Consider the following 72,089-nt stretch of genomic DNA (forward strand, 5'->3'; position numbering starts at 1 on the left):
GCCCAGATCTATGAATTGGATGCACTGAAATCGACTAGAATCGACTGTATAGTAATGGCATGCAGGAGACTCGGCGAGTCCACATCGTGACTCGGCGAGTCCAAGGCAATCTTCTTGCCTCAAGAACAGACTCGACGAGTTGTTCATACAACTCGGAGAGTCACAGTCAGGACGTGTTCTTATGATGAAGGAGAACTCGACGAGTTGTTCATACAACTCGGCGAGTCGGATGAAGTTAGACTCGATGTTGGTATCGAAGAAGAACTCGTTGAGTCTTTGCCAAACTCGACGAGTAGAAGCGGGTAGAGGATTAGAAAGAATGATAGGGACTCGACGAGTTGGCGGCCCAACTCGGCGAGTCTGGTCAACTGAAAGTTGACTTTGACCAGGAAATTGACTTTGACCAGGGGTAAAATAGTCATTTTACCCTGAGATTAGTTATCAGTATTTGATTTAGTGTTTATGGGATTTGTAGCCGGGGAGTTCCGGAGCAACAGTCAGACAATTTCAGATTTAGCATCTCAGCAGCCAACGTTACGAGGTGAGTCTCCTTCCAGTAGGAACGGGTCTACGACCACAATGCCGGCCCGTTTAGTTAGCAGTAGTTCCGGACTTTGGTCTGATGCAGTAGTTCAGTGTGCTTGATGTCTTTGTGATTCAAGCATGTCTCTGTGTTATGTGTTCCGGACTTCGGTCCGATGTAGTATGCAGTATACGTGTTTATGCTAGTAGTTATGATTATGCCATGCTATGTTCAGTTAGTTCCGGACTTCGGTCCGATGCAGTTTCCGGACTTCGGTCCGATGCAGAGGGCAAGGCCCTGGTTAGTTCCGGACTTCGGTCCGATGCAGTTTCCGGACTTCGGTCCGATGCAGAGGGCAAGGCCCTGGTTAGTTCCGGACTTTGGTCCGATGCAATTTCCGGACTTCGGTCTGATGCAGTGGGCAAGGCCCTGGTTAGTTCTGGACTTCGGTCTGATGCAGTTTCCGGACTTCGGTCCGATGCAGTGGGCAAGGCCCAGTAGTTGCTTTATATGTTATTGTATGGTATGTGGTAGTTTGGGGAGCTCACTAAGCTTCGTGCTTACAGTTTCAGTAGCAGTAGAAGTGACTTGGTGGAGTCAAGGCATTTCTTGAGGAAAGTACGGATAGATGTGGAAGGTAGTATGGGCCCGTACTACTGAAAACAGAGGATCCGTACTTAAATCGAGGAAGGCTGAGATGAGACCAGGAAACTTGTAGTAGTAGCGATCCCTCGAGATATATCAGTCTTTCTGACGTTTGTCATGATGTGTTTTCAGAATGGTGGTTTTACGCCCTAGGCCAGCAATCGGCAGTTCAGGAGCCGGCGAGGGATCAGGATCAGGCTCGGGGGCCGAGCATCTAGATGAGCAGACCAAGGAGTTCCTCTCTTCAGAGGTTACTCGCACCATACTTGAGCAGACTCCTGTGATCTTCGGTTCGATCAAGGAGGTTATTTTAGAGGTGATGGACGAGAGGTTGAGCACATTCCGTGCTGAGGTGGCGGCCATGATGGGGTCACGCACACTCACCTTCAGGGAGTTCCGAGCTTGTGGATCTCAAGACTACCATGAGACAAGGGATCCCATAGCGAGTACCAGGTGGTTGGCGGATGTCGCCAATGCGTTCCGCACCAGCAGATGTCCCGAGGGGGACAAGGTCAGACTTGCATCCTGTCTTCTGAAGTACAGGGCACGAGATTGGTGGGAGGAGATTGGACATGTTATCGGAGATGACACAGCTCTTGATGCGATGACCTGGGTTGATTTTACTACCAGGTTCAGAGCCAAGTTTGCACCGGTTATTGAGGTGCAACAGTTAGCTAGGGAGTTTCAGGATCTTACCCAGACTACAGAGACAGTGGCGGAGATTACCGCCAAGTTCAGGGAGAGGGCTCTTCTCGTTCCTCAGTACGCAGCTGATGAGGAAATGAAGAAGGCCCGTTATCATGAGATGTTGCGGAGTGATATCCGCCAGTTTGTGAGCCGGTCCAGCTGTAAAACGCTGGATGATATGATTGCGAGGGCTCGAGAGAGAGAGAGGGATAGATTTGGAGATGGAGAAGAAGAGGAAGCCAGAGGCGACATCTGGTACAGTGAGTTCGGTCAAAAAGCCCAAGGTATCGGATCAAAGATCTAGAGGATAGCAGAGCCACAGTCGGTGTGGCAAGTGTGGGGGATTGCACGATGGGGCGTGCAAGGCAGGGAGTCCCGGTTGCTACAAGTGCGGCCGAACCGGGCATATGAGCAGAGATTATACAGCTACTCCCACCACTACCGCAGCATCTGATCTGATTTGCTTCCATTGCAATCAAAGGGGACATAAAAAGTCCCAGTGTCCGAGTTTGGCAGCAGCAGGGAAGGTGGCGGCACCTGCCCCTGCTACATTGAGGATTACAGATGGCCGTCAGGGCCGGGGTGAGGCGCCAGTGGCGAAGAGTAGAGCTTTCCAGATGACAGCAGAGGAGGCGCGAGCGACTCCTGATGTGGTGACGGGTATGTATTTTCCTATTGTCTCTTATTTGATATTGTTTGTTTCTCATAGTTATATGTTTCGTATAGGGTCGTTCTTATTGAACGGCATTTCAGCTACATTATTGTTTGATTCGGGGGCCACCCGATCATTTGTTTCACTTGCGCTTAGCAAGAGGTTTAGTGGAGCTCCGGGGGAGATGGATTGTCCACTCTAGGTTGAGATAGCTGATGACAGGACCGTCAGGGTCACGAGAGTGCATAGGGGGTGTTCGCTGCAGTTATTTGATGAGCAGTTTTCAGTGGACTTGGTTCCTATTCCCCTGAGAGGGAATAAGGTTATAGTGGGTATGGATTGGCTGAGCCCCAATGGGGCAGTGATTGATTGTGAGCTACAGTTAGTGAGGGTTCGCACTCCCAGTGAGGGAGAGTTAGTGATTCAGGGCGAGAGGCCACAGCGCGGACCAGTTCTTTGTTCAGCAGCGAGAGCGAGGCGCTACGTTCAGCAGGGTTGTGCGGGGTACATCGCCTATGTTATAGATGTACCAGTATTGCGAGAGTATCCGGACGTATTCCCAGAGGACTTACCTGGGATACCTCCCGAAAGACAGGTTGAGTTTCGGATTGACCTGGTTCCGGGTGCAGCTCCGATAGCTAAAGCACCGTATCGGGTGGCTCCTCCAGAGATGCAGGAGTTGTCTACGCAGCTGCAGGAGCTGCTAGACAAGGGTTTCATCAGGCCGAGTAGTTCACCATGGGGAGCTCCGATCCTGTTCGTGAGGAAGAAGGATGGGTCGCACCGTATGTGCATAGATTACCGGGAGCTGAACAAGGTAATGGTGAAGAACCGTTACCCACTCCCGATGATAGACGATTTGTTTGACCAGCTTCAGGGAGCATCTTGGTTCTCCAGTTTCCGGACTTCGGTCCGATGCAGAGGGCAAGGCCCTGGTTAGTTCCGGACTTCGGTCCGATGCAGTTTCCGGACTTCGGTCCGATGCAGAGGGCAAGGCCCTGGTTAGTTCCGGACTTCGGTCCGATGCAGTTTTCGAACTTCGGTCCGATGCAGAGGGCAAGGCCCTGGTTACTTCCGGACTTCGGTCCGATGCAGTTTCCGGACTTCGGTCCGATGCAGAGGGCAAGGCCCTGGTTAGTTCTGGACTTCGGTCCAATGCAGTTTCCGGACTTCGGTCCGATACAGTGGGCAAGGCCCTGGTTAGTTCCGGACTTCGGTCCGATGCTGTGGGCAAGGCCCAGTAGTTGCTTTATATGTTATTGTATGGTATGTGGTAGTTTGGGGAGCTCACTAAGCTTCGTGCTTACAGTTTCAGTTTTGGTTTCAGGTACTTCAGCTAGCAAAGGGAAGGGCTCGGGATGATGGCATGGCACGCACTACAGTTTTAGCCTAGGAGTTAGACTCTGATATTTTGATATGATCTTGACACTAGTTTTGATTTGATAAATTTATTATGACATTTGAGATACATGATTCATGGATTTATCTTTCAATATTTGATACTATGGTTTAGTAAAGTTTTCGAACAAAAATTTTTGGGTTGTATTTTTGGGACGTTACATAACAAATGAAAAAGATAAAAAGAATTACTATTTATTGCACAAAAAATAATACAATATAAACATGTTGATCCATAAGGTAAACCGAGCAGCCTGGTTTACGTTGTGCACATGCGGAACATCATCTTAGTTACACAGTCGATCTTCTATTTAGGGATACTTGACTTTGACTTCGACTTCTACCTCCCATATCCCATTCTAATATGCTTCTTGAGGGGTGTTGCATTTGATGTTGCTGTAAAATAAGGATGAGATTTGACCCAATTAAATTGGACCGTGTAACGTCGTGATCTTCACCATTATTTTTTTCTTTTTTTAAAACATCATTTACCGTTAAATTGCAACGAAAGACTTTATTAAAACGTTTAACAATCACCAATGATACTTAAAAACAATCATAAGTAAAAAGAGTAGTTCAAAACCTACGAAGGCCAACATCACATGTCTAAGTGGTATCAATATTAAAAGATAATAACTACCCAAAAGTGCGACACAAACTCACCAAGTCTCACTCCTTAGCTACTTGTACCATCATAAGGAAAGCATGGCAAACACAAAAAGATCAAGTATCAGCAACAACACAATGAGTTGATCTAAAAAACAATAGGTATGGAAACATGTATATTTCATACAATTCAACCAGTCACACACATACAGTCATGCAACATGTTTGACACCGTTCACCTTACATCACTTACTATTATCAATATATAATGTATATATTAATTGTCGAAATTTCACTGTAGTAATTATTATATGTTCATCTCCGTTATAATTACTTATAATGTGTTATCAACGGTCTAAAACACCGCTAATCCCCATGAAAGACCTCGTCTGCTACTGACGTGACCTGACGACCCAATGCACCAAGTGAGGTGCGACTCTTACCCGCTACACCGTCTCCGATTCTCCGCATTCACTACTCCAACATTGCACAAGGATTTATCGTTCGAGAGTGGTAAGACTTGGTATTTTCACCGTATATACCCCCTACTCAAACATGATGTTTGTACATGGCATCCAAGATCCCCAACATCACTCTAGTCCCCGAATGTTCTGACCATGCATCCAAATGGTTACCTAGAAAACTCTTCGACACCATTTTGGCTTAAGCTCTTTGCTTATCGGTAATGTTCCACCCAAATAGGCCATCATTAAATCTGGATAGCGCACACACCTAGGTTTAGGTTACTACCCCTTTACCCCCGCTACATGTATCCCCATTATTAATTCACGCATAAGGGTCATACATTCTTTCCTCTTCTATCTATTAATATGTAACTATGCACGTCCATCAATTCATTATATCATGGAATGTTACTCTCCAATTCATCCATAGTAAAACATGTAAACATAGTACACATTTTTAAGCAATTTACTTCACTAGCATCTATTCCCCAGTTCATAAAAGAGCATAATTCAAAATCACATCATACATAATTAATACATAATATCATCAAAACACATCCCTCACTTCTAGCATGATCCTAACATCATCACTTCATTTAAAACATCTCATTATGTTAACTAGCATGAAAATTCACCCTAGGTATTTTATTCATAGCAGATTAACATGACTTTACAAACCACATAACTCATACAAAATAGGTCATGACATAACATACCTATTCCTAGACTAATCGAGTTGTATCACTACATACATGTCTCCAACATATGTACTTATTAGCAACAAAGAATGACCTAAATCAAACCCAAGTTATGGGAAGAAATGAACAAATAAATATCCTCCCAACACCTCTATTGAGAACCCTAAACAATTGCACAAAATTCTGATTAGAAACGAGCACTCAACACCGAAAACAAAATCTAAGTTTCATATTTTGAAGTTTCACAGCCCAAGAATTGTCAAGTGTTTGGAGTGTAAAACAGAGATTACAACTCCTAATGGACTGATATCAGTCTCTGGAAACTAAACTCGGTTTCTTAAAACTTTCATCTCTCTAGTGTATTGTCTAGTTCGGATCATATTGGGCTTTACAGCCTGCACAAGGCAAGTTAACAATTATGTACAAACCTAAACCACGCGATGGTCAGTGACCCACCACGCCATAGTGGATGTCAGATTGTGAATCGAAAATTTGAGCCCCCTGCCACCGCGCCATGGTGACTAGTGCGCCGAGCCGCGGTGACGTTGTTAGTTACAAGAATATTATCCGATCATTTGTCTTTTCCAGTCCGGCTTGGGTCAAATCAACGCCCCCTTTGGGATGATTCTAACCTTCAGAGACCATGGCTAAGTGTTCAAGGCAACTGAAACACTAAGGACCAATCCAACACCATTTTTCCATGGATTTTGCATCATCCATGGTTTGTTCATGAGTGTGACATGCAAGGACAGAAGAAACACACAAAGGAGAACCACTTATCTACTAGAAGTTTCGTGATGTTGCAATGGGTGAGATAGGAAGGAGAGCAAATCCAAGAACACCACAAGAACTCCACCATAAAAGGCAAGAAGTCTTCACTTCAACTCCAACTACTCCAAAGATGGCATGCACACAAGACTCTCTCTCATTCTAGGGTTTGTTGGCTGCAAATGGGATGATATTCCCGAATTTTAGGGTCAACAATGATTAAATACTCCACAAGTTAGAGTATAGGCCCCCAAAGTATGCCAAATGACCCCTTGACCCTTATAAACGATCGAGTTCCATCTTCTTACACCTTGGCCCCTCAAACTTGACTCTAACATGAGGAAATAAATAAAAGGATAATCTTAACAAACGAATGTAACGAAAACTAACCTCGATGGCAGAATGAAAAATTCAACTCGTTACAAACCGGACTAGAAAAATCTCGGAACCATGGTATTTGGCCCGGTTCTCAAATCTATATTTGCAACTAAATCGATTTCCAGTTTTTTTGGTTATCGGTCCCGGTCCGAAACCAAACACGTCCCTAAAAAGCACACTTCTTGTAGAACCGAACTGGAATCAGAACCGAAACCGGGGTATTCAGTTAAGTTTTTGATTCTATATTTGCCACTAAATCGGTTCCTAATTCTCGGTCTGAATCCCTAAGATTGAACCCATAACCTCTTTAGACATTGTTGTTAGTCAAATTGTCTAAGGTGCTGTTTGTTTTTTCTGAGGCAAAATGTCTGCAGTCTGCGGACCAGATCTGCAGACCTCTGCAGTAGAAGAGGTGGAACAAACGTTTGCAGTCTGAAAGAAGAAGACTGTTTGTTTTTTAACATCTGCAGACAGTTAGAATAAGCTAAAATCTAATTAAACTTATTAAAAAAATATATTTAAAAGAGTTTTTCATTAATTTTATGACTTTATTATACATAATTAACAAATGTAGATCAACTTTTATGTATTATTGTATAAAAATGAAAGTAAAATGGTATGGATTAACGTATATATTTGATAAAACAAAAAATCTTTGCTCGCAAAGTTATTCATAAACATTGCAATTAGGGATAAAATATCTAACATATAAATTGGATAGAAATAAACTTTGATTTTAAATGAAAATTTTCAAAATTTTTATTTTACTTTTTCAATCAAATCAATTAAAAATTAGGCATAAATATTTTTTCCAAGAAATGAATGATATTGTATTAAATAATGTTTTATAAAATTTGACAAAAAAAAATATAATACAATATTAAGATTTTTTTTTTCATGTCCATATAAACAACTTAATGACCATATTGTAATTAAATCTTTATTTATAAATTTGTCACAAATGTCATTATTGTGTCACCGAACATTTTTTCTTTTAGTATTGTAGTTTTTTTTATTAAAAATTGTTTATAATAGATAAAATTGTAATAAATCTAAGTTAAAAAAAAAACAAAAATATATGTGTTTTTTTTAAACTAGAAGATGTCTGAAGATGTTTGGAGACTCTCGTCTATATCTGCGCCAAAAGGAGGACGTAAAGAACTTTTTAGGTATGAGTCTTAGGAAAACAAAGAAGCTTAGGGTGCGTTTAGTTGCGGAAAAATTGGCCGTTTTCCGGAAAAAATTTCTAAGAAAAATGAGAATTTTGAAAACGCGTTTAGTTCGTCTGTTTTTCTAAATTGTTCACGGAAAATGAAAGTTTTCCGTTTTCTAAAATTACAAAGAAGTTGGAAATTTTTGGAAAAACAATAATCACTGTTTTCCATATTTTTCTAATTCCAAAATTTTGCTAAAATATAAACACACACACACCCTCACCTCTGCCTACCACCACCTTAACACCCCCAACCCACCACACCCCTACCTACCCACACCAACCCACTCCCAAGGCCACCCCCACAAACACACACACACACACACACACACACCCACAACCCCACCCATACAAACACACAAACACACACACACAAACACACAAACACACCCACACCCACCTCCAACAAACACACACATACATCCACAAATATACACCCACCCGAACCCCTACCCACACCCTCACCCCCACAAACACACACCCACACCCACCCAACACCACTACCACAATCACCGACCTACCATCACCACCACTACTACCCCATCACCAAACATCACCACCACCACCGCCATCACCACCTCTGCCACAATTGCCGTCGCCACCATCACCGCCTGTCTTCACCACCACCCCCGCCACCACCATCGTCGCCATCATTGACACCACCACTGCCTCCACCCTACACCGTTTTCCAAAAATGAAAACGGATAGAAATATACACATCTAAACGCGTTTTCTAATTTTCTAAAACTAAAAATGAAAAATGAATAAGTTTTAACTAAACGCGTTTTCTAAATGTTCCAATGAAAATTGAAAACGAAAAACGAAAACTGAAAAGAGAAAATAAAAAACGGAAAATGAAAACTGTTTTTCCGTAACTAAACACAACCTTAGGGTGAGTTTAGTTGCGGAAAAATGGGCCGTTTTCCAGAAAAATTTCTCAAGAAAAATGAGAATTTTGAAAACGCGTTTAGTTCGTCAATTTTTCTAAATTTTTCACGGAAAATGAAAATTTTCCGTTTTTTAAAATTACAAAGAAGTTGGAAATTTTTGGAAAATCAATAATCATTGTTTTCCACATTTTTCTAATTCTATTTTTTTAAAATATAAACACACACACACACACACACACTCTCACCTCTACCTACCCCCACCTTAACACCCCTAACCCACCACACCCCTACCTACCCACACCCACCTACTCCCAACCCCACCCCCACAAACACATACACACACACACCTACCCACTCCCACAAACACACACCTACCCCAACCCCCACCTACACCCACACCCCCACAAACACACACACACAACCACAAACACACACCCACACCCACCCACCCCACCCCCACAAACACACACACACACACACACCCATACCCAGCCCCACAAACACACATACACACCCCCACCCCCACAAAACACACACCCCCATCCCCACAAAACACACACACACCCACACAAACAGACATCCACCCCAACCCCACCCCCACCCACACCCCTACGAACACACACACACACACACACCCACCCAACACCACTACCACAATCACCAACCTACCATCACCATCACCACCACCACTACCCCATCACCAACATCACCACCACCGCTGCCACCATCACCACCTCTGTCACAATTGCTGCCGCCACCACCACCGCCTGTCATCACCACACCACCGCCACTACCACCGTCGCCATCATCGACACCACCACTTCCCCCCGCCGCTGCCCCACCTCCAACCTATCAACGTTACCGTTTTCTAAAAATGAAAACCGACAGAAATATACACATCTAAACGCGTTTTTTAATTTTTTAAAACTGAAAATTAAAAATGAATAAGTTTTAACTAAACGCGTTTTCTAAATTTTCCAATAAAAATGATAAAACAAAAACGAAAAAGAAAAAACTAAAAACTAAAAATGAAACCTGTTTTTCATAACAAAAAAATCGCTGCCGTGTATAACTAATTCGTAATTCCATTTCTTACCGAGCGAAGATAAAATAGTCGGTCGTCTTCCCCAATCTGGTTTTTGATCTAATCGTCCTAAGTCCTTACAAACAGACAGATACGTAATAGGAAGTCTGTCCGAGATCAAAAGAAAAATTCAATTTAGTGAAAATGGCGGATCATAGTTTGGTTATAGAAGCAGGAGGAGAACTGGAGAGTCCTCTTGTTCGTCGGTGCATCGAAGCGGCAACACAAAGCGCAGACGCCGTAGAGATGTGGCGGAGACAGCGTCGGACGCTCGAACGCTTGCCATCTCAACTCGCTGAAGCTTTACTCCACCGGCTTCTCAGCCGCCGCCTCCTATATCCATCTCTTCTCGAGTAAGTTTCTCGATCACTTTGTAGCATTCTGCCCTCTAAATTTCTTATTATATGTCTTTGTAACAAATAGACGCCATTAGTATTCGATATTAAGCGAAGTTAAGTAGGAATATAGTTATGCTGAAATCGTTATTTGATTTGAAGATATATGCGTATTTAGAATCTTAGATCCACAATAGACTAATGATCCGTATAGTTTTAGTATGATATCTATTGAAAATATTGTTGGAAGCAAGTTCTATTACATTGTATCTTTCGTAATACTGAAACGCCTGCACTTATTTACTCTTGTAAGTTGTTGAACATGGCAAGTCACGACGCATAAAACCGATCTTTCTCCAGTGAGTGTAGCAAGATTATGAACTAATTACAGGAGATCATGCTTGATTTTGAGAGTGAAGGAGAGAATCAATGATGGCAAGTGCTAACAAGTCCTTCACTACTTGTTCTCTGTATTGTCTTTTGGTGCTCTTCATTCTCAAGTTTATGTTACTCGGAAGTCCAAACTCAAACCTATTGAACTTATTGATTTATGTCGTTTTCAATGTCATGTGTAGAGTGTTCAAATACAATGTAGAGAAGGTTGATCTGAGAGGTGAAAGCTCTGTTGATGCAGAATGGATGGCATATCTTGGTGCCTTTCACTTCTTGTACTCTTTAAATGTTTCCGAATGTCATAGAATCAACAGTTCTGCACTTTGGTCTCTCTCAGGTAATATGCAATATACGTTCTTTCTTTTGCCTTTTTTTTTTTTTTTTTTTTAAAACCTGTTGTTTCATTAATACACTCTTTCATGTTTTGTATCTTGCTTCAGGTATGAATCATTTAAAGGAGGTGGATCTTTCTAGATGCTCTAAAGTCAATGATGCTGGCATTAAACATCTTCTCTCCATTCGAACCATTGAAACGTTATGCATATCAGAAACAAGCGTCACCACAAATGGTGTCACACTTCTCTCATCACTCAAAAAATTATCCAAGTTGGAATTGGGAGGCTTGTTTATTACCGATACTGCCCTTGTATCTCTTCGGGTATTCTTTTCCTTTCTTCACTAAAAAATTAACCAAATTGAAAGTTACCCTTTTAAGGTTTTGACAAATTATCATTCATCTTTTTAGGTTTTGACAAATTTACAACACCTTGATATATGGGGAAGTGATGTAACAAACGAAGGCGCATCTATTCTTGTCAAATTCCCAAATCTAAACTTTCTAAATCTCGCGTGGACAAAAGTGACAGTATTGCTAAATTTGCCCTCCATTACATGCCTAAACATGAGCAATTGTAATATACATTCTATCTTTAAAGGAGGATTCAATGACAATGACAATAAGGCGACATTAAAAAAGTTAATTCTTTCGGGAACTTCATTTAAAGATGTTACAAAAGCCTTTTCATATTTCGATCCCATCTGTCTATCTTTTGTAGACTTATCAAACTCCTCTCTTCGCGACCTATCTTTTTTGCTATCCATGAAAGCCCTAGAAAATTTAGATCTGAGTGGGAACTTAATTGGGGATGATTCGGTTGAATTTATCGCATCTGTCGGGGCAAATTTGGAAACTTTGAATCTCAGCAATACGAGAGTGACATCAGCAGGAGTTGGAATCCTTGCTGGACATGTTCCCAAACTTGAGACTATATCATTGTCCTACACACCTATCGATGATCTTGCTATCTCATACATTGCCATGATACCTTCACTGAAAGCTATTGACATAAAGGCTACATATGTGACAGGTGTCGACTCCTCATTGGAAGTTCTTGGAAACCTCAAGAATTTGGAAAAATTAAATCTTGAAGAAACCCCACTTAAGGATGAAGGAGTGGGCTCGATTTCAAACTTTAAAAAACTTAGCCATTTGTCTCTTAGAAGCAGTTTTTTGACAGATGTCTCGTTGCAGTATTTGACATCTGTCACAAAGTTAAAAACTCTGAGCATTCGAGATGCGATTTTAACAAACGCGGGAATTGACTGCTTTAACCCTCCACCATTTCTAAAATCACTGGATTTGACGGGATGTTGGCTGTTGACCAACGATGTTATATTTCCATTTGTTGAGAGGCATCCTGGAATTAAAATAAGGCATGAACTTGTGTGTGATTTTGAAGAAGCGAAACATACATCACCTTTGCAAACAAGTGTGAGGAGAAGATTTTCATCATCACCACTTAAATATGAAATGTCTGCCATTATAGGTATGATTTTTAAGTTGATATTGTAGACTTGGAAACTGTTGATTTTTATTTGTAATTTTCTTTAAATATGAAATGTATGACAGATGAGAGGTTGAAATATAGCAGAGCAGAATTACTATCAATGCAGTTTGCATCCATGGCAATTGTTCCTCCCAGTGGTTCAGGTATGTCAATGTCACCCGAGTAGAAAAATATTATTGTATATGTTGAAACAAAGAAAATCCTTTTTAAGTTTGTAAGCATAATAAAAGCTTTTTTTTTGTCAAAAAAGTAAACAAATGCGAAGAGTATTATGTTCCTATGAGAAGGTTGGTCTGTTGTTTTTCATAAAGACATTGAGGTATTGTTCTTTTAATTTGTTGATCGTTATTATTGATTAGTTGATGTGGATCGTGTTTCATATCTGACCATATATTATTTACACAAGTTCAAAATTTTCTTAAAGGAGTTGGACATGTACAAAATTATATGTTTTGATGTATAATCCAATTTGTTCACTAATCTGATTTTTAAAGTTGTTGGCTGATAGGTTTTTATTGAAAAATCTGGGTATGCCATGTCAAAAGCGTGATTATAGGTCTAAATGAATGATTTCTGTATATACTATTTAATCCTTTTGTTAGCTATATATATATATATATATATATATATATATATATATATATATATATATATATATATAATGTAAACTAAATTGCATTGCATATTTATGTTTTAAATTTTTATTCATTGTAAAATAGAATTTTAGAAAGATATTTTAAAATTTGATTTAACTATTTAAGCAAAAATGTTAGGATCAACTGGAGATTGCCAAATCAAATCAGACCCTTTTTAAGTTAAGGGATCTGGGTTAACATCGGTTAGGACAGACCTTCAAGCAAGCGATTAGTAATTATTAAGATTCTGAGAAAAATAAAGATGGAATAATTAATTACATGTTTAATTAGATATAAATTAATAAAATAAACAAAGATCCATGAAATTGTTTTCATAAACATTATGTCAAAAGAATAGCAAAATACAAAGAAAGGGATATGTTATTTAAATAAATAGGAAGGAAACCCTTTAACTTTAAGGAAAAGGGAAAAGCCCAAACTTCACTTCACTTGTTATTAAGGCTCTTGTACATATCATCAATGGTACTCTGCCAACAAAGATCAGTCATATAATTAAATAACATTTTGTACCTTATACAATAAAATCATCTCTTATGTACTTTACTTGAGCTGTCAATGTAGGCAGTAGTGTACTTTATATTTTAAGCACAGTAGCAACATATTACCCATAATAGCAAACATACTCTTATTTTTTAGAATGTGCTATATTTTACACATAATAGCAACATACTTTCATTTTTTTTTACTGATAATAGAGTTGTAAGTAAGCATGTCAAAAGTTTGAGGTTAGATATTGCCATTATTGAGGAACATGTAATTAAGTTGCTATAATATAAAGTATATTATTGCCTAAATGGATAGCTAGAATAGTTTGACATGTTATTTTACAGTCGATTTTTCTTCCAAAATCATTGCTTCTTAGAATAAACAATTACCTATACAATTAGTTAAAGTTGTATCATGCTATAAGATGAAGAATAACCTATATCATATTATTCTATAATTAACTGAGTCTGAATGACATCAGCAAATAATAAATAAAACACGTAGTTGTATGGGTGGTGTTTAGCCATACACAATAATTTCAATAATTTATGCTTTAGATGGTTGTACCGTACAACTGTATAAAACATAATTTGTTGTGTATGGCTAAAAATTGTTGTGTACGATTACATACCTGATAATATTTAAGCAACTGGGGACGTTTCTTCTTAAAAGTTGGGGTCAAAAGGTCACGATCCATGTCAAAAGGTACAGGCTCAAGGTGTACAGCCTTAATAAATTCAAACCCTTTTAACTGCAAAATTAAATAAAAATAAAAATAAAAATAGTAGTTTTTTTTTTCTTAATAATAGTTAATATATAAATAATGAAGCTTAAAATAAATAGAGTAGAGGACAAGACAAACCTTTTTCTCTTTTCCAATTCTATTAAGCTCTCCCAGTATATAATCTTTAGCCTTGGGATTTCCACATAAAGAAGTAAAATCCTCTGATAAATTATTCCCAGACGCCCAGTTTTCAACAGCATGTTTATTTGGGATTACAACAGCAACAAGATACGACTCAAAGCTATTCCCATACACCCATATCTGATTTTTTATTATTAGAAACAAAAATGTGAATATAAATTCGCAATTAAATCATATGATAATGATATAGTATAGCAAACAAAATAAAAAAAATAAATACCTCATCAACAGCAGGAACAAGTCCATAAATGTTCTCCAAGTTTTCAACAGCCACATATTCTCCTTGTGACAGCTTAAAAATGTTTTTCTTGCGGTCGATTACTTTCATGCTTCCATCTGGTTGCCACTCACCAATATCACCTAAAACATGGCATGCATGCTCAAATCAAATCACATGTTTTTTTAGAGTTAATTAATCACACAATTGACAACAAATAGGAAGTTAAATATCAAAAATTGACCATATTTTCAACATTTATCACTAGATGACCATCTATCTATCTTGCAAAAAGAAAGGTTTTCTAATTAGGTAAATTACTTTTTCCTAACATCATATTTTGCGATTTTTTTTTCTTGTGGAAATGACCAGTTTTTCACAAAAAAATAATATTCTTTCGTGAAAAAACTGTTATTTCACTGAAAACGGTCGTTAATTCACAAAATTACCTTTTCTGACATCATATTTCATGAAAAATTACATAACTTTTCGCAGAAAGCGTTCCATGAAACGCAGAAAGCGTATCATTTCATGGAGAAAAAAACCCCACAAAATTAGGTAAAATCAGTATACATTTGAAATGTAAGCAAACATAGTTACATTAAAATCTGTTAAGGTGTTTGTCTTCTTAAGCTTAAGACCAATAATTTTCACATTAAATTTAGCCAAACACCATAACCAGTTTTATTTATATTTTCAAGAAAGATTTATGTTAGCCAATTTCAAGATTTTTTTTTTTTTTAATTTCATGAAAATAACATTTTTTCATGAAAAAAGACTGAAAATCCGAATTTCGCAAAAGAAAAAAACAAATTCACAAAATATGATGGTGGAGTGGAGACCACTTAAAAAACAATTCTGCTATGGGTTTTTTTTTTTTTTTTGGTGTGTGTAAAATAAATACTTCTTTTGTGATACATGTTTAAGATAAGGTCATTTTTTATGATTAACTTTATTTTTGATTGGTCTCTAATCAAAGTAATATTAAATCTATAGTCGGATGCGTTACCTGTATGAAACCAGCCATCAATCAAGACCTCTTTTGTGAGGTCTTGACGTTTATGGTACCCCAAAAACAAAGTATCTCCCCTTATGCATATCTCTCCACGTGGCGGCATACTTGAAACAGCATCATAATTCATTTCAGGAACAGACTCCAAACGGGCATCCAGGTTTGGTACTGGCGGGCCCACCGTTCCCACCATGCTCATCTGATTTGGCAGCGACACAAATGATCCAGCACATGTTTCCGTCAATCCTACGTGGCACCATTTCAACAATTATCATAAACTACATGGATTGGATTATCATAGTTAATTAATCATATCATATCATATAAATATATAATAATAAACCAAAAATCTATTTGTTTCTACCATATCCTTGTAGGACGTGGCAGCATGCAACCACTTTGAGAAAGCTTTCCACATGTGGCGCGAGTGGAGCAGCGCCAGATAGGATGATGCGGACCCTGCCACCTAGACTTTGCTTGACCTGTGGAAAATGAAATGTGGGAGATAATGAGAGTGGGCCCCACCATACGTTTGCATTGTATGTTAAGGAGTTGATGTCTCGTGTGACCTTAGTGAAAACAAGTTTGTCACTCAATATAGATGCCTCTTCATGTTTACTTCCGCCCTTCATGTTATGCAACTTACTGCATATCATCATTAATCGATGCAGATAATGAAGATATTTATAACTTTTTTTGCAAAAAATAAAGAATTGTTTGTTGTTGGAAGACTCACTAAGAGTAGGCGAGATTAAACAGTTTATATTTGAAGTAACTCCCTGAAGAAACCTTATGCTGCAAACCTAATATTATAATAAAAGAAATCAGTTATGTGAAATTCAGTTCCCAAATATTGAAAATTTACGAATGAAGGCAAAATAAATACCTGAATAAATTCTCTCCAAGACTCGAGGAACAGCACAAAAAATAGTAGGTTTTAGCTCCCCAATGTCTTCAATCAGTAATTTAACATCCTGGATATATTTATAGCTTGATGAATCTATTCTATTGAGATATAAAAAGATCATTTTACTTACCCCTCTCCAAAATCCTATTGAAGCCCCATGATATATAAAACATTCTTCAATCACCCGATCAAATATATGCGCTAGAGGTAGAAACGAGAGATACACATCACTTGAAGTCAACTGTAATTCCCGAAGTCAAAATTTCAAAATCTTATATTTTTTCTTATTATCTAAACAGGTGTTGAATCCACTCACTGAAAGGGTATAGAGTAATAGAACTCACTGCTTCATTACAAGACTCTAGCAAACGCCGGACGCCAGCTGTCAGTGTGACTATGTTCTTATTGGAAATCAGAACACCCTTAGGATCACCCGTTGTTCCACTCGTGTACATGATTGTACAAATGTCATCTTTGTCCTTCACTGACAGATCAAACTTTTTGTTTTCACCCTTCAACCCAATAAGACATACACACAATAATCAGAAACAGTCTCATATAAAAAAAAACAAAAACAAAAAAACTTACCAGTGACAAAAACTCATCCCATGAATGTATTGCCAAACCAAATTTACTGAATTGTTCCCTTTGTTCAGGAGTAAATTGTCCAAAGCTCACAATTGCTAGAGGAAGTGGAGAAATATTAGTATATCTTACGAATGTTCCAAAAATAGACACTGTAAGTAACTTACTTTTCAGATGTTCTCCAGCTTTCGGAAATGTTTTTAACAACTGAACCAACAAACAGATGTTACTGATAAGTTGATAAATCTTTTAAGATATATAGATTTTGTTTTCTACGGTGTATAAGAACTTAATTTCTATAAAACAACACCTGAAAGAATTGCTAATAGATGACCTCCTATGTAAATGTAATGAGAATCTTAATGAATGCAAATAATTACCTCGTTAATCTTTTTTTCTTCTACAAAAGCAATTGTAACCTCAGCATGACATATGATAAATTCAATTGCACCAGCACCTACATAAAACAGATCATTTAAAATCTACATTACCTCAATCCTATAATACATATGTATGAAATAACAGTAAAAAAAGAAAGGGTTTGATTGGAATTAAAGATATATAAGAAGAACCATTGAAGTAGTTACCTAATGTATCATATAATGGTACACAGTACAAGCCATGAGCATTACATGCCTCCATGCTGATTATCCATTCTGTGCAATTGGAACCATAAATACCACACTTTCCTCCCTAACATCACCAATTAATGTTTGTAATTGTAAGCAAGCATGAACATATAAGTAAATGGAATGAAATACAGATCCCAGAATGTGTTATAGAATTAGAAACTATAATAGGAAGGTGAAGGTCACCTACTGGCTCAACTCCACAAGCACGTATAGCATTCCCAAGCTGTATCACTTTGTCATATACTTGTTTGTAAGTCAACCACACATACTTCCCATGCTGCCAATTGAAAGACAGAAACATAAAAATTAAAATCTCACACTCTGACAGATAGAGAACAGTATCATGATTACAGTTGAAGTATTATACCTTTCCATTGACAAACTCACGGGTCCCAAGCATTTTGTTATCCGGATATTTCTCCACAGCAAGGCTGCAACATGTCCAAACAAACATTTTAAAAGATCCTAAAAGAAAGGGCATACAACTCTCATTATATGTACAAAGGTGTTTCTAGTTTATATGGTTGGCATATATACTATACAGGTGTAGAAAAGGACTCGAACAAGCTATCTAGAATTCCAGTATTAATGCATTTTCACAACTTTCCTTGTTTCAATCAATCGGTTTGAAAGTGTATCAAGTCAAAACCTTAATATAGAGTCACAGATTAGTTATGCCAAGTTCAACTAAATGCATATTAGAGCACTAATGTAGGAGAAAAAAAGTTTTTGATACAAGAGGCTCCAAATCCAATTTCAAATCACGAATGCCATATGATGTTCCAAGTTCTTTACAAAATCGAAAGATTTGTTGACGTTTCATATCATCTCATCTAGCTTTTCGATTCTCATAAACCGTACTTCTTGCCAAATGCAATGCAAACATTAGGTTAGGAAGAATGAGGTTGTGCAAAAGATGCTTAGAACCATGGCCTATTTGCATTTGTGTCTACGGTTTGTCCAAAATTACTCATCCTCGGAATGAAATCTAGGTAATGTGCTTCGAAATTTTATTACTATGAAGCAAGTATATGACATCAATCGTAACGAACGACATGCACGATCACATTGATCCGTCTACGTTAATTGAAACGATAAGCAGATTTATCAAATACATAATTCAACGAAAAAAGTGCAAATCTAAATAAACGCTCACCGGAAAATATCCCAACATGAATTCAAACCATCAATCGGAGGCGGAAAACCGTCTTTAGCGAACACACTACGGTAAACAGGTCCCATAGACGGCTTTCCATCTTTCGCCTCTTTCGCCGGCTCAACCTCTACTATAAATTTCTCCGGCTCCATTCTCTAATCGCACAATTGAATATATAACAGCGACTTATTGGTGATCGGCGGCGGCGGAGATAGTTAATGCAAGTAGGTTGTAGGTGGCGACGGGGGGAAGGAGGGTGACGGAGAGAGATTTTCTGATCATAACAAATTTCTCTCAGATAATTCTGATCGTAACAAACTTGTGACACTTGTCAAAATCCATGAAACTTTCCATTAATTAGTAATTACTAATTAGTTAATTCATAGAAAACTGGTGACATGCTTAACTAATATCCACGAATCACATTTCTTAAAGAATGTTTTAATCACATTCCTAATTTCCTAGGTATATTATCAAAAGTTGTTTTTAATTATTTGGTGATACAATTTATTTTACTCTAGTTTTTGTAATTGCATATCACAACCTTCCTAATAAACCGAACAATTTACCTTTCTATAAGAAATATCGTAAAAACTTACACAATTTGTTGTACACGTATTCTTAATGCACTGTCCAAAATTCACGTTGTATTAATATTTATGAATTGATGAGACAACAACGTAGGGTTTGTTGTGGTGGGGACATCAAACAGGATGGGGTTATGCTAGATGATAATAACGCCTGGCTCACAGTGATTTTGGAAAAAGAAAAGTCAAGACTGGAGTGGTTTAGGACTGTTTGGTCTTGGTCTAATTTAGACCCATGGTATCGTGTTGGTCTCTGATATCATGTACGTATTGAATGGTCTTATTGCAGTCTCAAGTTGGTCCAAAGACGGATCGTTTCGGTCTTGGACCGATCTAGAAACCTAGTTAGAGTTGGTCTAAGGTGGTCTGAATCCACATACGGATCCGGATCCAGATCCGGATCTGGATCCAACTCAACGGTCATTTTTTGAATGTAACGACAATAAAACGGTCCGTGTAGAGCGGTCTCTACAACTATAAAGAGCATCTTCCCTACTATCCCTAAGACGAAAATACCCCGATTGATTGGACTTTTTTTTTCTTTCACGAGTCGGACTGGAGTTTCTGGAGTTTACGGATAAATGTCTCTCAGCCAATGAGCCAAAGGTTGAGCGTTCATGTCTTCATTGTGGACGAAATGTGTAAATTTAAGAGTAAAGTAGTGTGTGCATGTGTAAGCCGTTCTAAATATTATCAAGCAACAACGATGTTATCACAAACTTATTTTCCAACATCTAACGTTGTCTTAATTAATATTTGTGAAATATTTAAAACATTGATGGTTTAGATACGTTAGATTTTTTTAGAATGACGACACACTATCTAATATTCTCTTAAACTACACCATTGTCTGTGACAATAACAATTACATGACTTGAATTTGTTAGATGCCCAATCAGATGTTATTATTGAAGAAATGACAACACTTATAAAATCTATTGACATTTTTTCATAAAATTTTCATGATTCATTCAACAGTAAATCTTTTTGTAAATTTTAAAGGTGTAATTGAGAGTATAACTATTATCAGTCAACTTATGGTTCAAAATGAAATTGAAATAAACAGAAATATAAATTTTTTTGAACATTATATTAAACAGTTTTATAATATATATGTTAATAAATACTCGACTTGAGACGCAAGTTATGAATCACGAGCATCTGTCTCGACGCTACCGACTTATCAAAATAGTTATTCTTCACGGTCACTCGGTTTAATGAGTACCGACACATCATGGTTTAGACGAATTTCCAATTTATAAAGCAACCCACTATGTTAGGGATGAACTTTTTAACCGAAAAAATGAACCGAAACATGAACCGATTGGTACTATTCGGTCAGGTTTTCGATTCCTCTAATCCATAAGTTTTGATTTTTGATTCTTTTAGTTCCGGTCCGATTCGGCCGATTCTACTACCGAACACCTTTTTAAATAACACATTTCCTAGTAAAACCGAACCGAAACTGGTTGGAACCAGTTAGTTATATTCGGTCTGGTTTTTGGTTCCTCATTCACTCCTTAAACGATTTTCGATTCTTCCAGTTCCACTTCGGTTCAAGCTAGTTCCAAACCGCTTTATATCCCTACACTATGCTTATTATTTATGTAATTGTCGAAGAATCATCAAATTTGGATATTTAAGTGGTAGCAACAAAATATTTTGGTAAATATAAAATCATTGTGCGATGTCTAGGGATGTATTGATAACATTAGTGCAAACGTAGTTACAGAAAAAAAAACATGTTTACGTAGCCTTCTTAGTGAGCTTCTGCTCACGAAAACCACTCTTGTGTTTTGTGATACCATTAGTGCAATCTACACATCGACCAATCTGGTCCAACATCAATGAAACAAACACATCAAAATCGACGTCCATTTTGTTCGTGACAAGGTGGTCATAGGACATATTCATGTTCTTCATGTCCCATCCTCATCAAAGTACGCAAACATGTTCAACAAAGAGATTCCTACATCTCTCTTCCAGGAGTTCAGATCGAGTTAAACATTTGATCTTTTTATATAATAAATATAATAGAAACTTATTTAACAAAACAAAAAAAAAAATTAAAATGTTAAAGAATGCTCTAACAATAATAACAACGTGAGTGTCACATATATTGGTTTACCCCACATTTGGTTAAAATAAATTGGCAAAATTACTACAACAAATTGGTTTAGGGTTTGCATCCCACTCCAAGCATTTTTGTAATTTCACAAAATAACGACTAACATTTCCCCACAACCTATATTGGTTGTAAAAGCCATTGTAATTTCTTGTTCTAAAACATTGTATTTTTTTTATTATTTTTTTTATATTGCTTGTAAAACCTGTTAATGTAAACACTCAAATGCCTTGTTTACCCTTTCAAATTTGATTCAAATGAATGGGTAAATCAAGGTTATTAAGATCAAAATCTAATATATGATCGTTTTTTGTTCTGTAAGATAGTGATCGTAAAATCGAATCGGATCGTAAGATCCTACCAAAAACATTTTAGAACATAAAAAATACATATTCGTCCATCAGTTAACAATAAATACATTAAAACATAAAAAAAAATATTTCTAATACATTATTTAATGATAAATAATACAAAAAGGTTATATTATGTAGTTAGACCAAGAAATATATATATATATATATATATATATATATATATATATATATATATATATATATATATATATATATTGATACATCCAATAATTTGGATGACGAGTCCCCTGTAGAAACTAGAGATGAAAGATAGATAAACAAGACAATATTGAGACAATTTTCTGCTTAATTCTTAATCAAAATGCAGGTTACAATTTATAGAAATCTAAACCTACTTGCTAACTAAAATTAAGGAGAACATGCATACTGGAATTAAATCGTGAGTCCTAACCTAATGCAATAAACTTTTAGTGGCAATTGAATATGACCAAGTCTTTATGCATGTGACTTGACCACTCTTCTAGTTTGACTCATGCACATGGAATGTGTATGTATATATATATATATATATATATATATATATATATATATATATATATATATATATATATATATATATATATATATATATATAGAGAGAGAGAGAGAGAGAGAGAGAGAGAGAGTCAAGATCAAATAAGAAGGAAATTTTTAGTAGGAAGGTAAGAAGTTTTTTTTTTCTACATATTTTTTTAACGAACAAACAAAATGAATCATTAAATGATTCATTTGTAAGATGATTCAAAAAAAAAATTCCTAAAAAAACATATTTATGATTCATTTTTAAGTAAATTAAGAAAAAATTCACTATTATGACAATTTTAGTGAATAACAACAAAATCATTGTATAAATGAATCATCGAGATGTTTTTTTGAATTTTTTTTTGTGAATCATGTTATTTTTGATTCATTTATTTTGTTCGTCAATATATATATATATATATATATATATATATATATATATATATATATATATATATATATATATATATAGAGAGAGAGAGAGAGAGAGAGATAAGTTCAAATGTTTCTCACATCTATTGTGTGCTAGAATGCACCAATAAGAATTTAGTAAAAAATATATGTATATTAAATGATATCCATACTTATAATTCATTTTTATGGAAACTAATTAAATTCGTCATTAATGTCAACAATAATATTCTTTCAGAATGAATTCGTATCTAAAATAATGAGAGTGTATTTTATTAGAATGCACTATCGTTTTTCATATTTTATACAACTTTATTGTATTTTAAGTTAGTGAGTACTGAAACAAAAAACGAACATATACATAAAAACCTAGATACGAATTCATTCTGAAAGAATGTTATTGATGATATTAATGACAAATTTAATTATTTTCTATAAAAAGAGAATTATAATTATGGATATCATTTAATATACATACAATTATGAAAATTATTTAATATCTATCTTTATTTAATTAAATAATTATTTAATATTACTAAATTTCTATTGGTACATTCTAGCACAATAAATATAATAAACACATTAACCTAGTCCTATATATATATATATATATATATATATATATATATATATATATATATATATATATATATATATATATATATATATATTAACAATCGTATGATCTTACGATACTACCGCAAGCCTATTGAAAAACAATCCAAATAAGACTGTGATCGATTTACTTAGGTGGAATTGTAGGATCGTACGATCCTACGATCATGACAATGATTTTACATAAAATCTAAACCGAACCCATTTATGAAGAAGTACTTTAAACTGTATTTCTTCAAATATACCAAATTGTCTTTGATTATATAAAATGGATCTACAAAATTTTATATTTTTAATAAATAACTTGTTAATCATTAAAAACAAGAGTTATGCGCCAAACCTTTTAAAAAACAAGAGCTATGTACCAATCGATTAAACAACAGCTGGTATGTCAGCATGAAAATGACATTGTCAACACTTTACTATTAAATTTCATAGCACCAATCATGCTCCATTTCGATCTTTAAATAACATTTGAAAATATTGCACATAACCAAACAACAATATATACATTTATAATCGAGATTTATATATTAATTTTTAAATCTTAAGAAAAGATGAATATCATGAAGTTATAATTTTGTATTGTAAAATCCATATGTTTTTACCATTTTTTAATAATTAGATAACGATATTGCACCTACGTATCTCTTCAGTTTGGTAATGCATGAAAGATTTTGGTAGCACAGCAATCTTGACTTTAGATATTAAAATATATATGTTTTTTTTTTCAATAAAATAGAACATTTTGTTTCATTTGAGAAAAAAAAGGTAATAATATAATATAACTATCAATATGAATTACCATGAATCTCAATGACCAAGAATTGACAATGGACATAATAGTAAGTATAAATACACATAAGTTTGCGGAAAGATTTCATTTTATGAATTATGCAATGAATTTCAAATCAGTCATATCTTGCTCAGACAAATAAATAGAGTTGAGGTTATAGTTAAAGTCGTAGTAGAAAACAGAAATAAATAGTTATGGTAAACACGAAGGATCTAAATGAAATATGTTCTTTTCCTATATATGTTTATAAAAAAACACTTAACTAAGTTTTCTTTTTTTGCAAAATAAGATATATATATATATATATATATATATATATATATATATATATATATATATATATATATATATATAACCAACATCCAACAAGATAATAAAATAAGTTACTATTATATTATGATCCTGTCTTATAAATATGTAAAAATAAAAGTTTTTATAACATATTTATATTATTTGTAATTATAATAGATAATTTTAACTTGACTATATACATTGTTTAGCTATAACTAACAATTTTTTATTTACTAAAAATATAAATAATATACATTTTTAATTATTTTTGAAAAAAATAAATCTGAATTACCATGAATCTCAATGACCAAAAATTGGCAATGGACATGGTAGTAAGTATAAATACACATAAGTTTGCGAAAAGATTTCCTTTTATTAATTATGCAATGAATTTCAAATCAGTCATATATTGCTCAGACAAATAAATAGAGTTGATGTTATAGTTAAAGTCGTAGTAGAAAACAGAAATAGATAGTTATGGTAAGCACGTAGGATCTAAATGAAATATGTTCTTTTTATACATATGTTTATAAAAAAACAGTTAACTAAGTTTTCTTTTTTGCAAAATAAAAGATATATATATATATATATATATATATATATATATATATATATATATAACCAACTGTCCAACAAAACCACTTGGGTTGTGGTGACTTGGTAAGACATGTGGAAGATATGGTGGATAACCTATTGACCTATGTTCAAATCCTGGCACCACTCAGCCTTTGTGGCCATGGAGGTTCGCCTGCAGTGACTTCAGGGCATGAGGCAAAGCCTCATGTTTGCAGCAGAGGATTAGTCGGTGCGCGAAAGCTGGACCGGAAACCCTCGTTAGGGAAGTTCCCTTTCAAAAAAAAAAAACTGTCCAACAAGATAATAAAATAAGTTACTATTATATTATGATCCCAACTTATAAATATGTAAAAATAAAACTTTTTATAACATACTTATATTATTTGTAATTATAATAGATAATTTTAACTTGACTATATACATTGTTTAGCTATAACTAACAATTTTTTATTTACTAAAAATATAAATAATATACATTTTTAATTATTTTTGAAAAAAATAAATAAGTAATATTACAGATTTTAACAATACTCCATGATAAAATGATAGAAAATCACCTTTTAAGAAAATTAACAAAAAGAAACAAATTTACGACATAACACAAATGCGGCCTATGTGTCAAGAATATACATAGATGTGTATATACTAACATCTCCACGTAGTTGAAACGAGATATGATAATCTAACGTTTCAACAAGATCTAAACTTATTAAAAAGACAAGTAGCCATTTGGCAAAGATATTTTCATACTGAGATGATGACGATACATGAAGAGCACAAACTTGCCCCATGACGACTTTGTCTTGGACAAAGTGAATATCAACCTTATTATGTTTAGTACATTGATGTTAAAATGATTGATAGACAGGGACACAAACATTAACCGCTATGATAAAATGTTAAAAAATAATATTCCATGAATATCTTTTCACATCCATTATCAATCTATGAGATTATAACTTACACAAATGGGTTGGTGGACACAAAGCCTATGGGACGAGAATATACATAGACGTGTTATACTAACATCGGGATCGGTGTAGCATTGGACAATCTGGTATAATTTACCTTTTTTTACATTGTATAAGAGTTAACCGTATAACCTTGTTTATATATATATATATATATATATATATATATATATATATATATATATATATATATATATATATATATATATATATATATCTCAAAATTCACAATTACTTGTTCTCAATGATGAATCTACAGAACTCAACCTCGACGATGTCGACGAACAAGGTGTAACAAATGTCGAACTTTCCGGCGTATTCCTACACACCGAACAAGTTGCGTTCAACTTAAGGCACTCGTCTATACATTCAAAATGGAAATAGTGATTGCATTCCGAGATTATCCTCAACAAATCTTTAGGTTAGTGATAGAAAGACATATAACACAAGTAGCATCATCGTTAGGCAATCTACAACTTTCTCCAAGAACGGTTTTAATATAGGACTCGATTGTGCGCCCATCTAAGCCCGTTCTTGAGGCCAATTGTGGGATGATTCTGATTGAGGAAACTTCAATGCTTTGGTTACAAGTGTTGTTATAGCTTTTGAAGGTTTGTATTGATCAGATACACTTCAAGTATGAATGACAAAGAACGAACTAACTAAGCAAAGATTAAACAAAAAAACAAAGAACTAACTAAGCAAAGTAATCACAAAGATGCTTTCACTAATAAAGAATGTTCTCACCAAGAGAACGAAGGTCATAAAGATGGTCACCAAGACATACATTAGGGTTTCACCCTAATGTTGAATATATACGATTATAATGTAACATCCTAAAAATCATGACCAAAAATTTCATTTTTAAATCATTAAGTAAAACCATGTTTATCAAATCTTTTCATCAAACATAATCAATATCTCAAAACATCATAATCAGAGTATCAAAATATCAGAGTAAAACGTCCCAGACTAAAACATTATGGTGTGTGTGCCATGCAGTCATCCCGAGTTCCTCCCTCCGCTACTGGAAGTACCTGAAACCAAAACTGAAAACCGTAAGCACGAAGCTTAGTGAGTTCCCCATACTACCACATACCATACACATAACCACATACTGGGCCCCCGCCCGCTGCATCGGGACTAGTCCTGGCATCGGACACGTTCCGACATCGGTCCCCGCCTGGCATCGAGCCCCGCTCGATATATAGATCTGTCTCTCCTAGGCCCCGCCTGTCACTAGGCCTCGCCCGCTAAGCACGTACAAGCATATAACATAACACATAACATATAAGCTAAACATACTTGACCGTACTCCTGATCTAAGGCCTCGCCTATCTTGGGCCTCGCCCCTGTCCTGTCCTGCTACTGATGAATCATGGAACCCCGTCCATACTCCTGCTGATAGTGAGATACGGGCCCCCGCCCACACTCACTTCTCTCCTATCTCGGGGCCCGCCCCTGCTGTGCTAATAATGAGATACAGAACCCTGTCCATACTCCGCTAGTGATGAGATACGGGACCTCGCCCACACTCACCCCCTACCAGGCACATACAAGTATCACAAAGACAACAAGTATAAACTAACATGCAAACATTCCTCGGGCCTGCCTCGGCATCGGACCTTGGTCTGGAATAACCTACATATCTCTATCCTCGGGCCTTACCCGGCATCAGACCTTGGTCCGGAAACATACTATCATACAATGCCTAGGGCTAACCCCCAGGTCTTCCTATCATACATAAACTAAATGGGCCGGCATTGTGGCCGTAGACCCATGCACACAGTGAGGAGACTCACCTCGCACTGCTGAAGACCTGATGATAGTCTTCTGGCTGCTAGTTGGAAATTCCCGAACTGCTGCTCATTCGGCTCCCCGAGCTACTAATATCAAAATAACACTTAGGCCAAAATACCCTCAATAGTCAAACTAGGTCAACCTTGTTCCAAGTCAAAGTCAACAGTCAATGGTCAAAGTCAACGCTGGAGTTGACTCAACTCACCGAGTTGCTTCATCAACTCGTCGAGTTCTAAAAACTCAGAACTCTGAAATCCTGAACCAACTCGTCGAGTCAACCCCTGACTCGCCGAGTTCCCTGGTTACTCAGACTCGGGATTAACCGAGTCAACTCGTCGAGTCATCCTCAAACTCGTCGAGTTCCTTAGAACTCAAAACCATGCAAAACCTTGGTCAACTCGCCGAGTTGTTCCATCAACTCGTCGAGCACATGCAAAATCCATAATTGAGAAAACCCTATCCACTCGTCGAGTCACCGTATCGACTCGCCGAGTTCATGCAGTAACCAAACACGGGAAAACCCTCTTCAACTCGCCGAGTTGGCTATCCAACTCGCCGAGTTCGTTCAGTCCACTTCTCATTCAGACGATTCTAAGCCAAACAATTGCTCCCAAAGGTAGATCCAACCTCTTAGAGCATGCTTTCCACGTAAAGTTGCAACCTTTACATGTAAACAATTCCCAAAAGCCAAAACTAAACTACAAGGAAGGGTTTTGCTATGGAGGAGGGCTTCAAGCCTCAAAAGCTTGAGACTTTAATACATTATGGACATTGGAGAGTCTAGATCTGAAGTTGCAACTTCAGATCGTGTTCCATGCAAGCACTAGACCACAAATGTGCTAGGAATGGCCATAAAGCTCAAGATGAAGGGATCTATCAAATGAATACTCAAGGTAACGACTTGTTACCTTCTATTAGCTTCCAAACTTAAATAAAAGCTGGATCTACACTTCCTTCCTTGATCCTTGCTTCCAATCTTCAAAGATGTGCACTCCAAATGAACCTTTATCTTCACAAAGCTCAAGAAATGGAGTTGGGTGGCTAGGGTTTCGTTTCTGGACTTGACAGGGTAGTAAGGGGGCTGAGTAAGAGGCCTTATGTTCTTTAAATAGGGTATAAGTCATGAAATTAGGGTTTCCCAAACCCTGACCAACTCGCCGAGTTGGTCTCCCGACTCGCCGAGTCGGTCACTTAATCCACGACTTAAAAGTCAGCTCCTACTCGTCGAGTTCCTCACTGGACTCGGCGAGTAGACCTCTTGACTTGGAGTTTTTCTTTCTTTTCTTGACCTTATGGATTCTTGGTGTTACATATAATAACTTATATTCCACTAATTAAGGGATGTATACCTATCTAACTAAAGGTCTGATCCTAATCACTAAGATTACGGATCATATATCTATTATATATATACGTATAACTGCCTAATATACAAAAGTTACTTAGATCATTGGTTCACACTGGCGTTGATAAGATCTGATGCTAGCGTTGGTGGTGGTGGTCAGCGTGCAATGTGTTTGACTCATCAGATCATAATGTGTCGCCTTACAATTTCCCCCTGTCTGATGTTGTCAAAACTAATCATCAACAAATTTTTTACGTGGTTGATGAATTACGTGTAATGTAGTGTACACATGTGTACATATGTATAAATTAGCTATACTTTAGTAAATATATAGTAATTGATGTATTACGTGGTTGTGAGAAAAATAAAGCGGAAAAATCAATGTATGGTGCTTGAAAACTTAAAAGTTAGGATTGTTCGGTCAGGAATCCGTCAGTAATTTCTGAAGGATTAGCGACAAATTGTCAATATCCGATGGAAATCCGTTGCTAATTACCAATGGGACACTTCTAACTTTCGCGTTTTCAAGCACCCTACGTTGTTTTTCCGGCCTTATTTCTCTCTCACATATATTATACATCAATTACTATATTTTCCACCAACTATTGCTAATATACACATACGTAAACCCATGTATGCCATCGAAACCAACATTTCAATTCAAATTTTCAAATTTTCGAGCACCAAACATCGATTTTTTCTCACGCCTTTATTATACATCAATTAATAGATATTGAACAATATATAGCTAATATAGTACATATACACGTATACAAAATCGGGATCTCGTGTATTAACATGTATTTAAATGTTACAACATAAGATGAGTAACGGGCTTCGATGGTATGAAAAGGTGTCTGTATGTTTATATTAGCTTATAACTTGTTTAATATAGTGTAATTAATGTCTAATAAAGGTGTAAGAAAAATAAAAGCAGAAAAAACGACGTTTTATGCATGAAAATGTGTAGATTTGAATTGAAACCTAAGTTCCGTAGTACACATGGGTGTATGTATATGTATATTACCTATAATTTAGTAAATATATAGTAATTGATGTATTATGTGGATGTGAGCAAAATAAAGCGGAAAAAACAAAGTATGGTGCTCGAAAACTCGAAAGTTAGAACTGTTCCGTCGGAAATCAGTTGGTAATTTCTGACGGATTAGCGACTAATAGTCAAAATCCAACGGAAATCCATTGTTAATTACCAACAAAACACTTCTAACTTTTGCGTTTCCGAGAATTATACGTCGCTTTTCCCGCTTTATTTCTCTCACACATATATTATACATCAATTACTATATTTTCACCAAATTATAGCTAATATAAACATATGTACACCTTTGTATGTCATCAGAACTAACATTTCAATTCAAAATTTCAAATTCTCGTGCACCAAACGTCAACTTTTTCGCTTTATTTTTTCTCACAACTTTATTATACATCAAATAATAGATATTGAAAATTTTTAGCTAATATAGTACATATACACGTATACAACACCGGGATCTGTGTATTAATATGCATTTAAATGTTACAACATAAGATGAGTAATGAGCTTCGTTGGTATGCATGAGTGTTCGTATTTGTATATTAGCTTATAAGTTTTTTAATACAGAGTAATTTATGTATAATAAATGTGTGAGAAAGGTATAAGCGGAAAAAAAACGGCGTTCATGCTCGAAAATGTGAAATTTTGAATTGAAATGTCGGTTCCGATATTGTACACGAGTGTACATATGTGTATATTAGCTATAATTTGGTAAATATATAGTAATTGATTTATTACGTGGTTGTGAGAGAAATAAGGTGGAAAAAACAACATATGGTGCTCGAAAACTCGAAAGTTAGGATTGTTCGGTCGGAAATTTGTTGGTAATTTCTAACGGATTGGGGAAAGATAGTCAAAATAAGTCGGAAATCCGGATTTCCGACAAAACACTTCTATCGTTCACATTTTCGAGAACCAATTACTATAATTTCACTAAATTATAGTTGATATACGCATACGTGCACCCGTGTATGCCATCGGAACCAACATTTCATTTCAAAATTTCAAAATTTTGAGCACCAAACGTCATTTTTTCGCTTTATTTTTTCTTACACCTTTAGTATACATCAAATAATAGATCTTGAACAAATTATAGCTAATATAGTACATATACACGTATATAACATCATGATCTCGTCTATTAATATGCATTTAAGTGTTACAACATAAGATGAGTAACAGGTTTCGATGGTATGCACGAGTGTTCATATGTGTATATTAGCTTATAACTTGTTCAATATAGAGTAATTTATGTATAATAAAGGTTTGAGAAACGTATAAGCGGAAAAAACGACGTTTGTGCTCGAAAACTTGAAAATTAGAATTGAATGCCGGTTCATATAGTGTACATGGGTGTACGTATATGTATATTAGCTATAATTTGGTAAATATATAGTAATAAATGTATCTATAGATGTGAGAAAAATAAAATGGGAAAAACAACGTATGGTGTTCGAAAACTCCAAATTTAGAACTGTTACGTCGAAAATCCGTGGGTAATTTTTGATGAATTAGCGACAAATAGGCAAAATCCGTTTCAAATCCATTGCTAACTACCAATGGAACAGTTCTAACTTTCAATTTTTTGAGCACCATATGTTGTGTTCTCCACTTTATTATTTTCACACATATTATTCATCAATTACTATATGCTCACCAATTTATAGTTGATATACACATATGTACACCCGTATATGCCATCAGAACCAACATTTCAATTCAAAGTTTCAAATTTTTGATCACCAAACATCGTTTTTTTGCTTTATTTTTTATTACACCTTTATTATACATCAATTAATAGATATTGAACAAATTATAGCTAATATAGTAAATATACACGTATACAACATCGAGATCTCGTGTATTAATATGCGTTTAACTGTTACAACATCAGATGAGTAACGGACTTCAATTGTATGTACGGGTGTTTGTATGTGTATATTAGCTTATAACTTATTCAATATAAAGTAATTTATGTATAATAAATGTGTGAGAAACTTATAAGCGGAAAAAACGATGTTTGTGGTCGAAAACTTAGAAATTAGAATTGAAACATCAGTTCTGATAGTGTACACAGGTGTACGTATGTGTATATTAGCTATAATTTAGTAAATTTATAGTAATCGATGTATTACGTAGTTGTAATTTATTATTTTCTGATTAATTATAAGTAATAACAAAAATACTTATACTATAATAAATAGAAAATTAAATTATTTGGTAAGTATATATATACTATTTTAATTATAAAAATAAAAAATTGTTTAATTCCTAATAGTAATAATTATTATTTAACTATTTTTATAATATTACTAATAAAAAAAAGTTAGTTTATTTTCTAAAAAATCATTTTCGTCAGAAATCCGTCGGTGATTTTCAACGGAATACCGGCGGATAACTGAGGTCACTAATTTGAATTAATAGATACTAAAAAAATTATAGCTAACATGCTGCTCGAAAACTCGAAAGTTATTTTAATTGTTATTTATTGTTGTTGTTGTTATTATTATTATTATTATTATTATTATTTATTAATTAATACCAATCGTTATGAAAATTAATAATTAATAATAATTATTATATTATTTTAATTAAAATAGTAAATAGTTATATAATTAACAATTCAAATAATAGTAATTAAACTATTTTTATAATAATAATAATAAAAAAGTTGATTTATTTCATAAAAAACAACTTTGTTGGTAATTTTTGAGTAATTATAAATAATAATACTAATACTAATACTATAATAATTACCTGAGTTGAATTATTTGGTTAATAATTATATATTTTAGTTATAAAAGTTAATAGTTTTTTAATTACTGATATAAATAATAATAACTGAGTTATATATATATATATATATATATATATATATATATATATATATATATATATAAATATTGTCAAATTACTAATGCTAATAATAATAATTGAGTTATTTTTATAATATTACTAATAAAAAAAGTTAGTTTATTTTCTAAAAGATCATTTCCGTCGGAAATCCGTGGGTGATTATCGACGGAATACTGACGGATAGCCCAAGTCACTAATTTTATTTACAATCTGTCGGTATTCCGTCGGTAATTACTAATTACCGACAGATTTCCGACGAAGTTATTTCAGTCGCTATTGTGTCAGTATTCCTTGACTAATTTCCGACAGAAATTTTTTGTCACTAGTTTTCGTAGGAATTCATTCAACTTTCTAGCAGTGGGTAGATAGATACACAATATTGACAGCTCATATACCATATTATAAATTTATATTCACATGAACATCTTTTCATGTTCATTATCAATAATATGAGATTATAACATACACAAATGACTTGCAAACACAAGGCCTATGGTATGAGTGTATACATAGACATGTTATACTAACATGGATAGATAGCAAAATTTGAGTCTTGTATAATTTATCTTTTTTTATATTCCTTAAGAGTTAACCATATAACCTTGTTTTTATACATAAAAATATACATGTAAATATATCAAAATTCACAATTATTTGTTCTCTGCGATGAATCTAAAGAACTCAACCTTGGTGATGCTGACGACCAAGCTGTATCCAATGCCGAACTGTAACCAATGCCGAACCTTCTGACGTATTCCTACACATCGGACAAGCCGCATTCAACATAAGCCACTTGTCAATACATTCAGAATGGAAATAATGATTACATTCCGGGATTGTCCTCAACGACTCTTTAGGCTTGTAACCAGAAAGACATATAGCACAAGTAGCATCATCGTTAGGCAATCTATAACTCTCTCCAAGCACGGTTTTTGGGTAGGACTCAATTGTGTGCCAATCTAAGCCTGTTCTTGAGGCCAATTGTGGGATGATTGTAGTCGAGGAAACGTTAATGCTTTGGTTACGAGTGTTGTTATAGCCTTGCATTTTAAAAGATGCATAACATACAAGTCCAATGACACATATTAATGAAGGTACACCGATGCCTATGAACAAACCGTATTTAGCAATCCCTGTAATACCTATACCTGTGTACAAAAAAACATGTATTAAAAAGAGAATCGAATTCAATGCAACATATATTGAGTTTTCATGGTAGAAAAAGTCTATTTACTAGCATGTTAAAAAAAGGAAAAAGATAGAAAAAAAAAAAAGATAGACTACATCATGAGAACCTAAACTATACTAACATGATTGATGATACTTATTCCTCATTTTAAATTCCAAGCAATTGCATGTTAGATATCATTTTTGACTTAGTTGTTAGTGTAGGAGACTATTAAGTATATATAATGTTTTTCCAAAGATACATAATATTATTTTAAGTTTACCATTTCGTAAATTAAAATATAAAAAAAAATGTTTTTAATATATCTTCTTTACCTTAACTCAATGTACCTTAACCCTAAACTATACTAACATGATACTTACTTTTTTCTCATTTTAAATTCCAAGCAATTGGATGTTAGATGTCATTTTTGACTTAGTTGTTAGTGTAGGAGACTATTAGGTATAATGTTTTTCCAAAGATACATATATTATTTTAAGTTGACGATTTCATAACATAAAATATAAAAAAATGTTTTTAATATATCTTCTTTACCTTAACTCAATGTACCTTATGCATAAAACTATGTACTACATGTATCCAAATGAACCATTAACACTGTAAGGCTGGACGGAATGGTATGCGGGGAGGGGTGCGGGAAGCGTCCCGCATGCGGGAACACCGCACCGTCGGTGCGGGAAGCGAAGCGCGGGAAAGAGGGTGGGTGGTGGGGATGCCGCGTTCTCACTCTTCATGCTATTCGTCTGTTATTTATTATTATTATTATTATTTTCTTTTTTTGCTTCAAAGGGCTATATAGCCGTTAATATATATATATATATATATATATATATATATATATATATATATATATATTCCTTTTATTAAACTATAAATACCACAACATCCACCATTTTTTTAATCCATACCTTATAATTCTATCCAAAAAATATTAATCAAAATGTTATCATCTTCATCATTCGCTTCGACGGCTCTAGAAGAGGCTAAGTTTATCGGTTCCGTCATCGCGAAAACGGTTGCATACTATCAAAACAGACTAGGCGAAACATCACGTGCACGATCTAAACCAAGAAAGCCGCGGTTGTGTAGAAATCACGAAGCCGGACACGATCGTCTTATAGAAGATTACTTTGCAGATGACGCCATCTACGCTGTAAAGTTTCGTCGTCGGTTCCGGATGAGGAAGGAACTATTCTTACGTATTGTTGGCGATTTGGAAGGCCGCTTTCCATATTTCCAATGGAAAATGGAAGCGAGGTGGATAAAAGGTTTCTCTCTCATTCAAAAATGCACGGCTGCAATTCATCAGTTACCATATGGCATGGGCGCAGACAAATGGGACGAGTATTTTAGGATGTCAGAGCGTACCGTGCGGGAGTGTGTGTACAAGTTCTGCAAAGCGATCTGTTTGGTTTACGAGCAACGATATTTGCGCAAACCAACTATCAACGATATCCACCAATTGTACACGGTGCATGAAGACAAACATGGATTCCCTGGAATGCTTGGTAGTATCGATTGCATGCATTGGGGTTGGTCATTATGCCCCAACGCATGGCGTGGTCAGTACACGAGAGGCGACCACAAAGAGCCGACGATCGTTCTAGAGGCTATCGCATCACATGATCTTTGGATATGACATGCATTCTTTGGTCCAGCTGGTGCAAACAATGACATCAATGTGCTAGACCAGTCGCCGGTATTCAACGATATCTACCTTGGAAAGTCGCACGATGTACATTTTCAAGAAAATGGGGTAGCATATAAGCGTGGATACTATCTTATTGACGGTTGATATCCTCTCTTGTCTGTTTTTGTGAAATCGTTTACATGTCCTAACGACCCGAAAAGGAAAAAGTTTAAAGAGGCGTAAGAGTCAGCTAGGAAGGATGTGGAGCGAACATTTGGTGTACTTAAGAGACGTTGGCAAATACTAGCAATCGGGGCAAGGTCATATGAAGTGAAAAGGTTACATCATGTAATGTATGCATGTATCATATTGCATAATATGATTCTTGATGACGAAGGAATAGCGATATGTCGGTACAACGAAAATGAAGTTTTGTCAAATGTCGAAGGATTAGCCGTTGGTACACAAGAGTATAGGGCAAATAGAAGAGAAGTACACAATCGCGACATTCATCACGCCCTTCGTGCTCATTTGGTGGAGCACATTTATAGGGCTCATATTCAGCCCCCGATAGAGTTTTCTTACGATGATTTGTTTGACGAATCAGACGAGGATTCTGATATGTTCGTCGAGAACGAAGATTCCGATGACGAGAGTGACGTTCGGGAGAATGATGAAGACGATGAGGTCGATGACGAGGACGATGATTCCGAATGACGTATTTTGTTTTTTTTTTAAATTAGGATATTAATTATGTTTTCTATGTTGTGGGTTGTTTGATTTTTTGTTTGCGTTTTTTTTTTAATTTTCTACTTATTTAAATATTAGGTTTAATGTAATTTTTATTTTAATTAATGAAATTTTTTTTATTTTCAAATAAATTTTATATTTAGTATTAATTTAAAAATTATAAATCATATAAAAAAAATAGTGAGAGAAACCTTCCCATCCATTCTTTAGGTTTTAGGCGAGGAAAAAGACATATGACCCACAAAAAGTGAGGAAAGTTTCTCATCCCTCCACTCTAATCATTAGTAAAAACATCCCTCCACTCTAATCATTAGTAAAAAAACTGTATGCATAACAAATGTGAAACCACATGTATGATGGATTGGAAGAACCTCTCAGGCTAGCTTAACAAGTAGTAATTCATGCATAAACGTATGTACTGAAAGAGTCGGAAGAGAAACTTTACCACGGGAAGAAGAAGAAGAAGAACTAACGCAAATGATATGTCCATCATCACTCCTCCATCCACAGACGTCGCCTTTCCTTTCACAAGATCCGCAGGATGGAGTGAACCACACCAACTCCAATCCCTCTCTTATGTCGCTGTTTGACCTGATCGGCACCATGATCGTCTTCATAACCTTACAAATCGAAGGCATAGAACGAGAATCGATCGACGCAGCAAATACAGAGTAATTTCCGCTGCTCAAGCAAGGGAACGGCACGCCGGGGTACATGAAACCGGAGTTCTGTAAGGAGCAGTTGTAAAAAGTGTAGCTCTTCATCCATAAGATACTGTAACTGAATGGCGTGTCGGTTACATTGACGTTGATTATTCGATTTGGTCGGCAGAATTCCGGATCTATGTAGATGATCTGTGAATCGTTTACAGGTCTCTGATTAGAGACGTGATGTCAACTACTTTTTGGGTAATGTTTTGGAAACGAACCTGTGAAACGTAGGAAATTCTGTTGACGATATATGAGCGAGATGATGGAAGTCGGATGATTGTTCGGTTTAGTTCGTTACAGGAGAGGTCAAAACCGGGGAAACCGCACCGGGCTGGTTGCCGGCCGACGATACGGAACGGGAACCGAACATCTGGTTCGTGGGGGCCGCATGCAGAGGATGGCAAGCAGTCGTCGTTGACACTGGCGATTGGTTTGAGTAAAAAGAAGGAGAAACTTATTACTATTCGTAAGAGAATATGTTCCTTCTTCTCCATGTAGTTGGTAATTCACCGGCGTGTTAAGGTAAGAGGGTAGTTATTCATATCATTCGAATTTATGTTACTTCCAAAACAAACTAAAATACCATTCGAATTTGTTATTAATGTACTTTTAAATACTTTTTATTTTGTTGGTCATTATTCACAGGAGGGTTGTTGGAAAAATTCAAAACTAAACAACGCGTATAAAAGAGCTCTTAGGTTCAATTTCATGTATATATTAATTCACCAATTAAATTAAATAAATAAATTAATAACTAGTCGAACCAAAAATAAGGTTTAGAGTAAATTACACGAATGGTCAGTGTGGTATAAGGTAATGTGTGTTTGGTCCCTAACTTGTTATTTTAACTTGGTTTGTCCCAATAGTTTGATTTTGTTGTGTCTTTGGTCCCGACGAGCTTAAAACAATTAATATACTCTTGTTTATTGTTTTAATTATTTTATTTAGGGTTGTGATACTTCCACGGATCATTTTAATATATCCACTGATTTTTAAAGAAATTGACATTTATACCCTTCGTATTTATATTTAGAGTTTATTCAAAGGCATTGGCAGATTTTTAGTAAACCCTTATACCAAACGACAAACATGCATACACTGTTGCTTATTTGGGCGCTGCAGTTCTGGGCCGGAAAATAGTGTCTTCTATTCTATTTTGACAACAATCTTCATCCTGCAACTCCTTGGATTTAACAGCGCTTTTATGGGGGACCAAATACCTAGACCCAAGCGGGTGTAATACTTGATACTAGAATAGCCTATGGTGGTGCCTGCAAACACAAGCAGAGGGTAGTGAGTTTGCAAGCAGAGGGTAGTGAATGGCGATTGTTGTGTAACCTCTTCTTCTTTAAACCCCATGGCTTAATTGTTTGTAAATACCTTCATCGGTATTAACTCCAGTGCACCTCTAGTTCATGTATTTCATTATCGAGAATTGTGACTGATAATAGGTTATTCGATGAAAAACCTCCAACCAATACCACCGCAACAAAGCCCTGGAATCTTTTTGATAATCAGTTCCGAAGAAATCTCGGACAACACCACCACAACAAAACCTAAAATAGATAGAGGTTCTCCTTGGTTGCCGAAAAAAACTACGGCGAAGGGGTTCTCCTTGGTTAGTTTACAGGTGTCACTGATGATCTGCAACATCGTTCTTTTCGGTTTGGAAGATGTTCGACCTCACCCCTGACGTTTTCAAAACCTCCTTTGCGAGCCTTCATCTTCATCCCTTGAAAGACCACAAGCAAGGTGTACATTTTATGACCCAGTTGAGATTTTAGGTTACAGAGACTGGAGAGGTGGTTTTTTTGCTTCCAGTTTTGCAACAATGGGGTTCATAATCGCCATAGAAGAGGGTGGCATAGGAACAGGGGCTGCCGGCAAGGGAATCCAATGCACAAGGTTGTGGAGAATAGAGAAACCTTTGGATGAAGACCGGAAAGCGAAGTTTAAACGGCAAATGAGCAGAGGGAGATTGAGATTGAGAGAGTGAGAAGCAGTTGAATAATTGATTACACTCTAAATATAAATGAGGGGCACAATTGTCATTTTGTTTTAAAACTCGGTGGATGCATAAAAAACTACCGTGGCAATATCACTTCCCTTTTATTTATTATTAACTTTTTTTTGAAACGACAGGTGTATATTAAATAAAGAAACCAACATAACACTTGAAAACGATACAAGTGGGACAAAAATAGAATACAAAAAATAAATTTTTTTAGGATATAAACTATATCCATTATATAGATCAACCAGGAAGAGAGATACACCAAAAGTAGCAACTTAGAGCATGAGATCCAAGAGAGGACTCGATCAAAGAGGCCACACTAGAATTACGAAGCATCTAAGCAATTGTGGGAACACCACATTAAGACTTGTTGCATCTATATGGACATTTGTTGTCTTAATTTCCCACAAGAATAACAATGTACTTTCATAATTGTGATCATATCATCTTGATACCACATCGAGTTTAATTGTTTTGGGTCCCATTATTCTTAATTTCTTATCTCATCAGAGTTTAAACTTTAAAGAGCACCAAATTTGCCTCTAACATCGGTTTACCTCCTGCAACCACCCATCACCAATACCAACTTCAGAATCATATCGATTCAAACATATAAAGCAAACCATTATTAACCACATTGCCGAAATTCAAAACTCAAAATCAATTATGGTAAAGGAAATATGTAACATCCTAATATTATGATAAAATTTTTCATTTTAAAATCAATAGTTTTAATCATCAAATTGTTCCAAAACATTCATAATATACAATATCAAAATTATCATAGTAATAATATCCAAAAAGTGCATAAATCATGAGGGGATGATGATGTGCCATCATGCCGGGCTCTTCCATTTTGTACCAGAATAACTTGAAACCATAAACATAAATTGTAAGCATGAGGCTTAGTGAGTTCCCTCAAAGTACCACATACCAAACATACAACTGGGCCTAGCCATGGGGTATATTTCAACCCAATAAACAAATATGGGCCCTGCCCTAGGGTATATTTCAACTTGAACATGCCATAGTGGGCGCCGCCCTAGGGTGTATTTTAACCCGACATACAATAGTGGGCCCCGCCCTGCGCTATGGGGTGTATTTCAATCCGATCATATAATAGATGGCCCCGTCCTAGGGTGTATTTCAATCGGATCACACAAACAAATATATATCATATAACAACTAGCATTCTACAAAACCGAATAATGGATCGGCATTGGTGCCTTCCACCCATGGATACAGTGAGGAGACTCACCTCAAGAATAGACGAAAATAGTTGCAACAACACCGTGTTCTGAATACCGACTCTAACAGTCACCTTTACATATAACAGTGACCAATACTCAATCTGCATCTCAAAATACCCAAAATACCCCTAGGTCAAACTTAGTCAAATCCTGGTCAAAGTCAATAGTCAACCTAGTCAATCGGGTCAACTCAGCTGAGTACGATGGGCGTACTCAACTTGTATGCACGGCGTACTCCACATTGACCAGAAGTTGGGGAGCTGACCACGTACGCACAACGTACCATTTGGTACGCCCGACGTACTTGTTTGCCACATTTTCTTCCTAATAAGGGCTTAATCCCTTAAGCCATTTCGTCCAAAATCCAGATCTAGTCCCCATATGACGTCCTTAACCATAAAGTTTCCAACTATATGAACTTGCATGGCTATCAAGTGCTCATAACCAAAAACCCTAACTTCTTAAATCATTAAGACATCCATAACTCATGCATGGAAAGGAAACAACATCCAAACTTGCATTTTTATGACTTAATACATCCTAAAATGTCTGAAAGGACAACTTAAAGGTCCTGGAGTATTCCATACTCACAAGGATCAAGATTTAGGAAAAAAGGTGCAAAATCCTAAACTTGAACAAGATCTAAAGAAATATACATCAAGGTTGGAGCTTTATACCTCCAAAAGATACACAAGGTTGAGTAGTTGTTGGATCCAAAGGCTTAAGAACAACACCACTCCTTTGATGATCTTTCTTCACAAACAAGAATGCACAAAACTCACTCAAAAGCTTCAAATCTCACTCTTAGGTCTAGGGTTTTTGATCTCAGGGTTTAGAGGGACGGAGGTTGTAGTTAAGAAATGATAAAAAGCCATAATGCTCTTTAAATAGGGTCCAAACCCTAAAAATTAGGGTATGTCCCCTGCTTGTGTATGCCCAATGTACATGCATGTACACTCAGCGTACGTGTGATATCTGTGATCCACCTTTGCGTACCTATGACCGGCGTAATTGTCTCGTACGCCCAACGTAGGGACCATATATGCAATTTCTTTTAAGAGTTGGGTCACAATGAACATAACTGGAATACTAGTGTGACAAATCTCCCCCACTTGAATCAGACTTTGTCCTCGAAGTCCGCTGTCGTGAATAAATCAGGGTAGTGCTCTCGCATCTCTACCTCGGGCTCCCACGTCCATTCGGAACACTTCTGATGTTGCCACTGGACCTTGACCAAAGACACTACTTTATTGTGCAAGGCCTTCGTCTTCTTATCCAAGATCACAACTGGTCCCTCAATATAATTCAGGCAATCATCACCCTGAATATCATCCAAAGGGAAAACCGCGTAATCATCGGCCACACACTTCCGAAGCTGCGAAACATGGAAGGTGTTGTGGATTTGACTGAGCTCATCAGGAAGATCCAGTCGATATGCAAACTTGCCTACCTGGGCAACAATCCTGAAGGGACCAATAAATCAGGGGCCCAATTTTCTCCGCTTTCGAAATCGGATGACACCTTTCCAAGGTGAGTAGGTGACACCTTTAGAAGCACTAAGTCCCCCACCTAGAACTTGAGGTCTGATCGCCGCTGGTCTGCATAACTCTTCTGACGGCTTTGCGCGACTCGCAACCTGTCGCGTACCTGCTGAATCAATTCAGTGGTCTTGAGTACAACTTCAGTACTCCCCATAACCTAATGTCCGACCTTCCCCCAGCAAACCGGGGTTCTGCATCTCCTCACATACAACATCTCAAAAGGTGGTCAGTCAATACTAGAATGAAAACTATTGTTGTAGGATAACTCGTCCAGTGGAAGGTAAGTATCCCAACTCCCTCCAAAATCTAAAATGCACGCCCGGAGCATATCTTCGAGTGTCTGAATTGTATGCTTGCTCTACCCAATTGTGTGGGGGTGGTATGTACTAAAATGTAGTTGAGTACCCAACTCCTCATGAAACTTCCTCCAAAACCTGGAGGTGAAACGAACATCCTGGTCCGAAACCACCAAAACTAGAACCCCGTGTCGAACCACCATCTCCCAAATGTAAATGTTAACTAACTTCTCAGAGGATATACTCTCGGTAATCGGTATGAAATGTGCATTCTTGGTCAACCTATCAACAATGACCCAAATAGAATCAACTCCACGTGCCGTCCTTGGCAGCTTTATGATGAAGTCCATGGTAATCTCTTCCCATTTCCATATAGGAATGGGTAATGGATGCATCTTGTCGTGGGGTCTCTGATGTTCGACGTTGACTTTCTTACAAGTTAAGTCTCGCTCCACGAACCATGATATCTCCCTTTTCATATAGGGCCACTAGTAACTCAGCCTCAAATCTCGATACATCTTCGTGTTGGATTAGGTGTCTAAGCCCATAACTATAATTGGTATGTACTTGATCCGATAGTAGCATGGTCCATTTCGGGTTGGCTTCACCAAAATAATTTGATAGATGGATATTTGAGTAAGAGGTTATTTATTATTTATTAATATATTATAAGTATAATATATTAATTGAGGAATCATATTATTTAATTATTATTGATCAAGAAGAAATTCTGAATTAATTTAGTGATCAAAAGAGACTAATTAAATTGATACATATGGATTGGGCTAATGATCCATAATTGATTTATGATGGGTTAAGCTTATGGATAGTCCATAAAGTGTTAGTCCAAATCAAATGCATGGATCATAAGCCTATATGTGTGGATTAGGGTTAGACATGGCTCTTGTATTTCTACACATATAAATATGTTATCCTAAGCCCTAAAATCGGCCACTACTTGCATTCCAAGAAGAGAAGTCGATTTTGAGTCTCCTTAGCCTCTCTTATATCTATTTAGTTGTTTATTGGTGTTTGTGACTTGTTTGAGGCACAACACTTGGGGTGCTAAGTTCTCACAAGGCCAAAGTCTTACTAGCTACATAAAGAGGTAACCTACTAACCAATTTATGATTCATATGTTAAATTTTGTATGCTAGTTTAGGCTTTATGCTTTGGATATCAATATTGCATGTATAATTAGAGAAAACTTAGATCCAAAGCATTAGGGTTGTATGTGGACCATAGGAATGTTAGATTACATAAAACCCAATAGTGGTATCAAAGAGTAGGGTGTTTTCTATTATATTGATGCAAATGTGTGATTTTCAAAGTTGGAAAAATGACTTTTCTGGCCACTGTCTGATGAACTCGACGAGTCCATATATGGACTCGATGAGTTGGATGAGTTTTTCCATGAACTCGACGAGTCCAAAGCCTGGCTCGACGAGTTGGCTCATCTGGTGGCATATTTTCCGACTTTTTGGCCTGTTTTGGATTAGGATCATTACCACAAACTGTTTTGGTTGATAAATTTTGATTTTACTAATATGGTAATGTTTATCCCCATCCAAAACCATGAATGTTATCAAATTTTAAGATAATTACTTGATTTTATGAAAAAAACTAATTATTGGTAAAATTTTAAACTATCTTGAATATGAACTATGTCAACTTGGTAAATGATGAATTATATGATAATTGGATTAGTTTAATTTGATCTATGTGTTCTTGAAAAGTTCCATAACTTGTCCTCTAGTTATGGAATATGAAAAGTCTTTATTTATGAAACTATTAACTCATGTAAGTTATAGAATTCTAGAGTCTTGAAAGGTTTCATAACTTGTCCTCAAGTTTGGAATTTGAAAGGTCTCATTCATGGAACTTTAAAATCCATAAGTTATGGAAATCAAAAGTCTTGACAAGTTACAAAACTTGCACTCAAGTTTTGGAACTTGAAGAGTCTCATTTATGAAACTTTAATTCCAAACCCTAGAATTTTAAAAGTTTAAAATTCAACCCTTATACTATTATAATATTAAAGTTTAATACTTATATAAATATGTATAAGACAAGTCAGTCTTACCGTTAGTAGGTCTCATTCATGAAGCCGGTCTATAAGGGGGTATAAGGTTACTGCCCATAAAATGGTGGTTTAATGGGTGTCCACTCTCACCCACCGCTTCCTTGACTGGTGGAGGGTTGTTAGCCGAACAGGTAGGATAGGACATTAATTCTCATTAATAAGTATAATGATAATTATTAAAGTAACTAAACTTTTATAAATTCTCAATCTTAGTTACTTTAGGAAAAATGTGAAAATGGTGCTATTCCATGAAATTGCACTTTGCACCTTGTTAAGCCGTTAGTGGAGCGTGTGTGGTTAACCGGCACACTAATTTGGGACTAACAATGTGTTGCAAAGGGTAGCTTGATGTTAATCATGGATCAATGGAGCGTGTGTGGTTAACCGGCACATTGATTAGGTGATTTGTAACATTAGGTGTACCAAGATAATTTGCATGGTTATTCACACATTGTTTGTGATCCTCGGTATCTCAGTCACAAACTTGAAGGGCACAATCGAGATTTAAACATGCCATTGAAAAGTTCAATGAATCTCAAAAGGATATAGGAATTTCAATTCATTTAAAATTTAATAATCTAATTCGTTTTTCATGGTGGAAATTGGTAAATCATCATTTACCTACCTTCAAAAATTTTGCAATTGGATTACGGCATCCCTTTTCCGAATTGTAAAATATTGTGTTGAGTCCTAGCCTTAATATTTCATTTGGGTGCTATATTAAGGATCATTATCTAATCTAAACTTTGTCTTTCTTTTCAGATGTCTTCCAACACTGCTTCAAACCCAAACCCTTCAGGCTCTTTCTCCCTCAGAACCTATGTGGGAGGGTCATATTTGATGGTTCGAACTTCAATGATTGGATTCGAAACATTTGAATGGCTATTCGTTATGAGGACAAAGAATATGTCCTACATAAAGAGCTGAAGGAGATTGATGAATCTACCGCTACTCCCGAACAGATTGTTGAATACAAGGCCCATGAGAGGGACGCAACCAAAGTGTCGTGTATTATGATTGCTACCATGACTACTGAGCTTCAGAAGTCCTATGAGGAGTTTTGGCCTTATGAAATGCACCAAGACTTGATGGAAAGGTACCATCAAAGTGCTAGGCAGGAAAGGTATGAAATCATAGCCTCCATGATTGCTACCAAAACGAAGGATGGAGAGTCTATCACGGCCCACTTGCGAAAGATGCAAAGATTTGTGGACCGTCTACTGAAGTTGAATGTCAAATTCGATGAAGAGTTGGTCACAGATATTATTCTACACTCTTTGCCTCCATGTTATGATCAGTTTCGTATGACCTATCATATGAACAAGGAGGAGGTCACTCTAAGCAAGCTTCAAGGCCTTTTAAGGACTGCTGAAAGTAGTCTTAAAGGAAAATCTGTTCTTTCTACTCCTACTGCTACTACCCCTGTCTTGGCAATTGGACATGGGAAGGGAAAGAAGATGAAAGCTTCCTCAAAGAGCCACAAGGGAAAGTCCCATGTTAGATCCTCTTCTAGTGGGTCCAAAGGTGGTCCTGCTACACCCTCCTCAAACCCAAAGGAAGCAGAGTGCTTCCATTGTCATGAAAAAGGGCACTGGAAGCGAAGCTGCCCCAAATACTTGCAGAACATAAATGATGGTAAGATCAAACCCTCCTTCGTAGGTATTTATACTATTCTGTCTAATAACTCATCACATGCTAATTCTTGGGTCCTTGATACAGGATGTGATTTTCACATTTGTTCTGATTTGCAGGGACTAAAAGGAAGCAGGGATGTGGAGCACGGGAAGATGAACTTGATCATGGGGAATAGGAAAAAGTCACCTCTCACCAAGATTGGAGTTTATACTTTATTTCTTAGAAGTGGGTTAAAATTAGAATTGAATAATTGTTGCTACTCGTCTGATATGGCGAGAAATATTATTTCCTTTCATAGTTTGTATAAACAAGGTTTTACCTTTTCTTTTAATAATGAAATTGGTAGTATTAATGCTTATTATAATGGTACATTTTATTTTGAAGCATTACCTTGTAATGGTATATATGAAACTGTGATGGTTGTAGATAACTTAGGAAATAATGTGTTGCATATCGATTCATCCAATAGTTTGGATAAAGCATGCTTATGGTGTTGTCGTCTTGGACATGTTAACAAGAAGCGCATAGCCCAACTCCAAAAGGATGGAGTCTTGGAGTCATTTGACTTAAATTCGGATGACACTTGTGAATATTGTTTGCTTGTAAAGATGACCAAGTCACCCTTCACTGGTTCATGTGAAAGGGGTGAGGGTTTGTTGGATCTCATACACACGGATTTGTGTGGACCCTTCAGAACCGCCACAAAGGATGCTAATCGCTTCTATGTGACTTTTACTGATGATTATAGTAGATATGGATATGTCTACTTAATCAAGCATAAGTCAGAAACCTTTGAAAAGTTCAAATCGTTTAAACAAGAAGTGGAGAATCAGCTGGGTAGGAAGATAAAGATGCTCCGATCCGATCGAGGAGGAGAGTATCTTAGTATCGACTTCCACGACTATCTTAAGGAATGTGGAATTGTTTCACAATTGACGCCACCTAGGACACCACAGCTTAATGGTGTGGCTGAGAGGTGTAATCGAACCTTGCTGGACATGGTTCGTTCTATGACGAGTCGAGCTTCGTTACCTGTCTCATTCTGGGGGTATGCCTTAGAGACTGCCGCCCATATCCTTAATCTAGTCCCAACTAAAAAGGTTTCTAAAACACCTCATGAGATGTGGACAGGGAAGGTTCCCTCATTAGCACACATCAAGGTTTGGGGTTGCGAGGCTTTTGTGAGAAAAGAAACTCACGACAAGCTCGAACCTCGAAGTGAGCGATGTATTTTCATCGGCTACCCACAAAAATCCTTTGGATATCTCTTCTATAGATCGAGTGACAATGTTGTCTTCATTGCGAGGAGAGGAGTCTTTCGCGAGAGAGAACTCATATGCCAAGAGGACAATGGGAGGTAAATTGAACTTGAAGAGCTTCAAGAGTTAAGCGATGAAGGAACCTCAAACACTAGCGCTCAACCCGAGGAGGATACTCCTGTTGAACCGATTGACGAGTCCTTACCTCTGAGGTGTTCCAGTAGAGTTATACAGACACCTGAGTTTTATGGTTTCCATATTACTTCTGAGGGTGATACATTTATTAGTGATAGTACACTGGTAAACTTGGGTGAACCTAACATCTACAAGGAAGCCATGGCAGGCCCCGAGTCTGGTAAATGGAAGGAGGCAATGGACAGCGAGATTCAGTCCATGTATGACAATCAAGTTTGGAACTTGGTTGACAATGTACCATGCCGTAAGATAGTCGGTTGCAAATGGATCTTCAAGAAGAAGACCGACATGAATGGGAAAGTACACACTTATAAGGCGTGATTGGTTGCGAAGGGCTTTACTCAAACTCTTGGAGTTGACTATAATGAGACCATTTCACCAGTGGCTAAGATTAAATCTATAAGGGTTATGCTAGCCATAGCTGCATTTCATGATTATGAAATATGGCGAATGGATGTCAAAATCGTTTTCCTTAATGGGAAGTTGGCTGAAGATGTTTACATGAATCAGCCAAAGGGTTTTGTCAATGAAAAGTACCCTAATAGAGTGTGTAAGCTTGAGAAATCAATTTATGGATTGAAACAAGCATCTCGCAGATGGAATCTTTGTTTCAATGAGACAGGCAAAGATTTTGGATTTTCGAGAAGCGAGGATGAGTCCGGTGTATATGTCAAAGCTAGTGGGAGTATAATTAGCTTTCTGGTATTGTATGTAGATGACATACTGCTCATAGGAAATGACATCCCAACCTTGCAGGAGGTTAAGTCATGGCTTGGGAAGTGTTTTGCTATGAAGGACCTCGGGGAAGCTGCTTATATTCTAGGGATAAGGATATTGAGAAACAGGAGTAAAAGACTAATAGGACTTAGTCAAAGTACCTACTTGGACAAAGTGTTGAAGCGTTTCAGCATGGAGGAATCCAAGAAAGGAGAATTACCTATCCAGAGTAATACCAAGCTGAGTAAGACTCATAGTCCGAGTACAGAGGCTGAGATAGCAGAAATGAATCGAATACCATATGCTTCTGCTGTTGGTTCGATCATGTATGTTATGACGTGTACTCGCCCTGATGTAGCCTTTGCTTTGAGCATGGTTAGCAGATATCAATGGAATCATGGTAAAGCACACTGGATTGCAGTAAAGAACATTCTTAAGTACCTGCGGAGGACTAAGGACTGGGTCCTTACCCTCGGTGGGAGTGATGACCTGAGAGTGATAAGGTATAGTGACGCGAGCTTTCAGACCGACATAGATAATTTCCGCTCTCAGTCGGGCTGGATATTTACCCTTAATGGAGGAGCTATAACATGGAAAAGTTCCAAACAGGAAACTGTGGTTGATTCAACGTGTGAATCAGAGTACATAGCCGCAAGCGAAGCAGCAAAGGAGGCAATATGGCTTAAGAAGTTCATTGGAGACCTTGGAGTTGTAACAGCTGTAAAGGAGCCTGTGGAGATTTTATGTGACAACGAGGGTGCGGTAGCCTTAGCCAAGGGACCAAGGGATCATGGCAAATCTAGGCACATCGACATAAAATATCACTTCATCAGACATCGAATAGAAGAAGGACTCCTCGTGATGAAGGGGGTGTCGTCAGAAGAGAACCTAGCAGATCCCCTTACGAAGGGACTGAGTAGGGTTAAGCACTTGCAGCATGCTAGGAGAATCGGGCTGAAGGACGATATTAGTTTTAATGATTAGATAGCTTTTAGAAACTTGTAATAGCTAAAATGTAATTGACATTTGATGATTGAATAAAAGGAGTTTTATTTATAAGTAAAGTTACTATCTTGTGTCAATTATTTACTATTGTTTCATTTTGCATGTTTTGACTTCCAGAATAATATAATTATTCAAAATATCCACAATCGATCATACTTTGGAAGTAGGTTATGAAAGTAGAATGGCATGAATGGGTTTTTGTAAGATTGTCTAAGGTGTTAGACATAGCAAAGTTTGCTACAAACATTCATGAGTGCTCTTGAAATAAGATTTGAGTATTGGATTAAACCCACACTCACATGAATCACTTCATGGAATTTATCACGAGTGATTGTGAGATGATAATATCATATAGTCTTCAAACTAAGATATATGAGTTGTTGATTATGAGTTGGTTGTACATTGATAGTGCAAAACGCATCGGTAACTCGATGTTATAAAACATGTTATTGTGCATGATTTAACTAGTAATTAGTACAATCATATAAGTTGAGGTTTATCTATTCCTTTTATCCTAAGAGGATTAAAAGCGATATCTTGGGCCCCTCGATGATTTTGTTTTGACTTATGTGTCAGGCCCGGTCAGGACTCAATTGATGTGTTCAATTAAGTTCTATGTCAAACAAATCAGAAATCGGGAAACAAACTGTTGGACAATGAGTATGAATTTATTCCATGTCTTTGCCCACATGATATCTTGAAGAACAGAGGATTATATGATCACTTATCTAATGGACGCATCAGAGTATGACAACGACTTTTTGAGAGCTACAATTGCTAATCATATTCTAAGTTGCATTGACAATTATAGTTATTAGACTTATACAAGTGGGAGACTGTTGAATTAGGTGTCTAAGCCCATAACTATAATTGGTATGTACTTGACCCGATAGTAGCATGGTCCATTTCGGGTTTCCTTCACCAGAATAATTTGATAGATGGATATTTGAGTAAGAGGTTATTTATGATTTATTTATATATTATAAGTATAATATATTAATTGAGGAATCATATTATTTAATTAGTATTGATCAAGAATTAATTTTGAATTAATTTATTTATGATTGGGCTAATGATCCATAATTGATTTGTGATGGGTTAAGCTTATGGATAGTCCATTAAGTGTTAGTCCAAATCAAATGCATGGATCATAAGCCTATATGTGTGGATTAGGGTTAGACATGGCTCTTGGATTTCTACACATATAAATATGTTATCTTAAACCCTACAATCGGCCACTACTTGCATTCCAAGAAGAGAAGTTGATTTTGAGTCTCCTTAGCCTCTCTCATATCCATTTAGTTGTTTATTAGTGTTTGTGACTTGTTTAAGGCACAACACTTGGGGTGATAAGTGCTCACAAGACCAAAGTCTTACTAGCTACATAAAGAGGTAACCTTCTAACCAATTTATGATTCATATGTTAAATTTTGTATGCTAGTTTAGGCTTCATGCTTTGGATATTAATATTGCATGTATAGTTAGAGAAAACTTAGATCCAAAGCATTAGGGTTGTATGTGCACCATAGGAATGTTAGAGCACATAAAACCCAACATTTCGTGGCCCCCGGATGGATTGAAAACTTTGACTTATGAGTCTCTTCTAGAGCTGTCTGTCTCACCCCACATTGAGTCAACAACCCCCAACTGTCTATGATAAATAAATGTATTTGCCCTCTGATCCTCTCCGCTTTCAAAATTTCCTTTTTTAGTCCTTACACATGAGCCTTCTTGATTATATCTAACAGAGGAAAAATCATAACCATCCTCAAACAAGTATCCCCAATAAGAGCACTCACTACCTTGCAGCTCAAGGCATCAACAACCACATTGGCCTTCCCAGAGTGGTACAGGATATCACAATCATAAACCTTTACCACGTCCAACCATCTTCGCTATCGCATATTCAAATTCGGTTGTTCCATCAGGTACCTCATGTTGGATTAGTGTCTAAGTCCATAACTATTTTGGTATGTACTTGACCCGATTATGAGCATGGTCCTTTTGGGTTGCCTTAACCATAGTAACTTGTAGGATGAATTATGGAGAGATAGGATTAATTATGATTTATTAATATATTATGAGAATAATATATTAAAGGAGAAATCATATTGTTTAATTCATATTGGTCAAGAATTAATTGAGAATTAATTTTGTGGTCAAAAGAGATTAATTAAACTTAGGGGACTGGAATTGTAATTATAAGATAATTGCATTTGGGCTATGGATCACCTTGGAATATAGGTTGGACGAATTCTAGGGGAAGCCCATAAGGAATTCGTCCAAGGGATGTTCTAAAAGGAGTCCATGGGCTGCTTAGGGCTTAAGCAGTCAGATTAGGGTTTCCTAGTTGAAAACCCTAATTGCCTAACTATATAAGGACCCCTAAGGCCCCAAAAACGCAATGAATGAATCCCTTAGGGTTTCTGGACGTTTTTGTGTCTTTCCTTCTCCTCCTTCTTCATCCTTATTTCTTATGGTGTTTGTGACTCCATTAGAGGTGCAACATTTGAGGCACTAAGCTTTAAGAAGTCAAGATTAAGAGGAATTGAGATTGTTATTGCTACATAACAATCAAGGTAAAATCTAAATCCTATTCTTATGTTAATATCGATTATCACATGCTAGATCTAGGGTTTATTGCTTTGGTATTCAATGTTGTATGTTTAATTAGAAAAACCTAGATCAAAGCAATTAGGGTTGCATGAACACCATAGGAATGATGTTATGCTCAAAATTCATCAGTGGTATCAGAGCCTAGGTTGTTTTTCTAGTTGAATAGATGCAAAAGTGAACTGCCAAAGGATTAAAAGTCGAATTTTTTGCTGTCTGCGCCGCCGACTCGGCGAGTCCATCAGTGGACTCGGCGAGTCCATCGGTGGACTCGATGAGTCCAGGGTGCTGTTGACGGAATTTTCGATTTTTTGAGCAAATTTTGTTAAAGATAATTACCAAAACTCGTTTTTATTGCCTAAAATCGATTTTCTATGTTTGTAATGATTATCCTTATCAAAATTAATGGATTTGGTTAAATATGGATAATATAGGATTATTATTAGTCAAATATTTGACCTATAAGATTGAAAAGTTTCAATTTACACCCTTAAATTTTATAGTTTAAATTTGAACTTAATAGTTTTAGTTTTGAAATTTAAATAGTTAAACCTAATTGTTTTGAAAGGTTTTAAAACATGCCCTCAAGTTTTGGAATTTAATTTTTTGATTAAAAGTTTAGTTTTAAAATGTTAAATTCTAAAACCCTAGTTTTGAAAAAGTTCAAATCACACCCTTATGGTTTTATTAAATTAATTAAGTGTATAATTAAAAGAGAGTTAATAAATCCATAGTGATATGGTTTACAATTAATTAAATTAAAAGGTGTAATTTATTAAATTAGACCACATAGTATTTTAAAAGTGTAAAATACACCCTTATACTATATATAAAATTAAATGTCTAATATTATATATGTATAACTTAAATGCTAGTCTTACCGTTAGTAGGCCTCATTCACGAAGCCGATCTATGAAGGGGGTATAAGGTTATGGCCTATAAAAAGGTCGTTGAATGAGTGTCCACTCTCACCCACCGCTTCCTTGATTGGTCGAGGGTCGTTAGCCGAACGGGTAGGATAGGGAAAACTCTCTCCTCGTTAAAAGTATAATTAATATTAAAGTAACTAAATGTTTTTCAAAATTCCCAATCTTAGTTACTTTAGGCAAAAGTGAATTGATGCAATTCCATGAAATTACACTTTGTACCCTTGCTGAGACGTTAGTGGAGCATGTGTGGTTAACCGGCACACTAAATGGGTTCTAAGCAAAGGTAGCGAAGGGTGACTCGATGTTTGTCATAGTTCGGTGGAGCGTGTGTGGTTAACCGGCACATCGAATAGGTGACTGTAACATTGGGGGCACCATGTAAGTTTGCATGGTTATTCACACCCTATTTTGTGATCCTCGGCATCCCAGTCACAAATCGAGGGGCATATCGAGATTTAAACATGCCATTGAAAAGTTCAATTAATCTCAAAGGATCTAGGAGTTTTCAATACATTTAAAACTTAATCTCTTTTCATTTTTCATGGTGGAAAATTAGTGAATCGTCATTAACTTACCTTCAAATGTTCTGCAATTTGGATTACGACATTCCTCTTCCAAGTTGTAGAATATTGTGTTGGGTCCTAGCCTTAATATCTCATTTGGGTGTTTTATTAAGGACTCAATCAATCAACTAACTTGAATTTTCTCCCGTTTTGTAGATGTCAAAGTATGAACAACTATAGTTATGGTATTCCCAAATCCTGTGGAACATGCTTTCCACATGAAGATGATATTCCACAATTCGATCGAGGAACACGAGATCATGCTTCACTTCCTTCGCCTCCTCCTATTATTCTCCCTAACCCACAAGTTCAAAGGCTTGAAAAGTTCAAGCTCACTCAAGCCCTTTTGGCAAGTAAACATGAAGAAGGCAAGTCAGTGTGTGCACACGTCTTAGAGATGAAGTCACACATTGATAGGTTAAGAATGTTGGGAGTCGTTGTCTGTGAGAAGTTGGCTGTTGACTGGGTTCTTCGGTCGCTTCCTGACTCATATAGTGAGTTCGTAAGAAAGTACTATATGATAGACCACGCCGTGACCCTCATCGATCTCACCTATTTGCTTGTTGCTGCTGAATCAGCAATGATTTGGTGCACTAGAGAAGCAAAGTTGATTGGTGGATCTGCCTTCCAAACCTCTATGGACATAGGCAATGGCAACGAAAGGCATGCCATGGTCGAAAAGTTTGATCATAAGAGAAAGGCAAAGTCTAAAGTAGTTTCGTGTGCTGTTCCAAAAGAGTCAATTTGCTTTTATTGCCAAAAGAAGGGGCATTGGAGACGAAGCTGCCCTGTCTACCTGAGAGATCTAAGAGATGGGAGAGTCAAGACGTTTGGCTCTGCTTCAGGTAAAATCCATTAACTAACTGTATAAGTTCCTATTTTTTATTCTTAATACATTATTGTTGAAAATATACGGTCTGATTACCACGAATAAAGGCTCGGATACCAGTTACTGGGTGACAGATATATATATTTAAGGAGATAAGATGCGGAAAAAAAAATAAGAAGTGCGGAATAAATATAAACTGGAAAGCTATAAATGACTGAAAGCTATAAATGAAATAAATGACAGTATTTAATTGACGTAAAGCTATAATAAAATATATAAATATATAAATATATATAAAGTCGGTTCGTCAATAAATTGACTGAACTGGTTTAGAATTGGACTGGATCTTAATAGACTGTGTCTCTATTTGTTCAAAGTTCAATCCGGTAAGTAACAATAAGTTCTTTTTATGTAACAATGAATTGTTTACAAAACGATACAAAATACACGGGTAATGTTTTTTGTATGTGGGTATGGGTTTTTTAAGGTGATTTGATGAGGTTGAAGTGGGTATTTGGAGGGTGGTAGAAGGTGGAATAAGGTTGTAGTTTTGGTGGTATAAGGTAACAAAGAGGGTGATGTTGAAAGAGCTTTGGGTGGTTATGAATATAGATTTTCGTAGTAAATCTCTCTGGATAGCCAATTCTCTCTCGCGTCTCTCTGGGGTTTGCTGTGGTCAAAAAAATCGAGGAAAATTACTGGATGTAGGTAAGGTCCTGAATAATTTGCGGTGCAAATCTCTCCCATATTATCTTGTTGAGTTGTGCTCGGTGAATTTTTTTTTAACTTGCAAATTCTGATGTCGAAAAACAGCAAGGTGGTGATGGTTGTGGTGATTTGAAATGGTTTTTGGAGGAGATTTAAGGAGGGTATTTGGAGGGTGTTTGGAGAGTATTTTGAGGTTGGCTATGTGTTTATTCTTTTGGAGATGAGAGAGTAATAGGAGATATATTACAAGGAAACACAAAACACCCACAAAAACTCATGTAAACATGCATCTATATATATGCAAAGGAATCAAGCAACTCTTGTTTGTTTAAGGAAAAGTAATGAAGTGATTGATTGTAAAGGTTGGAAGCACACATGATGTTTGGTACTTTTGCTTTTGTGAAGATTTCTTTCCAATATATATATATATATATATATATATATATATATATATATATATATATATATATATATATATATATATATATATATGAATCATGCATATATATATAGTATATATATGTATGTATATTGTATATATATATATATATATATATATATAATATACAATATACATACATATATATATACAATATAATATATATACATACACACATATATATATATATATATATATATATATATATATACACACACGAACACTTGTATATATATATATATATATATATATATATATATATATATATATATCCAATTGTGAATTGAATTTCCATTTTTGACCCTTGAGGTTTTTAAATTCTTGACAATTTTAGTCTTGATTTGTTTTGTCTTCAAACGACCAAATATTGCGTTTATTTTTCCGTCTTTGCGTATTTCGTCTTTTGCATATTTTTCTATTTCATAATTAAGCACGAATCCACGCAACCTGAAATAACTAATAATATTTGTTAGATAATATAAAACCAATTCGTCTTATTTCAGTGATGATCACATATAAAAACATTTTTCAACAATTTCCCCCTATGTGATCATTGATGAAATAAGGATAGATATAATCACATTAACAGTTTTAATCTTGAAGATTTGGGATAAAAGTTTTGTCAATGAGAAGATATATATAAAACCATTGTAATCGTTTTGAAAGTTTGTGACGTGGTTTAACATATCTTATGTAAAAGATTTTCAGAAATTTGTTTCCGAATCAAAGTCTTGGGTTCGGTTATCAAAGGGTAGTCATATATGTATCTAAAGAAATTTCCTTAGATTTTATAGCATTATTAATGACGACAAGTGGTCTAACAGGTCGATTCAGATGAACGCTCATAGGTATAGCTCACACTTCACTTGGGTGTTTGGTTGTTCTGGCAGCAGAACAAGTTAATGATCACTAAAAATGAGTGATATCTCTCTCTGACGACTCACACTCATATCGGAGGTGTTCAGCTATGCTTTTCCTGTAAAGTCACTTAGTCTCATTATTAGATAATCAATCACATAAGACTGGTTTCGGCATTACTCAGCGGGTTTCTTCATTCATGCCATTAAAGTTCACTCTCTTTCCGTCGGGAAATACATGTAGAGGGGTTTAGCAATTTTCATAGTGCAGTTTGCAACTAAGATTCTTCAGTGATGAAGGCTACAGTATCCCGGGAAATCCATTGTTGTTGCAGCTTCTTCTTTGATAGTATCCTGTTTGTTGATCAATATCGATTTATTGTAAAAATATATTTTTTTTAGCATTGAGAATTTGCTACATTTGAGACCTTTTTAAGAGTATTTGACTTGAGTGATTGAGATATCTTCTTTTGTGAAAAATGGTTAAAACAAATCGCGGGATTTTATGATTTTTGTTTTGAAATAACCATTTGGTTGAAAGTTTGTTTGAAAATACCAAATATAGAATATTTTTTTGTTTTGTTTGGTATATCTTTATTGAATCCATTTGTTTTCTTGTTGATTTGTCTTTGAGGATTGGATGTTGATAGATATTTGTTTTTCCTTTGGTTTTCTTGTAAGGATATGTCGTTGTTTGCTTGATGGATCATGGGATCGCAAGTCTTCATTTTTGGTTGGCTTTTATCTAGGTAGGGATAGGTGGCATAAAAGACAGTTTGTCTAGTATGTAAGAAATGAATGTATCGTCCCTGGTCATTTTGATATCTAAGCAAAAATGAGACCGTGACAAGGTATAATTGGGTATACCTTATAAGAAATAGTGACACACCTAAGCTCACAAGAAATGATTTCCACAATGATTTAGATCGACGAGGCACAAATTCTCACATGGGTTTTTGTTTTCATCTGAACCTCCTAACCTTATGTCCCTTGATTGTTTAAAATCGTCAATAATGAAATAAAATCGAAGGAAATAAAGTTATATACATTATGAAAAGTAGGATATTTGAACCTTCACTCCAATTGAGAATCAATATGACTTAAAATCTTCATCGAGCATAAGCATCTGAAAATTAAGTCAAGAGAAGATTAATCACAAGGTTCTATAAAAGCTTATTATGGCAAGTCTTTTATTAATTTTTTTTTGAAGATTTGTTTTTCTGAATGTTTTTGGAAATATTGGTTATTTGAATGTTTTTGGTATTTTTTAAAAGGAAAGCAATTTTCAATTGTTTTTAAATTTTCCTTTTGAATGAAAGTAAACACACTTTTGTACAAACAAAAAAAGTTTAAGGATAGATGTTATCTGGATTTAACATTCCTAGACGGCCTAGGAAGTATTGAAACTTTGTTTCATCGAGAGCCTTAGTGAAGACATCGGCAATTTGATCTTCGGTGTTGATGAAGTGCAATTCGATATGACCCTTTTGAATGTTGTCTTTGATGAAATGATATCGAATGTCGATGTGCTTTGTCATGGAATGGTGAACGGGATTGTGAGAAATGGCAATTGCACTGGTTGAGTCACAAAATATGGGAATTTGTGAAATTTTGAAGCCATAGTCTCGCAGTTGAGTTTGCATCCATATGACTTGCGAACAACAGCTGGCGGCAGCGACGTATTCAGCTTCTGCTGTTGATGTGGATACACAAGTCTGTTTCTTTGAAGTCCAACTCACTAGTCTACCTCCTAGGAATTGACAGCTACCAGATGTACTCTTTCTATCTAACTTGCATCCTCCATAGTCTGAGTCGGTGAAAGCGTTCAGCTGAAAATCGGATTTAGCTGGATACCAAAGGCCAAGTTTGGGAGTGCCTTTTAGGTATTTGAAGATGCGTTTCACAGCAACTACATGGGATTCCATAGGATTTGCTTGGTATCTGGCACAGACACATGTAGAAAACATGATGTCAGGTCTGCTGGCAGTGAGGTATAAGAGTGATCCGATCATTCCACGATATATTTTCTGATCAACAAGTTTGCCATTTAAGTCTGCATCGATTTTGTATCCAAAAGCCATTGGGGTTTTTGCAGTATTGGATTTGTCCATTGAAAAGCGAGTGAGTAGGTTTTTGACATAATTCTCTTGGTTGATGAAAATGCCATCAGTTGACTGTTTGATTTGAAGTCCGAGAAAAGTAGTCATCTCCCCAATCATGCTCATTTCAAATTTGCTCTTCATTAGATCTGCAAACTTAATACTCAAAGATTCATCAGTAGAACCGAAAATAATGTCATCAACATATATTTGTACGATTAAAAGATGTTTATTATAGATTTTACGAAAGAGGGTTTGATCGATTGAACCTCTTTTAAAACCTGATTCTTCGAGAAAGGTTGTCAATGTGGCATACCAGGCTCGGAGTGCTTGTTTCAAGCCATAGACAACTTTCTGCAATTTGAAGCTGTGATCAGGAAATTTGGGATCTTCGAAACCTGGTGGTTGTTGGATGTATACATCGCGATCTAACTCTCCATGTAGGAATGCACATTTAACATCCATTTGGAATACTTTGAAGTTCTTATGTGCAGCATATGCAAGAAAGATGCGAATTGCTTCAATTCTGGCAACTGGAGCATATGTTTCATCGTAGTCGATTCCTTCTTGTTGTGAATATCCTTTGACTACGAGACGTGCCTTGTTTCGACAAACAATTCCTTGATCGTCAGTTTTGTTTCTGAATACCCATCTTGAACCTATAACAGAAACATCGGGTGGGGTAGGGACAAGATTCCATACGTCATTTCTTTCAAATTCTTCTAGCTCTTCTTGCATAGCTTTTACCCAGTCTGGATCTTTGAGAGCAGAATGTATGGTTTTGGGTTCAGTCATGGATAAGAAGGCTCCAAATAAACAATCATTAGAAGTTGCGGCTCTAGTTTGGATGCCTGAGTTTGGATCTCCGATGATTTGGTTAGTTGGGTGGTTTCTGGTCCATTTTATTAAGCGATTCTCTTCCGCTATAATAATTGGAATTTCAGTATCCCATTGTTCTTCTCCGGGAGTTTCATCTTGGAATAGGTTTGAAGGTTTCCTCATAAATGATGCATCGGGATTGTTTTGGATATTTGGGGATGGGGTATTTAAAGGAGGATTTGGTGTTTGTTCCAATGAAGAAGTATGTGTAGGTGGTTCCCCCTCGAATTGATCTGCATCATTTCAGTTTGTTTGTGGAGTTCCTTCAGTGGTTGTTCCTGTAGAATCAATAGAAGTACTTAGAAGTTCAGAATTGTAAGCGGTTTTGGGTTGTTCAAAAAGTAAATCAAGATCGATTTCAATATCTCTGTCAGGAGAAGGTGTTTGTTGAATTGGATTTTGAAAAATATTATCAATCATTTTTGAACCAAAATGTTCACGATCCAATTTCCTGACATAAAATTCATCGAAATGAACATCGGTACTTTCTTCAATTACTCTGGTACGTTTGTTCAGTACTCGATAAGCAGCTGAAGAAAATGAGTAACCAAGGAAAATTCCTTCGTCCGACCTTGATTCAAATTTTGAGAGGTGGTCTTTATTGTTCTTTATGAAGCATCGACAACCAAAAATATGGAAAAATTTGATGTTTGGTTTTCGGTTGTTAATGACTTCATATAGTGTTTTATGAAGATGTTTATGAATTATGGAACGATTTTGAGTGTAGCAAGCTGTGGCTATTGCTTCTGCCCAGAAGTATTGTGGCAGATCAGCGAAGATAAGCATTGATCTTGCAGCTTCACATAGAGTTCTGTTCCTTCTTTCGACAACTCCGTTCTGTTGTGGAGTGTATGGGGCTGAGAAGTTATGTTCAATTCCTTTGTCTTTGAGAAATGAATCTAGAGTCTTGTTTTTGAACTCTAAACCATTATCACTTCGGATTCTTCGAACAGGTCGTTTGAGCTTCAGTTCGATTTGTTTTATGAAGTTGATCATCTCTTCAGGTGCTTCTGATTTTAGTCTTAAGAAGAAGACCCAAGTAAATCGCGAGAAGCCATCAACGACAACAAGAATGTACTTCTTCCCTTGTATGGTTTGGGTTTTGGCAGGGCCACAAAGGTCTATGTGCAGCAATTCTAGTGGTTCGGATACACTAGATTCTGAGATGCTTTTGTGAGTGGATTTGGAAAGTTTTCCCTTTTCACATGCAGCACACAGAGTTTCATTATCAAGCTTCAGAAGTGGCAGTCCTCTAACAAGATCATCGCCGATCAGTTTGTTGATGTACCCAAAGTTTAGATGGGAAAGGCGGCGGTGCCATAACCAACTGATATCTGCTGGGGCTTTTGATAGCAGACATATATCGGGTTTACCATAGATAAGATCCATGTCAAGTGGATACATATTTCCGGCACGGTAAGAATCAACAATGATTTCTTTGGTTTTGGCGTCCATGATCAAGCTTATTTGTTTGGTGAATAGGACTTCAAGATTGTTATCAGGTCATCGACATAGTTCAATCCTTTGGTGAATCAACAATGATGCCTTTATTCCTTTGCATATATATAGATGCATGTTTACATGAGTTTTTGTGGGTGTTTTGTGTTTCCTTGTAATATATCTCCTATTACTCTCTCATCTCCAGAAGAATAAACACATAGCCAACCTCAAAACTCTCCAAACACCCTCCAAATACCCTCCTTAAATCTCCTCCAAAAACCATTTCAAATCACCACAACCATCACCACCTTGCTGTTTTTCGACATCAGAATTTGCAAGTTAAAAAAAAATTCACCGAGCACAACTCAACAAGATAATACGGGAGAGATTTGCACCGCAAATTATTCAGGACCTTACCTACATCCAGGAATTTTCCTCGATTTTTTTTACCAATGCAAACCCCAGAGAGACGCGAGAGAGAATTGGCTATCCAGAGAGATTTACAACGAAAATATATATTCATAACCACCCAAAGCTCTTTCAACATCACCCTCTTTGTTACCTTATACCACCAAAACTACAACCTTATTCCACCTTCTACCACCCTCCAAATACCCACTTCAACCTCATCAAATCACCTTAAAAAAACCCATACGCACATACAAAAAACATTACCCGTGTATTTTGTATCGTTTTGTAAACAATTCATTGTTACATAAAAATAACTTATTGTTACTTACCGGATTGAACTTTGAACAAATAGAGACACAGTCTATTAAGATCCAGTCCAATTCTAAACCAGTTCAGTCAATTTATTGACGAACCGACTTTATATATATTTATATATTTTATTACAGCTTTACGTCATTTAAATACTGTCATTTATTTCATTTATAGCTTTCAGTCATTTATAACTTTCCAGTTTATATTTATTCCGCACTTCTTATTTTTTTTCCGCATCTTATCTCCTTAAATATATATATCTGTCACCCAGTAACTGGTATCCGAGCCTTTATTCGTGGTAATCAGATCGTATATTTTCAACAATTGGTATCAGAGCTTGTGTGATTTACCTTGAAATTTTTGTTGAAAACTTTTGGTTAGCGTTTATAAACCTTCCATAAGCTTTTCTTTAAAAATTTCATTTTAATATCACTTGTTCAAAATCCTTAAAAAAAAAATTATTAAAAAATTAAAAAAAAAAAATTTTAAAAAAAAAAAATCTTAAACAAAAAAATTCAGAGCTTGTGTGATTTACCTTGAAATTTTTGTCGAAAACTTTTGGTTAGCGTTTATAAACCTTCCATAAGCTTTTCTTTAAAAATTTCATTTTAATATCACTTGTTCAAAATCCTTAAAAAAATTATTAAAAAATTAAAAAAAAAAAATTTTAAAAAAAAAAAATCTTAAACAAAAAAATTCAGAGCTTGTGTGATTTACTTTGAAATTTTTGTCGAAAACTTTTGGTTAGCGTTTATAAACCTTCCATAAGTTTTTCTTTAAAAATTTCATTTTAATATTACTTGTTCAAAATCCTTTCAAAAACAAAAATTTTATTATGTCTTCTGCTAATTATTCCAACATGAACTCTGTTTCTATTGCTAACAGCTTGGGATCTGGTTCACGGGCACCCATACTTATCACCGAAGAGTATAATTCATGGGTTAGCCGTATGAATCTTCATCTCAACTCCATAAATGAAAATGTCTGGAATTGTGTAGAAGGAACATATATTACTCCAGAAGACATGACTACTCTTGTTACAAATCAAGCAACTCTTGCTGAAACCGAAAAAAGGCTGCAACTCCAAGCCAAAAAGGAACTTGTGTCTGGAATTCCCCACAGTATTCCAAGTCAAATGGATGACATAATACTGTTGACTGCAAATCAAATCTGGGAAAATTTAAAAAATCGTTTTTGTGGAAATCAAAGAATTATTGGAAACAAAAGAACATCTGTTTTAAATGAATTCGATAATTTCAAGATGCTTTCATCAGAAACCATCCATGATGCTCATGATAGGTTCAATTTTATCATGGTAAAAATGAACAATTTGGGCATCAAAAAGACACAACACGAGATAAATCTCAAGTTTCTAAACAATCTTTACGAAAGCTGGAAGATGGTTAAACTCATCATTCAGGGAAATCCAACCATTCATACTGAAACTTTATACAATTTGTATGGAGAACTTCAATCGTATGAATCCTCGATTGACCCACCAACCACTACAGCTTTTGGAGGACCACTTGCTCTCGTTTCCACATCTTCTCAAAACCAAACACCTTTTAATGAACAAAACTTCAATCATTTTAATCAGACATCTTTTCAAAACCAACCCTTTTTGAACAATTCTTTTGATCAATCTGATTTAAATGATGAAGCAGACTACCAACAACTGTGTGCTTTGGTAGCAAACACAAACCTCCAGAGATTTATTCCAAATCACGGTCAATCGAATTTTAAACCAAATTTTCAAAACCGACCATCATTTGGACAAAATTATTCTGGATTTCAACCAAGACCTCAACCTGTTCAAAACAACTCAGGTTTTCAACCAAGACCTTATTTTGGACAAAGTTTTCAAAGACCTTCCTTCCAAAACAATTCAAACCAAGGTTTTCAAAACCAGGGATTTCAAAACAATCCCAACTCAAGTCATCATAACAATAACCAAAACAACAGTTTTCAAAACCAAAACAGAGGATTCCAAAATCAAGGTTACACTAATCAAAACAATGGCTTTCAAAACAACCAAAATTTTGGATTCCAACAGAACCCTTCCCAATCTTCCCAACAAATCCAAACTCAAGCTCCTGAAAGACTTCCGATTAAAAGTCAAAAGGATGACAGTGATGAAGAAGTGATCATTTGTCACAACTGCAAAGGAACTAATCACTATGCCAGAGAATGTCGAGCCAAAAACAAAACCAAAGTCAAAGACTCAGCATACTATGCTCAAAAAGCCGATGAATTAAAGAAACAGGAAAATCAAGATAAGCAAAGAGCATTGATGGCAATCCATGAACCAAACGTGGAATACTGGCCAACTTCTGAAGACGAAGCTGACAATGAACCAACACAATCAAACTTATGTTTCGTAGTTGGTGTTGATAGACCTTCAAGAGCTCCAAACGTCGTAGAACAGGTATGATCTATGATCTCTGAACTTGGTCTTTCGAAATCAATTTTTGAGTCCCATATAACCAAGATTGAGAAAAGTCTAGAAGCTGATCTCAAAAAATATCATGACACAATGATCAATTCCGATATCTGCAAATCTGAGTTACAAACCTTGCAACTCAAATTTGGAGAATCAACAAGGATAAAGAACAAATTGGAAAGAGACGTTGAAAGAAAATCAGAAGATTATAATCACGTCTTGGAACAATTAAATCAAACCCTAATTCAGAAAAAGGATTTGGAACAAAAAAAATCAGTCAGTCATTTCCTCTGAAACAAAAGATGTTTTAGAAAAGGAAATCCTTCAGTTGAAACAAAACTTTCAAGAATCAACTGAAAAATACAAAACTTTAAATGAAAAACTGACTGATTCTTTAAACCAAACCAATTTTCTTGAATCTGAAAACAAAAGATTGATATGGAATATGAATTCTATCAAAATTGCTAGAAAACTAAGTGATGATGTTTTCACCAAAGCAAACACCTTAGGAACTGGCAAAATTGATACGAATTACAGACCAGGAATTGGAAGAGAATCCTTTGAAAATGAACTAGCTAAACAAGAAAACATGACAATTTGTGAAAACTCTGAATCCACTCTTCCAGATCTTTTCACATCTGCTAATGAGGAAGATTCAGATGACGAAACAGTTATCAACTGTAGCCCAGATGACATTGCTTTCACTGTTTCCAAAAAGTCTATCAAAAGAGTTGTAAAATCTGAAACAAACTCTGCTAGTTCTTCAACAAACCAAATCAAACATACCAATGAAGCAACCATAACCCCACTTAACAAACCAAAGGCTTTTGAAAACAAACCAAAGAAACCTGTTAAACCATACGTCATACCTCAAAAACAGGTTTCCAAACAAAAACCAAAACCTTTTCAAAAACCTTTTGAAAACCGCTTTCAAGAGATCACCTTTAAAAATTCAAGGAACTTTCAAAAACGACCAAATCAGAAAGTTTCAAAACATCATCTTCAAAAAGCCTTTCATAACCGCCAATCACATCCCAGATATGAAGAGAACTTTTCAAAAAAAATTTCACATCTAGGATATCATTCACCAAATCACAGATTTTACCAACCAACGAATTTTCAGAAACAAATCACTTTTTGGGAAAATTTGATAAATAAAATCAAACCTCAACCATTCCATCCTTATAAACCAAACTCTTATAGCAATATGATGTCAAATGCTACAAGAAGTTCAGTAAACAAAAAACCCAAAATAAAAACAACTAACAAACCAGGACCCATTCAGATTTGGGTACCTAAATCTTCTGTCTAAATTGCAGGTATCTAATGCTGGAGAACCCAAGGATGATACATGGTATATTGATAGTGGCTGCTCCAAGCATATGACAGGAAACCGAAACTACCTTCGTGACTTCAAACCCACCCAAACCAATCAAGACGTTACCTTCGGCAACAACATGACGGCAAAAATCAAGGGTTATGGAAACATAACAAATGGTAACTTCACCATAAAGAAAGTTGCCTATGTCGATGACCTGAAACACAACCTCATCAGTGTTTCTCAACTGTGTGATAACAATCTTGAAGTCCTATTCACCAAACAAAGAAGCTTGATCATGGACGCCAAAACCAAAGAAATCATTGTTGATTCTTACCGTGCCGGAAATATGTATCCACTTGACATGGATCTTATCTATGGTAAACCCGATATATGTCTGCTATCAAAAGCCCCAGCAGATATCAGTTGGTTATGGCACCGCCGCCTTTCCCATCTAAACTTTGGGTACATCAACAAACTGATCGGTGATGATCTTGTTAGAGGACTGCCACTTCTGAAGCTTGATAATGAAACTCTGTGTGCTGCATGTGAAAAGGGAAAACTTTCCAAATCCACTCACAAAAGCATCTCAGAATCTAGTGTATCCGAACCACTAGAATTGCTGCACATAGACCTTTGTGGCCCTGCCAAAACCCAAACCATACAAGGGAAGAAGTACATTCTTGTTGTCGTTGATGGCTTCTCGCGCTTTACTTGGGTCTTCTTCTTAAGACTAAAATCAGAAGCACCTGAAGAGATGATCAACTTCATAAAACAAATCAAACTGAAGCTCAAACGACCTGTTCGAAGAATCCGAAGTGATAATGGTTTAGAGTTCAAAAACAAGACTCTAGATTCATTTCTCAAAGACAAAGGAATTGAACATAACTTCTCAGCCCCATACACTCCACAACAGAACGGAGTTGTCGAAAGAAGGAACAGAACTCTATGTGAAGCTGCAAGATCAATGCTTATCTTCGCTGATCTGCCACAATACTTCTGGGCAGAAGCAATAGCCACAGCTTGCTACACTCAAAATCGTTCCTTAATCCATAAACATCTTCATAAAACACTATATGAAGTCATTAACAACCGAAAACCAAACATCAAATTTTTCCATATTTTTGGTTGTCGATGCTTCATAAAGAACAATAAAGACCACCTCTCAAAATTTGAATCAAGGTCGGACGAAGGAATTTTCCTTGGTTACTCATTTTCTTCAGCTGCTTATCGAGTACTGAACAAACGTACCAGAGTAATTGAAGAAAGTACCGATGTTCATTTCGATGAATTTTATGTCAGGAAATTTGATCGTGAACATTTTGGTTAAAAAATGATCGATAATATTTTTCAAAATCCAATTCAACAAACACCTTCTCCTGACAGAGATATTGAAATCGATCTTGATTTACTTTTTGAACAACCCAAAACCGCTTACAATTCTGAACTTCTAACTACTTCTATTGATTCTACAGGAACAACCACTGAAGGAACTCCACAAACAAACCGAAATGATGCAGATCAATTCGAGGGGGAACCACCTACACATACTTCTTCATTGGAACAAACACCAAATCCTCCTTTAAATACCCCATCCCTAAATATCCAAAACAATCCTGATGCATCATTTATGGGGGAACCTTCAAACCTATTCCAAGATGAAACTCCCGGAGAAGAACAATGGGATACTGAAATTCCAATTATTATAGCGGAAGAGAATCGCTTAATAAAATGGACCAGAAACCACCCAACTAACCAAATCATCGGAGATCCAAACTCAGGCATCCAAACTAGAGCCGCAACTTCTAATGATTGTTTATTTGGAGCCTTCTTATCCATGACTGAACCCAAAACCATACATTCTGCTCTCAAAGATCCAGACTGGGTAAAAGCTATGCAAGAAGAGCTAGAAGAATTTAAAAGAAATGATGTATGGAATCTTGTCCCTACCCCACCCGATGTTTCTGTTATAGGTTCAAGATGGGTATTCAGAAACAAAACTGACGATCAAGGAATCGTTTGTCGAAACAAGGCACGTCTCGTAGTCAAAGGATATTCACAACAAGAAGGAATCGACTACGATGAAACATATGCTCCAGTTGCCAGAATTGAAGCAATTCGCATCTTTCTTGCATATGCTGCACATAAGAACTTCAAAGTATTCCAAATGGATGTTAAATGTGCATTCCTACATGGAGAGTTAGATCGCGATGTATACATCCAACAACCACCAGGTTTCGAAGATCCCAAATTTCCTGATCACAGCTTCAAATTGCAGAAAGCTGTCTATGGCTTGAAACAAGCACCCCGAGCCTGGTATGCCACATTGACAACCTTTCTCGAAGAATCAGGTTTTAAAAGAGGTTCAATCGATCAAACCCTCTTTCGTAAAATCTATAATAAACATATTTTAATCGTACAAATATATGTTGATGACATTATTTTCGGTTCTACTGATGAATCTTTGAGTATTAAGTTTGCAGATCTAATGAAGAGCAAATTTGAAATGAGCATGATTGGGGAGATGACTACTTTTCTCGGACTTCAAATCAAACAGTCAACTGATGGCATTTTCATCAACCAAGAGAATTATGTCAAAAACCTACTCACTCGCTTTTCAATGGACAAATCCAATACCGCAAAAACCCCAATGGCTTTTGGATACAAAATCGATGCAGACTTAAATGGCAAACCTGTTGATCAGAAAAGATATTGTGGAATGATCGGATCACTCTTATACCTCACTGCCAGCAGACCTGACATCATGTTTTCTACATGTGTCTGTGCCAGATACCAAGCAAATCCTATGGAATCCCATGTAGTTGCTGTGAAACGCATCTTCAAATACCTAAAAGGCACTCCCAAACTTGGCCTTTGGTATCCAGCTAAATCCGATTTTCAGCTGAACGCTTTCACCGACTCAGACTATGGAGGATGCAAGTTAGATAGAAAGAGTACATCTGGTAGCTGTCAATTCCTAGGAGGTAGACTAGTGAGTTGGACTTCAAAGAAACAGACTTGTGTATCCACATCAACAGCAGAAGCTGAATACGTCGTTGCCGCCAGCTGTTGTTCGCAAGTCATATGGATGCAAACTCAACTGCGAGACTATGACTTCAAAATTTCACAAATTCCCATATTTTGTGACTCAACCAGTGCAATTGCCATTTCTCACAATCCCGTTCACCATTCCATGACAAAGCACATCAATATTCGATATCATTTCATCAAAGACAACATTCAAAAGGGTCATATCGAATTGCACTTCATCAACACCGAAGATCAAATTGCCGATGTCTTCACTAAGGCTCTCGATGAAACAAAGTTTCAATACTTCCTAGGCCGTCTAGGAATGTTAAATCCAGATAACATCTATCCTTAAACTTTTACTTTTTGTTTGTATAAAAGTGTGTTTACTTTCATTCAAAAGGAAAATTCAAAAACAATTGAAAATTGCTTTCCTTTTAAAAAATACCAAAAACATTCAAATAACCAATATTTCCAAAAACATTCAGAAAAACAAATCTTCAAAAAAAAAATTAATAAAAGACTTGCCATAATAAGCTTTTATAGAACCTTGTGATTAATCTTCTCTTGACTTAATTTTCAGATGCTTATGCTCGATGAAGATTTTAAGTCATATTGATTCTCAATTGGAGTGAAGGTTCAAATATCCTACTTTTCATAATGTATATAACTTTATTTCCTTCGATTTTATTTCATTATTGACGATTTTAAACAATCAAGGGACATAAGGTTAGGAGGTTCAGATGAAAACAAAAACCCATGTGAGAATTTGTGCCTCGTCGATCTAAATCATTGTGGAAATCATTTCTTGTGAGCTTAGGTGTGTCACTATTTCTTATAAGGTATACCCAATTATACCTTGTCACGGTCTCATTTTTGCTTAGATATCAAAATGACCAGGGACGATACATTCATTTCTTACATACTAGACAAACTGTCTTTTATGCCACCTATCCCTACCTAGATAAAAGCCAACCAAAAATGAAGACTTGCGATCCCATGATCCATCAAGCAAACAACGACATATCCTTACAAGAAAACCAAAGGAAAAACAAATATCTATCAACATCCAATCCTCAAAGACAAATCAACAAGAAAACAAATGGATTCAATAAAGATATACCAAACAAAACAAAAAAATATTCTATATTTGGTATTTTCAAACAAACTTTCAACCAAATGGTTATTTCAAAACAAAAATCATAAAATCCCGCGATTTGTTTTAACCATTTTTCACAAAAGAAGATATCTCAATCACTCAAGTCAAATACTCTTAAAAAGGTCTCAAATGTAGCAAATTCTCAATGCTAAAACAAAATATCTTTTTACAATAAATCGATATTGATCAACAAACAGGATACTATCAAAGAAGAAGCTGCAACAACAATGGATTTCCCGGGATACTGTAGCCTTCATCACTGAAGAATCTTAGTTGCAAACTGCACTATGAAAATTGCTAAACCCCTCTACATGTATTTCCCGACGGAGGGAGAGTGAACTTTAATGGCATGAATGAAGAAACCCGCTGAGTAATGCCGAAACCAGTTTTATGTGATTGATTATCTAATAATGAGACTAAGTGACTTTACAGGAAAAGCATAGCTGAACACCTCCGATATGAGTGTGAGTCGTCAGAGAGAGATATCACTCATTTTTAGTGATCATTAACTTGTTCTGCTGCCAGAACAACCAAACACCCAAGTGAAGTGTGAGCTATACCTATGAGCGTTCATCTGAATCGACCTGTTAGACCACTTGTCGTCATTAATAATGCTATAAAATCTAAGGAAATTTCTTTAGATACATATATGACTACCCTTTGATAACCGAACCCGAGACTTTGATTCGGAAACAAATTTCTGAAAATCTTTTACATAAGATATGTTAAACCACGTCACAAACTTTCAAAACGATTACAATGGTTTTATATATATCTTCTCATTGACAAAACTTTTATCCCAAATCTTCAAGATTAAAACTGTTAATGTGATTATATCTATCCTTATTTCATCAATGATCACATAGGGGGAAATTGTTGAAAAATGTTTTTATATGTGATCATCACTGAAATAAGACGAATTGGTTTTATATTATCTAACAAATATTATCAGTTATTTCAGGTTGCGTGGATTCGAGCTTAATTGTGAAATAGAAAAATATGCAAAAGACGAAATACGCAAAGACGGAAAAATAGACGCAATATTTGGTCGTTTGAAGACAAAACAAATCAAGACTAAAATTGTCAAGAATTTAAAAACCTCAAGGGTCAAAAATGGAAATTCAATTCACGATTGGATATATATATATATATATATATATATATATATATATATATATATATATATATATATATATAAATATATATGTATATATATTATATTGTATATATATATGTATGTATATTATATATATATATATATATATATATACATGAATCATGCATATATATATATATATATATATATATATATATATATATATATATATATATATATATATATATATATATATATATATATTGGAAAGAAATCTTCACAAAAGCAAAAGTACCAAACATCATGTGTGCTTCCAACCTTTACAATCAATCACTTCATTACTTTTCCTTAAACAAACAAGAGTTGCTTGATTCCTTTGCATATATATAGATGCATGTTTACATGAGTTTTTGTGGGTGTTTTGTGTTTCCTTGTAATATATCTCCTATTACTCTCTCATCTCCAGAAGAATAAACACATAGCCAACCTCAAAATACTCTCCAAACACCCTCCAAATACCCTCCTTAAATCTCCTTCAAAACCCATTTCAAATCACCACAACCATCACCACCTTGCTGTTTTTCGACATCAGAATTTGCAAGTTAAAAAAAAATTCACCGAGCACAACTCAACAAAATAATACGGGAGAGATTTGCACCGCAAATTATTCAGGACCTTACCTACATCCAGGAACTTTCCTTGATTTTTTTGACCACTGCAAACCCCAGAGAGACGCGAGAGAGAATTGGCTATCCAGAGAGATTTACTACGAAAATCTATATTCATAACCACCCAAAGCTCTTTCAACATCACCCTCTTTGTTACCTTATACCACCAAAACTACAACCTTATTCCACCTTCTACCACCCTCCAAATACCCACTTCAACCTCATCAAATCACCTTAAAAAAACCCATACCCACATACAAAAAACATTACCCGTGTATTTTGTATCGTTTTGTAAACAATTCATTGTTACATAAAAAGAACTTATTGTTACTTACCGGATTGAGGTTTGAACAAATAGAGACACAGTCTATTAAGATCCAGTCCAATTCTAATCCAGTTCAGTCAATTTATAATAAAATATATAAATATATATAAAGTCGGTTCGTCAATAAATTGACTGAACTGGTTTAGAATTGGACTGGATCTTAATAGACTGTGTCTCTATTTGTTCAAAGTTCAATCCGGTAAGTAACAATAAGTTCTTTTTATGTAACAATGAATTGTTTACA

At 35.9% G+C, this 72,089-nt stretch overlaps 3 protein-coding genes across 7 annotated transcripts; 1 reads left to right on the forward strand and 2 right to left on the reverse strand.

The window, feature by feature from the left end:
- The first annotated feature begins 9,999 nt into the window (after positions 1-9,999).
- Positions 10,000-17,626, forward strand: LOC145118877 (Leucine-rich repeat (LRR) family protein). 5 transcript variants are annotated; one of them, XM_079054540.1, is made up of 7 exons: positions 10,246-10,359; positions 10,655-10,776; positions 10,917-11,071; positions 11,175-11,392; positions 11,480-12,560; positions 12,644-12,724; positions 12,832-12,915. In XM_079054540.1, exons 3-7 carry the CDS (start codon positions 10,981-10,983, stop codon positions 12,888-12,890), a joined length of 1,530 nt encoding a protein of 509 aa, XP_078910666.1. In that variant the 5' UTR covers positions 10,246-10,359; positions 10,655-10,776; positions 10,917-10,980; the 3' UTR covers positions 12,891-12,915. The 5 variants fall into 5 exon arrangements, with proteins under 5 accessions (XP_078910665.1, XP_078910663.1, XP_078910662.1 ...); XM_079054539.1 differs by lacking the exons at positions 10,655-10,776; positions 12,832-12,915 and adding an exon at positions 17,084-17,626 and having other exon boundaries at positions 10,000-10,359; XM_079054537.1 differs by lacking the exons at positions 10,655-10,776; positions 12,832-12,915 and adding an exon at positions 16,255-16,553 and having other exon boundaries at positions 10,000-10,359.
- LOC145118876 (long chain acyl-CoA synthetase 4-like) lies at positions 13,502-19,510 on the reverse strand. Its single transcript, XM_079054535.1, has 18 exons — positions 19,158-19,510; positions 18,369-18,432; positions 18,189-18,278; positions 17,957-18,062; positions 17,750-17,826; positions 17,537-17,576; positions 17,373-17,467; positions 17,129-17,296; positions 16,915-17,025; positions 16,764-16,851; positions 16,614-16,680; positions 16,447-16,522; positions 16,242-16,359; positions 15,875-16,123; positions 14,869-15,008; positions 14,586-14,768; positions 14,355-14,474; positions 13,502-13,704 (listed from the first exon to the last, which is right to left on the reverse strand). The coding sequence occupies exons 1-18, from the start codon at positions 19,307-19,309 to the stop codon at positions 13,663-13,665; spliced, it is 1,986 nt and encodes a 661-aa protein (XP_078910661.1). The 5' UTR covers positions 19,310-19,510; the 3' UTR covers positions 13,502-13,662.
- A 14,530-nt stretch (positions 19,511-34,040) lies between these two features.
- Positions 34,041-38,296, reverse strand: LOC145118851 (putative RING-H2 finger protein ATL21A). The gene is made up of 3 exons (XM_079054513.1): positions 37,957-38,296; positions 37,474-37,882; positions 34,041-34,607 (listed from the first exon to the last, which is right to left on the reverse strand). Exons 1-3 carry the CDS (start codon positions 38,230-38,232, stop codon positions 34,141-34,143), a joined length of 1,152 nt encoding a protein of 383 aa, XP_078910639.1. The 5' UTR covers positions 38,233-38,296; the 3' UTR covers positions 34,041-34,140.
- Between the last annotated feature and the right edge of the window lie 33,793 nt (positions 38,297-72,089).

This window comes from Lactuca virosa, chromosome 6, assembly GCF_052849685.1.
Source record: "Lactuca virosa cultivar CGN04683 chromosome 6, Lactuca_virosa_CGN04683_v6, whole genome shotgun sequence".
Taxonomy (NCBI): domain Eukaryota; kingdom Viridiplantae; phylum Streptophyta; class Magnoliopsida; order Asterales; family Asteraceae; genus Lactuca; species Lactuca virosa.

What these genes read in the sequence shown, in the direction of transcription:
- LOC145118877 (XM_079054536.1), top strand. Translation starts at nt 10,151, where the DNA reads ATGGCGGATCATAGTTTGGTTATAGAAGCAGGAGGAGAACTGGAGAGT. An exon ending in CTATATCCATCTCTTCTCGA is followed by an intron (nt 10,360 to 10,916) that starts GTAAGTTTCTCG and finishes TGTCATGTGTAG; the next exon opens with AGTGTTCAAATACAATGTAG. An exon ending in CTGCCCTTGTATCTCTTCGG is followed by an intron (nt 11,393 to 11,479) that starts GTATTCTTTTCC and finishes TCATCTTTTTAG; the next exon opens with GTTTTGACAAATTTACAACA.
- LOC145118876 (XM_079054535.1), bottom strand. Translation starts at nt 19,309, where the DNA reads ATGGAGCCGGAGAAATTTATAGTAGAGGTTGAGCCGGCGAAAGAGGCG. An exon ending in AAGAAAAAAAGATTAACGAG is followed by an intron (nt 17,577 to 17,749) that starts GTAATTATTTGC and finishes TTGTTGGTTCAG; the next exon opens with TTGTTAAAAACATTTCCGAA. An exon ending in TTTAATCTCGCCTACTCTTA is followed by an intron (nt 16,523 to 16,613) that starts GTGAGTCTTCCA and finishes GATGATATGCAG; the next exon opens with TAAGTTGCATAACATGAAGG.
- LOC145118851 (XM_079054513.1), bottom strand. Translation starts at nt 38,232, where the DNA reads ATGGAGAAGAAGGAACATATTCTCTTACGAATAGTAATAAGTTTCTCC. An exon ending in GAATTTCCTACGTTTCACAG is followed by an intron (nt 37,883 to 37,956) that starts GTTCGTTTCCAA and finishes AACGATTCACAG; the next exon opens with ATCATCTACATAGATCCGGA. An exon ending in TTCTTCTTCTTCTTCCCGTG is followed by an intron (nt 34,608 to 37,473) that starts GTAAAGTTTCTC and finishes TTTTGTACACAG; the next exon opens with GTATAGGTATTACAGGGATT.